The sequence below is a fragment of the Scyliorhinus torazame genome, chromosome 2, assembly GCF_047496885.1.
Source record: "Scyliorhinus torazame isolate Kashiwa2021f chromosome 2, sScyTor2.1, whole genome shotgun sequence".
NCBI classification, from domain to species: domain Eukaryota; kingdom Metazoa; phylum Chordata; class Chondrichthyes; order Carcharhiniformes; family Scyliorhinidae; genus Scyliorhinus; species Scyliorhinus torazame.
This window is the reverse complement of record NC_092708.1, coordinates 254033282-254105370: the sequence shown is the minus strand read 5'-3', so window position 1 is coordinate 254105370 and position 72089 is coordinate 254033282. Positions and strand designations below refer to the sequence as shown.

The 72089-nt window shown below is 49.3% G+C and overlaps 1 protein-coding gene across 1 annotated transcript; it reads right to left on the bottom strand.

The window, feature by feature from the left end:
• Window positions 1–18715: 18715 nt before the first annotated feature.
• On the bottom strand, window positions 18716–71717 carry LOC140407866 (uncharacterized). The gene is made up of 8 exons (XM_072495087.1): window positions 70827–71717; window positions 54520–55637; window positions 53774–54143; window positions 37550–37604; window positions 34716–34824; window positions 29812–29891; window positions 28138–28207; window positions 18716–18925 (listed from the first exon to the last, which is right to left on the bottom strand). The coding sequence occupies exons 1-8, from the start codon at window positions 71419–71421 to the stop codon at window positions 18908–18910; spliced, it is 2415 nt and encodes an 804-aa protein (XP_072351188.1). The 5' UTR covers window positions 71422–71717; the 3' UTR covers window positions 18716–18907.
• Between the last annotated feature and the right edge of the window lie 372 nt (window positions 71718–72089).

Sequence of the window (72089 nt, the reverse complement as noted above, 5' to 3'; positions counted from 1 at the left end):
GGCACCTTTGCTCGACACGGCATCCCACTCACTGTGATATCGGACAATGGCCCCTGCTTCGCAAGCCAGGAATGGTCCAACTTTGCCAGGAGGTACAACTTTGTGTATGTGACGTCCAGTCCCCTGTACACCCAATCCAACGGCAAAGCGGAGAAGGGCGTCCACATAGTCAAACAGCTCCTCTGCAAGGCTGCCGATGCTGGGTCCGATTTCTACCTCGCCTTGCTGGCCGATCGCTCTGCCCCACTGTCCACTGGCCTGTCGCCAGCCCAGCTGCTCATGGGTCGCACCCTGAGGACGACGGTGCCATCCATTCACGTCCCAGACCTCGACCACGTTCCGGTCCTTCAACGAATGCAACTGTCTCGTGCACAGCACAAGGCAGCTCATGACTCCCGTGCAGCTGATCTCCCTGCTCTGGCTCCAGATGACAACGTCCGCATCCATCTTCCAGATGGTGGCTGGTCTGCAACTGCTGTGGTTCTTCGGCAGGTGGCCCCCCGCTCGTTCCTGGTTCATCTACCGGATGGCTCCATTCTGCGCCGCAATCGACATGCCCTTCGTCTCGTTCCGCGCTCGCTACGTGATCCTCTACTGTCGCCTCGCCCTCCTGTTGACCCTGACCTGGACTATGCAGAGATTCCGGTCACTCTGCATCCTCCTCACTCTGACGCAGTCCAGCCAGCTCCTCAGCTGACGGCTTCCGACCCACCCTTGAGGCGGTCAACCAGAATTCGTCGCCCACCTCAGAGACTTAATTTGTGAACTTTGTGGACTTATGGACTTTCTGATTTGTTCTGTTCTTCCGTTTAATCGTTCAAGTGGTTTGTATATAGTGTTCATCTCGTTATTCTTGTGACACACTGTTTTTCTGCACCAGGCACCTTCCCATGTAAATAGCTTAGTTTTTATGTACATAGTTCTGTAAATATTTCGCACACACGTAGTCAGGAACACTCACCACACACTATTTATTGCCACGCAGGTACATTTTTTATAAAAGGGGGGATGTCATAATATACACCAGTATATCATGGTGCAGACACACACTGATGGACACACAGTGGGACCAATCAACACACACAACACCGCAGCTCAGTGAGAGCACATGCACTATAAAGACAGTGGCATCAGAGTTCCCGCTCATTCGAGTTGCAGCTAGCTAGGAGGACAGAGCTCACAGCCTGCAACACAGACATTCATCATGTGCTGAGTGCATCGACTGGTTAGGACAAGGCAAAGGTCTTTAGTTAAAGCTAGTATCGTATTAACCCACAGTCTAAGTATGTTTAAACAATTAATGATTCAATAAAATAGTGTTGCACTATTTCAAGTGTTGGTGACCTATATGTGATCCAGCACACCCAACACATCAAGGTATTGCCGCTGCATGTAGCTTGGAGGCTGGTACCAAGTTAGCATCAGCATGCGTTGAGTGAGTGGGCATGAGGGCAGCACGGTGGCGAAGTGGTAGCACTTCAGTCTCACGGCGCCGAGGTCCCAGGTTCGATCCCGGCTCTGGGTCACTGTCCGCGTGGAGTTTACACATTCTCCCCGTGTTTGCGTGGGTTTCACCACCAGAACCCAAAGATGTGCAAGGTAGGTGGATTGAACACGCTAAATTGCCCCTTAATTGGAAAAAATGAATTGGGTACTCTAAATTTTAAAAAGTAAAAAAAATAGTGAGTGGGTATGAGTGAGCTGCAGCCAGACAAGGGGTTAAAGATTTGCCTGATCACCAGAGGTTGAGGCCCAGGTCAGCCCTGCTACAGGGGATTTAGATGAGGATTTCAGGGTAGCATACAGCAGAATGTTGATGGAGATGCAAAGCAAGTTGCTGGGTGAATTAGCTGGCCTTCCATACAGCCTCCTGTCACTGTCAAGGAGCATGGAGGAGTCCAGCTCCAACTAAGCAGGATGCACCGTGCAGAGCTCACCCTCTTTGCTGCCCCTGTCATTCTGCAGACCCAGTGGCGCTGACACTGCAGTCCCTGTACCTGTTGCAGTCTTTATGACTGTGTGGATAGGGGACCCATGCCCCTGTCATCCCCGTGAGGATGCAGCAACATCTGCAGCAAACCCAGGAGCCCAGCACATAAAACCTCCAGAAATACATCATAGTATTTTGCAATTGCAGAAACTCTGCATACATCACACTTTGTGCATCTTGAGAGCCTGGCCATTTAAGTAACACGGGTGTATGGCCCATTTTGCAACTCTCTGATTGTTCTTTGCAGTGTGACATGCAAATAGACCTGTGTTATTATCCACATTCGGAGGCCTCACAGCACATCAGCAAATATCAGGATAGCACTGATTCAGTTGTCCCAGTACGCACAGTGCTCTTTTCATGAGGATGGACGACATGTGTCACCCTGAAAGTTGGTGGAACAATGCAGGGTTTCTGCAGCAATTCATGCCAGATTCTAGCTTTAGAATTCTTCAGTTTCACATTAGGTGAGATCTGTATGTCTGATTTGTGTTAAATTTGCTTTTCATGCTCCCCCCATCATAACAGTCTGGGTTACTCTTGTATAGATTAATGTGAGAGAGCTGTACATAAATTTCCATTCTGCCTCCCACTGGTAAGTGAAATTAGCTGTGCAACAGGCATTGACTGCTGGCCCCACAGCTTCTCTAATCAGTCCAGCTTTACCTGGCGTCAACTTAGAACACTTATCCCTTCAATATCAAGTTCAGAAAGAGTCTTTAAACAGTTGTGACACTTGAGGCCAAGATAAATAAGTTTTTAAAATTCAAGGACAAAGGAGGTGATTCAGCTCTGCACACACCGCAGTACACAGTCTGGTGGAACACCCAGTCTGGATTGCAAATGCAAACAGATATTTTACCCTTGCAAGAGCAATAAATAATTTAATTATTCACATCACTCAACACAACGGGCTGGATTCTCCGATCCCCGACACCAAGATCGCGTTCGGCGACGGTGCGGAGAATCCATGATGATGATGAAATCGGGGCCACTTGCACAATGCTCCGCCCCCCGAAAAGCCATTGGCTGAGGCCCGCTCCGCGATGCTCCGTCCCTGAACGGCTGAGTTCCCGACGGCATGGGACTCTCACGGTCTCACCCGTCGGGAACTCAGCGTGGCGGCTGCGGACTCAGTCCAGCGCCACCACAGTCGGGGGAAGTCCGATCCGTGGGCAGGGTTGGTCATTATTCAGGGCTGGGGGCACTGTGGTGGGTCGGTCCGGGGCACACGAGCCGGCTGAAGCGGGGGAATATTTTTGCAGGCCGCGGGCTGCTTCCGCTATGAAGCACGGCATGGCCGTACGCTTCATGGCATGTATGCACGTATGCATGTATGGCACGTACGCATGCACGGCCACGGACCTGGCAATGCTCCGGGCCATAACGGCAGCTAGAGCTGGGAGCACTACCCTGCCTACATGCTGGCCCCCATGAAGCAGGGAATCGGTGGCCGTTTTGCGGCAGTTTTCCTGGCATAAAACACTACCGTTTTCACGCCGGCGTGGGGACATAGTGTCCAGAATGGAGAATCCAGCCCAATGGCTTTGGCACATAGATGATTGGCTACATTTTTTGCGAAATATTTTTAATACATTACACCCAGATACATTCATTCCAGCTATTCAATCTTTTTTTATATATTAATTTAGAGCATCCAATTCTTTTTTTCTCAATTAAGGGGCAAATTAGCGTGGCCAGTTCACCTACCCTGCACATCTTTTTGTGTTGTGGGGGTGAGATCCACACAGAATGTTCAGACTCAACAGGGACAGTGACCCGGGGCCGGGATCGAACCCGGGTCCCCTGCGCCGTACCGCCCTAGCAATTCAATAATTCCCAATTACATGTCCATAAAAATAACATTGTAATTGTGGCTGCAAGTAAACTAATCTTGTACGCATTTAAACTTATTTATCTTGGCCTCAAGATAGACAGGAAATCTTACAGTTTCAATGTAGATGGCAGAAGGCATCACAAATAGCTACAGTTTATTTAACTTTAATATCCAACACCCAGCATGGCAATTCACAGAGAATGTTTACACATGCTCGGGTCAATTTTATATCCATTTCTAACTAAAAAAAAACCTTGTGCAGGTTTAGCAGTGCCCATTCCATCCTTTCCAAAAGTATTGAATGGGTAAACTGAACTTATTAAATTTGGGATGGATATGCCGGTTATGATCTGGGGCGAAATTCTCCCCCAACGGCGGGATGTCTGCCGACTGGCGCTAAAGACGGCGCCAATCAGACGGGCATCGCGCCAGCCCAAAGGTGCGGAATGCTCCGTATCTTTGGCGGCCTAGCCCCAACATTGAGGGGCTAGGCCGACGCCGGAGGGATTTCCGCCCCGCCAGCTGGCGGAAATGGCGTTTGTTGCCCCGCCAGCTGGCGCGAAAATGCGGCGCATGCGCGGGAGCGTCAGCGGCCGCTGTCAGTTTCCCGGCGCATGCGCGGGAGCGTCAGCGGCCGCTGTCAGTTTCCCGCGCATGCGCAGTGGGGAGAGTCTCTTCCGCCTCCGCCATGGTGGAGACCGTGGCGGAGGCGGAAGGGAAAGAGTGCCCCCACGGCACAGGCCCGCCCGCGGATCGATGGGCCCCGATCGCGGGCCAGGCCACCGTGGGGGCACCCCCCGGGGTCAGATCGCCCTGCGCCCCCCCCCCCCCCCCCAGGACCCTGGAGCCCGCCACGCCGCCTGGTCCCGCCGGTAAATACCAGGTTTGATTTACGTCGGCGGGACAGGCAATTCCTGGGCGGGACTTCGGCCCATCCGGGCCGGAGAATCCAGCGGGGGGTCCCGCCAACCCCAGTAACCTCGCAACCATGGCGCTGAGAAAATCGGCCACAAGATTCGGCAATGCGGATCTGGCGAGGATCCTAGATGCGGTTGAGGCCAGGAGAGATTTCATGTTCCCCCAATGGTCCCAGAGTGTGAACCACAGGGAAGTCAGTGCCGCCTGGGGCTCGTTGGCGGCAGTTGTAAGCTAGGGGAGCGTGACGAGGAGGACTGACCTCCAGTGTCGTAGGAAGGTCTACGACTTACACAAGGCAGCATGGCTGAGTTGACAACAACGCCCCCCCCCACCCCCCGCAACCCACCGAGATCTTTCCGCCCCATGCGAGCATCCACCCCTCCCAAGTCTCCATGCAGCCCCCAACCTTCTCTTTACCCACCATCTCCCTTCAAAACAACCAACCCTTCCTTCACCCCCCCCCCCCCCCATCACTGTGAACCACACTTGTGGCTAACGATGCCCTCTCTGTGTCTCCGCAGGAAAAGCTCTCGCACAATCGCTGGGAGAGGGCCCAAATTGGCGGAGGCATGCCGGACTTAAGAATACTCATCACCTTCGAGGAGTGGGCCTTGCAGGTGATTGGGGTGACTGAGGACAAGGCAGTCACCCAAATGGAGGTTGGCGGAAGCCTCAGAGGTGAGGATCAATCTGGCCCCATCCGGAGGACCGGCCAAACGTGACTTGTTATTGCCTTACTGACTGACCCATCCCTCCCGCTGACCACAATTCCATTCTCCTGCGGGTTCTCCAGCCAATGGCACTGGCCATCACGGGTGGTCCCCTCTCCAGCCTTCCGGGAGAATACCTCGGAGGAGAGTTCTGAGGAAGACACGATCGATGCATCACGGCTGTCATCCCCACCCTCCGCCTGCGCAGATAACGCACCTCGGTGGTTTGTCAGGCGTCTGGGGCACAATTTGGTGAGCACCACTGCTGATGATGCACATCAGGTGGAGGCAGGAACCCTCAGGAGTAACAACAGTTGAAGGTCTGTTGGATCCCAGGACCCAGGTGGGTCCCAGCCTGATGCTGAGCCTCTGGTACAGGGTTATCAGTATTCAGAGGGAAATGTCAGTAACACTCCAGCAGGTCTGTTGCCGATTAGAGGGGCCCCAGAGGCTAAAGGCACAGGAGATGTCCACTGGCAATGCGTGGCACCAAGGCAAACACTGCTAGGGTGATGACAGCAGTGGAGAGCCTGGTAGACAATGTTGGCACCATTAATGAAGATGTCCAAGGTGTCGCGCATTCGGTGACGGGCAAGGCTGAGGACTCGGCCGAATGTCCGACTTGCTGGGGTGGTGACCCAGTGCAAGGCTGACCTTGATGAGGTTCTGCAGGACATGTCAGATGGGCATAGCCGAGGCACATGCAGGTGGGCATTGCAGAGCGCGACACAGTCACTGAGGAGCATAGCCAAGGGCGTCAACACGTTGCGGGGGGGGCAGGTAGGGGGTGAGGTGTGGGTGAGGGGGTGGTCGGGAGAGTGGGTCAGCACCATTGGGAGTGTGGAATTGTATGACACCTGTGACACATTGAAAACCCTTCAGCACAACCAATATGACGCTTCTGTCACTTGCGTCCGCTATGCAGGACGAACTCTGAATCCTTTGCCCACCTCTCCAGGCATCTCCCCCTCCCCGCAGCACTCACCCACCCTCCAACAGTGGACTGTGTTCCATCCCTTGGGTGTTTGAATGTTGGCTGCTGCGAGTGTCGTGTTGCATCCCACAGTGTTCAAGCACAGTGTCTGGGCATCAAGGTGTGATTGGGATGCTAGTCAATGACTCCTACATGACCCGTCAACCAACGGGAATCCACTTAGGTTGTGAAATGCTCACTTAACCACAGTTGCCAATTCCCTATTACCGATAGCCTTCAACCGTACGGCCATGGGTTATGGGTGATCATGTGGGGCAGGCGGGCATGGGTTAGGGTTGTCCCCTGAATGGGTACAGACGATCCAGGGGTTGGCATGCTGGTGGTTGCCCCCCCACAGCACCCCCCCCCTTCCCATGGAGCCCCCCCCCCCACCCCCCACTCACCCAGCCGAGGGTCCCCGCCAAGCAATGGGGCAGCAAGCCCAGTGCCCCCGGGCTCTTGGCCTGTGAGCAGGGATGGCGACTCACCACCTCGGTTCCTCACTGATGTGTTGGGTGTATATTATGACACCCATAGAAGCCCTTCCACCAGGTTCATGTTTTTAAAAAGGAGTACTAATGGGCGCCAGCGTGAGCACTTGTTGGGGAGGCCGCTGAATGACAGGAGGCCGGTGGATAAGTGGTGGCTCCCGTTACCTGCATGGAAATAGGGCTTAAGAGGTGACAATTGGTTTCTCGCCACGCTACGGCGAGATCCCGATTTTGCCTACGGGAGCGGGCCAGTTGCATCGCAAAGTGTTTGGTGTGTGCCGCGGTTCTCGTTTTCGGCCTCTCCTGCTATTTACTAGCCTCGTTTCGCTCGAACGAGAGTGCAACGAGGCTTGAGAATCGTGCCCTCTATATTGAATTGTCCAATGCGACCTGTGAATTCCTGATGTCGACTTTGTGCTGCTACCACGCCACCCCTTCTGCCTTAAAGTGAAGCAGTTTCTGGTGTACATCAACTCGGGATTGCAGGAAATTATCTAATTCCGCAAGTGTCCTGAAACCAATTAAACCATTGTTTAACTCTGCAAGTCGCACCCTACTGATGTTAGCCTGGAAACTGGCTGTAGGCTATGTTGAATAACATGCCAGAGATGGGAAAATCTTCCATTTCCTGGCATCAATGTTTTTTACCAAAATAAACCCAAATTTCAGCAAAAATACATTGATATCAGGAATATCTGAGATTATGCAGTGACAGGGTTGTGACAGATGAGAAATGAGCTGAGGCCCCCTTGTGGTACTACTCGCATCTATGGAATTTGAAAGGGGCTGAGCTCTGTGCTACTTGCATTTTACCGAATTGTTTAAATGTCTTTGTAACATTTCACTTTTCATTATTTGACAAATTTTTAATCCTATTTAGAGAATGACTGCAGGAAACAGGACTGCAGGACACGGTCGCACAGTGTTTAGCACTGTTGCATCTCAGATCATGGAAGAAAATCATAGAATCCCTACAATACAGAAAGTCTGCACCGGCCCTTGTTCCGATGGAGCACCCTGCCTAGGCTCAATCTCCCACCCCTATCCCCGTAACCCCATCTAACCTTTGGATAATTTTAGCATGGCCAATTCATCTAATCGGCATATCATTGGACTGTCGGAGGAAACCGGAGAACCTGGAGTAAACCCACGCAGACACAGGGAGAACGTGTAAACTCTAAACAGACAGTCACCTGCGGTCAGCATCGAACCCAGGTCCCTGATGCCGTGAGGCAGTAGTGCTAACAACTGTGCCACCGTGCCGCTTTGCACAGCACCAGCGACCCCGGTTCGATTCGCCTTGGGTGACTGTCTGTGTGGAGATTGCACGTTCTCCCCGTGTCTGCGTGGGTTTCCTCCAGGTGCTCCAGCTTCCTCCCACAGTCCAAAGATGTGAGGGTTAGGTGGATTGGCCATGATAACTTGCTCCTTAGTGTCCAGGGGATGTGCAGGTTAGGTTACGCAGTTACAAGAATAGGGCCTCTCGGTGAATGAGTTGGATCGGCGAACTAATCTCGGGGGGATGCTATTTAAGGTGGCCAGAGACAGGCTTAGATACTTGGGGACTCAGGTTGTGAGGGAATAGGTGATGCTACATAAATGGAGTTCAACAAAGTTGGTGGAGGAGGTTAGGGAGGTTCTGAAGAGGTGGGATACGCTGTACTTGACTCTGGCAGGGAGGGTCCAAGTGGTGAAGATGAACATTTTGCCGAGGTTCCTGTTCATATTCCAGACACTTCTCATCTTTGTACCGAAGGCCTTCCTTCTAAAGCTGGACAGGATTATCTCCAACTTTTGCACTGCTGGCTCACGGTGCCGAGGTCCCAGGTTTGATTTTTAAAAAAAAATATATTTTATTGAAATTTTTCATTCACAATTTTTTCCCCTTACACATCAAACATAAAGAAAATTTAACAGTACAAGTAACATGATAACTACAATCTAATAAAGAGTAACGAACTAACATAGTAAACTAACCAAATAACATAAAATTAAACTTTCCCCTCCCCCCCCCCCCCCCCCCCCCCCCTGGGTTGCTGCTGCTGGTCATCTATCTTCCCTCTAACGTTCCGCTAGGTAGTCGAGGAATGGTTGCCACCGTCTGGTGAACCCTTGAGCCGATCCTCTCAGTGCAAACTTAATCTGCTCCAGTTTTATGAACCCCGCCATATCGTTTATCCAGGCCTCCAGTCCGGGGGGTTTCGCTTCCTTCCACATGAGTAAAATCCTACGCCGAGCTACTAGGGACGCAAAGGCCACGACATCGGCATGTTTCGCCCCCTGCACTCCCGGCTCATCCGCAACTCCAAATAAAGCTAACCCCCAGCCTGGTTTGACCCGGACCTTCACCACCTTCGAAATCACTCCCGTCACTCCCCTCCAATACCCCTCTAGTGCCGGGCACGACCAAAACATATGTGTGTGGTTTGCCGGGCTTCCCCCGCACCTCCCACACTTGTTCTCCACTCCGAAGAACCTGCTCAACCTTGCTCCCGTTATGTGTGCTCTATGTAGCACCTTAAATTGAGTCAGGCTAAGCCTGGCACACGAGGAAGAGGAATTTACCCTGCTTAGGGCATCAGCCCACAGACCCTCCTCTATCTCCTCCCCGAGCTCTTCTTCCCACTTTCTTTTCAGTTCGCCCACCAGCTCCTCCCCCTCTTCTCTCATCGCTCGGTATATTTCTGACACCTTGCCCTCCCCGACCCACACCCCCAAGAGCATTCTATCCTGGATCCCCTGCGTCGGGAGCAATGGAAATTCCCTCACCTGTTGTCTTATGAACGCCCTCACCTGCATATACCTAAAGAAATTTCCCCGGGGCAGCTTATACTTTTCCTCCAATGCTCCCAAACTCGCAAACGTCCCGTCTATAAATAAATCTCTCAGCCTCATAATTCCCAACTGGTGCCAGCTCTGGAATCCTCCATCCATCCTCCCTGGGGCAAACCTATGGTTGTTCCTAATTGGGGACCCCACCAGGGCTCCCAGCACACCTCTCTGTCGCCTCCATTGCCCCCAAATATTTAATGTTGCCACCAGCACTGGGTTCGTGGTAAATTTTTTTGGTGAGAACGGTAGTGGCGCCGTCACCAGCGCCTCTAGACTCGTCCCTTTACAGGACTTTCTCTCTAATCTTTTCCACGCCGCTCCCTCTCCCTCTATCATCCATTTACGGATCATCGCCACATTGGCGGCCCAGTAGTAGTCGCCCAAATTCGGCAACGCCAGTCCCCCTCTGTCTCTACTACGTTGTAAGAACCCTCTCCTTACCCTCGGAACTTTCCCTGCCCACACGAAGCTCGTGATGCTCCTGTCTATTTTTTTAAAGAAGGCCTCAGTGATCAGTATAGGGAGACATTGGAATACAAATAGGAACCTCGGGAGGACCATCATCTTAATTGCCTGCACTCTACCCACCAGTGACAGTGGCTGCATGTCCCACCTCTTGAAGTCCTCTTCCATTTGTTCCACCAGTCGTGTCAGATTAAGTCTGTGCAAGGTTCCCCAGCTCCTGGCTATCTGAATCTCCAGGTATCGGAAGTTTCTTTCCACTCTCCTTAAAGGCAGGCCATCTATCCCTCCTCTCTGGTCCCCAGGGTGTATCACAAAAAGTTCACTCTTTCCCATGTTAAGCCTATATCCCGAGAAATCTCCGAACTCCTTCAATATCTTCATGACCTCTGTCACCCCCCCCACTGGGTCCGTCACATACAGCAGTAGGTCATCCGCGTAGAGTGACACTCGGTGTTCTTCTCCCCCTCTAATCACCCCTCTCCATTTTCTGGAGTCTCTCAGCGCCATGGCCAGTGGTTCAATTGCCAACGCGAACAGTAATGGAGATAGCGGGCATCCCTGTCTTGTTCCCCTGTTTAGTCGGAAATACTCCGATCTTTGCCGACCCATGACCACACTTGCCGTTGGGGCCCCATAGAGGAGTTTGACCCAGCTAACATACCCGTCCCCGAACCCGAACCTCCTCAGCACCTCCCATAGATACTCCCACTCCACCCTATCAAATGCCTTCTCTGCATCCATTGCCGCCACTATCTCTGCCTCCCCCTCTGCTGGGGGCATCATTATCACCCCTAATAGCCGTCGCACGTTGACATTTAGTTGTCTCCCCTTTACGAATCCTGTCTGGTCTTCGTGCACCACCCCTGGGACACAGTCCTCTATCCTCGATGCCAGCACCTTTGCTAGCAATTTGGCGTCCACATTTAGTAGTGAAATAGGCCTATAGGACCTGCACTGCAGCGGATCTTTATCCCGCTTCAAAATTAGCGATATCGTCGCCTCCGACATTGTCGGGGGTAGAGTCCCCCCTTCCCTGGCCTCGTTAAACGTCCTCGCCAACAGCGGGGCCAGCAAGTCCACATATTTTCTATAAAATTCCACCGGGAACCCATCTGGTCCCGGGGCCTTCCCTGCCTGCATGTTCCCCAGCCCCTTGGTAACATCGTCCATCCCAATTGGTGCCCCCAGGCCTTCCACCTCCTGCTCCTCCACCCTCGGGAACCTTAATTGGTCCAAAAACTGCCGCATCTCCTCTTTTCCCTCCGGGGGTTGGGACCTATAAAGTCTTTCGTAAAAGGTCTTAAACACCTCGTTTATCTTCCCTGCTCTTCGTACCGTAGCTCCCTTTTCGTCTCTAATTCCCCCTATCTCCCTCGCCGCTGTCCTCTTTCGCAGCTGATGGGCCAACAGGCGACTAGCCTTTTCCCCATATTCATATCTCATCCCCTGTGCCTTCCTCCACAGCACCTCCGCCCTCCTGGTGGTCAGAAGGTCGAACTCCGTCTGGAGTCGTCGTCTCTCCCTGTACAGTCCCTCCTCCGGGGTCTCCGCATATTCTTTGTCCACCCTTAAAATCTCCCCCAGTAATCTTTCCCTTTCCTTGGCCTCTGTTTTCCCTTTGTGGGCCCTGATGGAGATCATCTCTCCTCTGACCACCGCCTTTAGTGCTTCCCATACCACTCCCACTCGGACCTCCCCGTCGTCATTGGCCTCCAGGTATCTCTCGATGCATCCCCGCACCCTTCCACAGACTCCCTCATCCGCCAACAATCCCACATCTAATCGCCAGAGTGCACGCTGCTCCCTCTCCTCTCCTAGTTCCAGGTCCACCCAATGTGGGGCATGATCTGAGATAGCCATGGCTGAATACTCAGTTTCTTCCACCCTCGAGATCAACGACCTTCCCACAACAAAAAAATCTATCCGGGAGTACACCTTGTGAACATGGGAGAAGAAGGAGAACTCCTTGGCCTTCGGTCTAACAAATCGCCATGGATCCACTCCCCCCATTTGGTCCATAAACCCCTTAAGCACCTTGGCCGCTGCCGGCCTTCTTCCGGTCTTAGATCTGGATCTATCTAACCCTGGGTCCAGCACGGTGTTGAAGTCTCCCCCCATTATCAAGTTTCCTACCTCCAGGTCCGGGATACGTCCCAGTATCTGCTTCATGAATCCCGCATCATCCCAATTCGGGGCATATACGTTAACCAACACGACCTCCATTCCCTCCAGTCTGCCACTCACCATCACATATCTGCCTCCACTATCTGCTACAATGCTCCTAGCTTCGAATGATACCCGTTTCCCCACCAGTATGGCCACCCCTCTATTCTTTGCATCCAGCCCTGAATGGAACACCTGTCCCACCCATCCTTTGCTTAACCTAACTTGGTCTGCCACCTTCAGGTGCGTCTCCTGAAGCATAGCCACGTCTGCCCTCAGTCCTTTCAAGTGCGCGAACACTCGGGCCCTTTTAATCGGTCCATTTAGGCCTCTCACGTTCCACGTGATCAGCCGCACTGGGGGGCTACCTGCCCCCTTCCCGCGTCGACTAGCCATCCCCCTCTCTAGGCCAGTCCCACGTCCCGATTCCGCGCTCCCACTCGTTCCCCAGGTGGTGCATTCCAGCCCCGACCACCCTTTCTTTAGCCAGTTCCCCTTTGATTTCTGCAGCAGCAACCCAGTTATCCTCCCCCCCTCCCCCCCCCCGCCCCCTGCCAGATCCCCATCTAGCGTGATTGCTCCCCCCATGTTACTTCCGAAAGTCAGCTGACTTCAACTGACCCCGGCTTCTCCCGCTCACTCCTTGACCCCCCCGTGTGGGGAACTCCCATCTACCTTGCGCCTATCTTCCCGCCATCACCTTTCTGGCGCGGGAACAAGGACAGTAGGCTCCATATTCTCTGTAGCTGTCCCGCCCCTTATGGCGCAGCTCCCTCTCCATTCTCCGCCTATGTCTCGTCTTTCCCCCCACCGGCGCCCACATTTCTTAGTGTCCCCCCCCTTCCCAATTTACATCTCTATATACATCGACAGTAACATTTTCCTCTAATATCAGTCCCTCAGTTCCGATCCAGTTTCTCATCTTTAATGAAGGTCCATGCTTCTTCCGCCGTTTCGAAGTAGTGATGTCTCTCCTGGTACGTGACCCATAGTCGCGCCGGCTACAGCATCCCGAACTTCACCTTCTTCTTGTGTAGCACCTCCTTGGCTCAATTAAAACTCGCCCTCCTTCTCACCACCTCCGCACTCCAATCCTAGTACACCCGTACCATTGCATTCTCCCATCTACTACTCCGTACCTTTTTGGCCCATCTCAGAACCACTTCTCTATCATTAAAGCGGTGAAATCGCACGATTGTCGCCCTAGGTGGTTCTCCCGCCTTTGGTCTCCTCGCAGGGACCCGATGCGCCGCCTCTACTTCTAAGGGGCCCGAAGGGGCCTCAGCTCCCATCAGCGAGCTTAGCATCGTGCTCACGTAAACCCCGCAGTCCGCTCCTTCCACTCCCTCGGGGAGACCCAGGATCCGAAGGTTCTTCCTTCGTGCTCTGTTTTCTAGGGCCTCAATCCTTTCAATGCACTTTTTGTGGAGCGCCTCGTGCGTCTGTGTTTTGACCGCCAGGCCCAGGATCTCGTCTTCATTATCCGTCACCTTCTGCTCCACCATGCGGAGCTCTGTCTCCTGGTTCTTTGTGCCTCCTTAAGCCCCTCAATTGCCTGTAGCATCGGGGTCAGTACCTCCTTCTTACGTAGCTCCACACACCGTCTTAAAAATTCGTCTTGATCGGGCCCCCCAAGCCAAGCCCGGAGATCGGCCTGGGATTTCTCCGCCGCCATCTTGCTTATTTTTTCCTCTTGTCCCTATCGTCGAGGATTCCTCGCGATGTAGCCGCCACCGCCGATATTTTTCTCTTTCGTTGGGGGGGACTCCCTGTTAACTCACCCCACACCGGGTTTCGTCCTGGAAAAATTCCCTGTTGGGGCTCTTAAAAGAGCCCGAAGGTCCGTTTGAGCTGGAGCCGCCGAAACGTGCGGCTTAGCTGGGCATCGCCGCAACCGGAAGTGTCCCAGGTTTGATTGCGGCGCTGGGTCACTGTCTCTGTGGAGTTTGCACATTCTCCCTGTGTTTGCGTAGGTTTCGCCCCCACAACCCAAAGATGTGCTATGTAGGTGGATTAGCCATGCTAAATTGCCCCTTAATTGGAAAAATGAATTGGGTACTCTAAAAGTGAAAGAAAAGGATTATCTCTGACTTTGTATGTTCGGGGAAGGTGCCAAGGGTTGAGAGGTCCCTGTTACAGAGACAGAGGCAGCAGGGAGGGTTGGCACTGCCAAACCTGCCACATTATTATTGGGTGGCAAATGTGGAGAAGGTGAGGCGGTGGTGGGAAGGAGAGGGGGCAGAATGGGTTAGGGTGGAGGAAGAATCCGGCAGGGGCTCCACCTTGAGGGCTGTAGTGACAGCGGTATTGCCAATGGCGCCGAAGAAATACTCGGAGAGCCCGGTGGTGCTGTCCACGGTAAAGGTCTGGAACTAGCTGAGGCGGCACTTTAGGATAGAGGGGATGTCAGTGTTAACGCCGCTGTGCGAGAACCACGGTTGTGAGCTTGGGGGGTGCGGGGCGATAGTTGGCATGTATAGGAAGTGGAGAGAAATGGGACTAGTTAAGGTGAGGGATCTGTACCTGGAAGAAGGGTTTGCCAGTATAGAGGAACTGAAGAAGAGGGGAGAGCTCCCAAGAGGAAGTGAGTTTAGGTACCTGCAGGTAAGGGACTTCGCGTGGAAGGTTTGGAAAGAGTTCTGCAGGTTGCCAAGGTACACCCTGCTGGAGCGACTGCTACTTCCAGATGTGGAAGTGGAGGGCAGGATCGGAGACATATACTGGTGGCTGGGAGAGAAGGGAGGTGAGCAGGTGCTTAAGATTAAGGAGAAGTGGGAGGGGGAGCTGGGTGGGGAGCTAAGCTGGGGAGTGTGGAGTGAGGCGCTACAAAGGGTGAATGCGACCTCTTTGTGCGTAGGGATGAGCCTGATACAGTTCAAGGTCGTACCCAGGGGACATATGACTTGGACAAGAATGTGTGTTCTTCCAGGGAGTGGCAGACGAGTGTGAGAAGTGTGGGTGGGGACCTTAGAATCACACTCATCTGTTCTGGGGCTGCGAAAAGTTGGAGCGATTTTGAGTAGTAGTGTTTGTGGTGCTAACAAGGATAGTGGGGGAGGAGGTTGAGCCGGACGCTTTGGTGGCGATATTCGGGCTATCGGAGAAGCCGGGGCTGATGGAGGGGAGGAAGGCTGACGTTGTGGCCTTCGCCTCTCTGATTGCCCGGCGAAGAATCCTGTTGGAGTGGTGGTCAGCAACGCCGCCGGGGGTGCCGGCCTGGCTGGGGGACATATATGACTTTCTTCGGCTGGAAAAGTTCAAGTACGAATTAAGGGTTTCAGTGGAGGGCTTCAAAACAAGATGGGGATGTTTGTGGCTGTGTTTGAGGAGACATTCATAGCGGGAGGAGGAGGTGTGAAAAGGGAAAAATTTGTACAAACTGTACAGTTAAGTGTTGGGAGTTTTGTTTCCCGATTTGCTAATGTATTGTAACCTTTTGTATAAGTCATAGAAGTCATAGAATTTACAGTGCAGAAGGAGGCCATTTGGCCCATCGAGCCTGCACCGGCCCCTGAAAGAGCACCTCCACCCCATCCGCGCACCCTGACCTAACCTTTGGACACTAAGGGCAATTTAGCGTGACCAATCAACCTAACCCGCACATCTTTGGACTGTGGGAGGAAACCGGAGCACCCGGAGGAAACCCACACAGACACGATGGGAACTTGCAGACTCCGCAAAGACAGTGACCCAAGTCGGGAATCGAACCGGGGTCCCTGGTTCTGTGAAGCAACAGTGCTAGCCACTGTGCTACCGTGCTGTTAGTTTGGAATAAAATACATTGTACAAGGGCTGGGCAGGGTTGATGGAGGAGTGCCCTGGATTGATACACAGATGAATCTGGACTGTGCTAAGCGAAGGTGCCAATCCACCCATAACAAAATATTGCAATAAAGGGGAAGATAAATATCAATATATGCCAATATAGCACTTCCTGGATTTTGTCTCCTGCTTAAAATGTTAACCCATTGTAGACTGAGTGGTCACATGAGAACGTGATGATACGGCATCATTAGAGGTCATGGGGTGGGAGCATGGGAGTTATTCCCAGGATCTCGAGCAGAGCACAAGTACTGTATAGAGTTGATGAGTTTAGGAATAAACTATCTGAAAGTGAAATGAAATGAAATGAAAATCGCTTATTGTCACAAGTAAGCTTCAATGAAGTTACTGTGAAAAGCCCCTAGTCGCCACATTCTTGCGCCTGTTCAGGGAGGCTGTTTTTGTTGTGAGTCATTGATGTCAGTGACTTAAGGAACCTACAACATTCCACATCTATGTTCAATCTTCTTGTATACAAACCTCTTCCCTGGGACAATATAACCGCCCAAGTTCTTTAGTGAAGAGTGAACATTTACTGGAGTGATGGAGAATTCAGAAATCAGCATCGACAGACCAATTGTGAACAGGACTGTTTCTCAGTGTCTGCTAAATAAATGAGTTACATTTAAAGGTACGTATAAAAATAAATGAAACGTGGGGGCCAGGAGGACACTGTTTGGTTACTCATTATCCATGATTGTATTTCCTTGCAGAGTTTGTGCTTTCCAGAGTGAGGAATATCAAAGGTAGGAGATAGGAAACCTTTGACCATATTGGCCAGAATTCTCCAGCCATTGGGATTCTCTTTTCCCATCAGCAGCGCACCCCCACCCACGGGTTTCCCGATGGCGAGGGGTGGCTTCAATGGGAATTCCCATTGACAGGCAGTGGGAGTTGAGAATCCTGCCGGCAGCGAACTGCGAGCCGCTGAGACACACGGCTGGGGAACCGGAGAATTCAGCCAATTGTGTCCACTGTCAAAATCATACTCCCAAGACAAGTAGAAAGAAACAGCACAAGGCAGTTGGAGACTAATGTTTCCTCTACCCTGTCCTATCAAATGTCTCTTGAGCCAAGAATAACAAAATTAGATGCAGTGTAAAGCTTCATCATAGAATTTACAGTGCAGAAGGAGGCCATTTGGCCCATCGAGTCTGCACCAGCTCTTTGAAAGAGCACCCTACCCAAGCCCACACCTGCACCCTATCCCCATAACCCAGAAACCCCACCCAACACTAAGTGCAATTTTGGACACTAAGGGCAATTTAGCATGGCCAATCCACCTAACCTGCACATCTTTGGACTGTGGGAGGAAACCGGAGCATCCGGAGGAAACCCACGCACACACGGGGAGGATGTGCAGACTCCGCACAGACAGTGGCCCAAGCCGGGAATCGGACCTGGGACCCTGGAGCTGTGAAGCAATTGTGCTAACCACTGTGCTACCGTGCTGCCCCACTTCCTTCACTTTTCACTATGTAATATAACCTCTTATCTTCTAACCCAGAGCGTTATTTCTGTTTCTCACAACAGTGGCTTTACAGACATAAAATCAACCCCCCCCCCCCCCCGCCCCAGTTGCTGCTGCTGCTGACATTTTATCGCTCCCCTAGAAAGTCAAGGAAAGGTTGCTGCCGCCGGGAAAACCCTAGCAAGGACCTTCTCAAGGCAAACTTTATTCGCTCCAGGCTGAGGAACCCAGCCATATCACTGACCCAGGTCTCCACGCTCGGGGGTTTCGAGTCCCTTCACATTAAGATCCGTCTCCGGGCTACCAGGGAGGCAAAGGCCAGAACGTCGGCCTCTTTCGCTTCCTGCACTCCCGGATCCTCCGACACCCCAAATATCGCTATTGTTGGACTCGGCTTCACCCACGTGTCCAAAATCCTGGACGTAGCCCTCGCAAAGCCCTGCCAGAATTCTTTAAGCGCCGGGCATGCCCAAACCATATGGAGATAGATTACACTTTCAATGGGAGCTCAACGTTTTGGTAAAACTCCCATTAAAATAGCAGGAAAGATTTTATGTTGAGCACATTAGATACTTTTGCAATCTGACAGTAATTTCTATCCTTCAGTCAGCAAAATAGTCAATAACAATTTTTAAAAGTACCCAATTCTTTTTTTTCCAATTAAGGGGCAATTTAGCGTGGCCAATCCACCTACACTGCAGATCTTTGGGTTGTGAGGATGAAACCCACGCAGACATGGGGAGAATGTGCAAACTCCACACAGACAGTGACCAGTGGCAGGGATCGAGCCCTGTTCCTCTGCGCCATGAGACTGCGGTGCTAACCACTGTGCCGCCATGCTGCCCCAATAGTCGATACGTATAAAAAAAACTGGTTAACCCAAGATATTTTCCTCAAACCAGTTTTGAGGTGTGGAACAGTAAAATATCCTACATTAAATCTTCGATATTTAGGGCTTATTTTGATTACTTAATTCTATAAATTCTAACTTTATATGAGAAGGAATGACACTTCTGCAGTATGAGGGATTTTAATTCCTTCTTTCTTTTGTTCATTTTCTCAATAAATATATTTTTTATAATTGATTCTTCTAGCACATAGACATAATATTCCTTGGAACAGTTGCACACATGAATGTACAGTTCATTCGTTCAGCAATGTATTAATCAGCTTGGCCAACATAACTTCAAAGAACATCTTTATATACAGGGTCCAGCGAATGTCAGACATTGTCTTCACCCCCAGCAGGCTACCTATGCAGGAATGAGACAGAAATTGGAGTCCGTTTACAGTTAAAATATTCAGTGCAAAGGCTAATGTGTGCAGAGAATTGAAATTATAGCTGAGACAAGTCATATCAAAGATAATGAGTTATTTAGCACAATATTTCTTTTTTTAATAAACATTTTATTGAGGTATTTTTGGTATTATAACAACACAATAAACAATGTACATGAAACTATAAACATTGTGCAAAAGCCGTCTCCCTTCCTTACAGGTCCCACCTTTATTAACCCCCTACTCTAAGCTAAACTAACCATTCCCCTTCTGCTGACGATTAATTTTCCGCGAAGAAGTCGACGAACGGTTGCCACCTCCGGGTGAACCCTAACAGTGACCTTCTCAAGGCGAACTTGATTTTCTCCAAACAGAGAAAGCTAGCCATGTCCGATAGCCAGGTCTCCGACTTCGGAGTCGATTTCGGCGGGAGAATCAGCTGGTGAGTCAGTTTCAGCTGGAGCAGTGCGGAAGTGGCTGCTGGGAGGTAAGTCTGTCCTTTAAAAGCACTTGTCTTTGCAGGGGCAGGCCAGTCGATTTCGGCGGGAGTGGAGCTGGCTGGTTAGTCAATTTCAGCAGGAGCTGAGAATTTTTCTTTTTTTTTAAATTAGTTTTTTAGGCGGGAACAGGAAGTCGACCCGCGGACGTCTGGGAAGACCCTCACCAATAAATTCTGGTGGAGAGGAAACCCGAGACACTACACGTGTAGTGTCTCCCACCCGCCCTCCTCCTCTAACCTAATAATAAAACCCATTGGTCTGAGGTAAGTACCATATTTTATTATATTATTATTATTTTTTATAAAAATTTAATTTAGTTGTTAGCCAGATCTTGGTAGAAAGTTAGAGGAATGGCAGGGAAGGGAGTGCAATGTTCCTCCTGCAGGATGTTTGAGGTGAGGGATGCAGTTAGTGTCCCTGCTGATTTTACCTGCAGGAAGTGCTGCCATCTCCAGCTCCTCCAAGACCGAGTTAGGGAACTGGAGCTGGAGTTGGAAGAACTTCGGATCATTCGGGAGGCAGAAGGGGTCATAGATAGCAGCTTCAGGGAATTAGTTACACCAAAGATTGGAGATAGGTGGGTAACTGTAAGAGGGACTGGGAAAAAGCAGTCAGTGCAGGGATCCCCTGCGGTCGTTCCCCTGAGAAACAAGTATACCGCTTTGGATACTTGTGGGGGGGACGACTTACCAGGGGTAAGCCATGGGGTACGGGCCTCTGGCACGGAGTCTGTCCCTGTTGCTCAGAAGGGAAGGGGGGAGAGGAGCAGAGCATTAGTAATTGGGGACTCGATAGTCAGGGGCACAGATAGGAGATTTTGTGGGAGCGTGAGAGACTCACGTTTGGTATGTTGCCTCCCAGGTGCAAGGGTACGTGATGTCTCGGATCGTGTTTTCCGGGTCCTTAGGGGGGAGGGGGAGCAGCCCCAAGTCGTGGTCCACATTGGCACTAACGACATAGGTAGGAAAGGGGACAAGGATGTCAGGCAGGCTTTCAGGGAGCTAGGATGGAAGCTCAGAACTAGAACAAACAGAGTTGTTATCTCTGGGTTGTTGCCCGTGCCACGTGATAGTGAGATGAGGAATAGGGAGAGAGAGCATTTAAACACGTGGCTACAGGGATGGTGCAGGCGGGAGGGATTCAGATTTCTGGATAACTGGGGCTCTTTCTGGGGAAGGTGGGACCTCTACAGACAGGATGGTCTACATCTGAACCTGAGGGGCACAAATATCCTGGGGGGGAGATTTGTTAGTGCTCTTTGGGGGGGTTTAAACTAATGCAGCAGGGGCATGGGAACCTGGATTGTAGTTTTAGGGTAAGGGAGAATGAGAGTATAGAGGTCAGGAGCACAGATTTGACGTCGCAGGAGGGGGCCAGTGTTCAGGTAGGTGGTTTGAAGTGTGTCTACTTCAATGCCAGGAGTATACGAAACAAGGTAGGGGAACTGGCAGCATGGGTTGGTACCTGGGACTTCGATGTTGTGGCCATTTCGGAGACATGGATAGAGCAGGGACAGGAATGGATGTTGCAGGTTCCGGGGTTTAGGTGTTTTAGTAAGCTCAGAGAAGGAGGCAAAAGAGGGGGAGGTGTGGCGCTGCTAGTCAAGAGCAGTATTACGGTGGCGGAGAGGATGCTAGATGAGGACTCTTCTTCCGAGGTAGTATGGGCTGAAGTTAGAAACAGGAAAGGAGAGGTCACCCTGTTGGGAGTTTTTTATAGGCCTCCTAATAGTTCTAGGGATGTAGAGGAAAGGATGGCGAGGATGATCCTGGATAAGAGCGAAAGTAACAGGGTAGTTATTATGGGAGACTTTAACTTTCCAAATATTGACTGGAAAAGATATAGTTCGAGTACAATAGATGGGTCATTTTTTGTACAGTGTGTGCAGGAGGGTTTCCTGAAACAATATGTTGACAGGCCAACAAGAGGCGAGGCCACGTTGGATTTGGTTTTGGGTAATGAACCAGGCCAGGTGTTGGATTTGGAGGTAGGAGAGCACTTTGGGGACAGTGACCACAATTCGGTGACGTTTACATTAATGATGGAAAGGGATAAGTATACACCGCAGGGCAAGAGTTATAGCTGGGCGAAGGGCAATTATGATGCCATTAGACGTGACTTGGGGGGGATAAGGTGGAGAAGTCGGCTGCAAGTGTTGGGCACACTGGATAAGTGGGGCTTGTTCAAGGATCAGCTACTGCGTGTTCTTGATAAGTATGTACCGGTCAGACAGGGAGGAAGGCGTCGAGCGAGGGAACCGTGGTTTACCAAGGAAGTGGAATCTCTTGTTAAGAGGAAGAAGGAGGCCTATGTGAAGATGAAGTGTGAAGTTTCGGTTGGGGCGATGGGTAGTTACAAGGTAGCGAGGAAGGATCTAAAGAGAGAGCTAAGACGAGCAAGGAGGGGACATGAGAAGTATTTGGCAGGAAGGATCAAGGAAAACCCAAAAGCTTTCTATAGGTATGTCAGGAATAAGCGAATGACTAGGGAAAGAGTAGGACCAGTCAAGGACAGGGATGGGAAATTGTGTGTGGAGTCTGAAGAGATAGGCGCGATACTAAATGAATATTTTTCATCAGTATTCACTCAGGAAAAAGATAATGTTGTGGAGGAGAATGCTGAGCCCCAGGCTAATAGAATAGATGGCATTGAGGTACGTAGGGAAGAGGTGTTGGCAATTCTGGACAGGCTGAAAATAGATAAGTCCCCGGGACCGGATGGGATTTATCCTAGGATTCTCTGGGAGGCCAGGGAAGAGATTGCTGGACCTTTGGCTTTGATTTTTATGTCATTATTGGCTACAGGAATAGTGCCAGAGGACTGGAGGACAGCAAATGTGGTCCCTTTGTTCAAAAAGGGGAGCAGAGACAACCCCGGCAACTATAGACCGGTGAGCCTCACGTCTGTAGTGGGTAAAGTCTTGGAGGGGATTATAAGAGACAAGATTTATAATCATCTAGATAGGAATAATATGATCAGGGATAGTCAGCATGGCTTTGTGAAGGGTAGGTCATGCCTCACAAACCTTATTGAGTTCTTTGAGAAGGTGACTGAACAGGTAGACGAGGGTAGAGCAGTTGATGTGGTGTATATGTATTTCAGCAAAGCGTTTGATAAGGTTCCCCACGGTAGGCTATTGCAAAAAATAAGGAGGCTGGGGATTGAGGGTGATTTAGAGATGTGGATCAGAAATTGGCTAGCTGAAAGAAGACAGAGGGTAGTGGTTGATGGGAAATGTTCAGAATGGAGTACAGTCACAAGTGGAATACCACAAGGATCTGTTCTGGGGCCGTTGCTGTTTGTCATTTTTATCAATGACCTAGAGGAAGGCGCAGAAGTAAATTTGCAGACGATACTAAAGTCGGTGGTGTTGTCGATAGTGTGGAAGGATGTAGCAGGTTACAGAGGGATATAGATAAGCTGCAGAGCTGGGCTGAGAGGTGGCAAATGGAGTTTAATGCAGAGAAGTGTGAGGTGATTCACTTTGGAAGGAATAACAGGAATGCGGAATATTTGGCTAATGGTAAAGTTCTTGAAAGTGTGGATGAGCAGAGGGATCTAGGTGTCCATGTACATAGATCCCTGAAAGTTGCCACCCAGGTTGATAGGGTTGTGAAGAAGGCCTATGGAGTGTTGACCTTTATTGGTAGAGGGATTGAGTTCCGGAGTCGGGAGGTCATGTTGCAGCTGTACAGAACTCTGGTACGGCCGCATTTGGAGTATTGCGTACAGTTCTGGTCACCGCATTATAGGAAGGACGCGGAGGCTTTGGAGCGGGTGCAGAGGAGATTTACCAGGATGTTGCCTGGTATGGAGGGAAAATCTTATGAGGAAAGGCTGATGGACTTGAGGTTGTTTTCGTTGGAGAGAAGAAGGTTAAGAGGAGACTTAATAGAGGCATACAAAATGATCAGGGGGTTGGATAGGGTGGACAGTGAGAGCCTTCTCCCGCGGATGGATATGGCTGGCACGAGGGGACATAACTTTAAACTGAGGGGTAATAGATATAGGACAGAGGCCAGAGGTAGGTTCTTTACGCAAAGAGTAGTGAGGCCGTGGAATGCCCTACCTGCTACAGTAGTGAACTCGCCAACATTGAGGGCATTTAAAAGTTTATTGGATAAACATATGGATGATAATGGCATAGTGTAGGTTAGATGGCTTTTGTTTCGGTGCAACATCGTGGGCCGAAGTGCCTGTACTGCGCTGTATTGTTCTATGTTCTATGTTCTATGTTCTATGTTCGGGGGCTTTGAGTTCCTCCAAGCTAATAGTATCCGTCTCCGGGCTACGAGGGAAGCAAAGGCTAGAACGTCTGCCTCTTTCTCCTCCTGGATTCCCGGGTCTTCACCCCGAAAATCACCACCTCTGGACTCAGCGCCACCCTTGTTTTTAACACCGTGGACATGACATCTGCAAACCCCAGCAAAAATCCCCTGAGCTTCGGACATGCCCAGAACATGTGGACGTGGTTCGCTGGTCCTCCCGCAAATTTTGCACACCTGTCTTCCACCTCAAAGAATCTGCTCATCCGGGCCACTGTCATGTGAGCCCGGTGAACGACCTTGAATTGTATCAGGCTGAGCCTGGCACATGTTGCGGACGCGTTGACTCTACTCAACGCGTCCGCCCATAGACCATCCTCTATCTCCCCTCCCAGATCATCCTCCCACTTGCGCTTCAGCTCCTCGGTCTGCGTCTCCTCTGACCCCATAAGTTCCTTGTAAATGTCAGAGACGCTCCCTTCTCCTACCCACCCTCTGGAAACTACTCTGTCCTGAATCCCCCTTAGCGGTAGGAGCGGGAAGGTTGACACCAGTTTACGGAGGAAGATACCTGAATTTGTTTCCCCTCGCCAACCCAAACTTTTCCTCCAGCGCCCTCATACTCGGAAAGCTCCCCTCTATAAACATATCCCCCATCCTCTCAATCCCTGCTCTCCGCCATATCTGGAACCCCCATTCATACTTCCCGGGGCAAACCGGTGATTATTACAGATTGGGGACCAGACCGATGCTCCCTCTGCTCCCACATGCCTCCTCCATTGCCCCCAGACCCTCAGGACCGCCACCACCACGGGGCTGGTGGAGTACCGTGCTGGCGGGAACGGCAGAGGCGCAGTTACCAACGCCCCCAAACTGGTGCCCTTGCACGAAGCTGCCTTCATACGCTTCCATGCCGACCCCTCCCCACCACCCACTTCCTGATCATGGCTATATTCGCCACCCAGTAATAGTCAGTAAAATTTGGCAGCGCCAGCCCGCCCTCTCCCCGACTCCGATCAAGCATTACCTTCCTTACTCGCGGGGTCTTGCCCGCCCAAACAAAGCCAGTGATCACTTTGTTGACTCGTTTAAAAAGGGACCTCAGAATAAAGATGGGGAGACATTGAAACACAAACAGGAATCTCGGGAGGACTGTCATCTTCATCGTCTGCACCCTCCCAGCCAATGACAACGGGAGCGCATCCCATCTCTGAAAATCGTCCTTCATTTGGCCTAGCCGGGCCAGATTTAATTTATGCAGCCGGCCCCATTCCCGCGTCACATGAATGCCTCGGTACCTAAAGCTTCCCCCTACTAATCTAAACGCCAGCTCCCCCAATCGCCTCTTCTGTCCCTCGCCTGGACCACAAACATCTCACTTTTCCCCATACTTAGCTTATACCCCAAAAACAGGCCAAAACCCCCTAGAATCCTCATGATTTCTTCCATCCCCTCTAATGGGTCCGATACATACAGAAACAGGTCGTCTGCATAGAGCGAGACTCTGTGCTCCACCCTCCCCCCGGACCAGCCCCTTCCAGCCCCTTGAGGCTCTCAGAGCAATTGCGAACGGCTCTATCGCTAGCGCGAACAACAGTGGGGAGAGGGGGCATCCCTGTCTCGTCCCCCGGGGCAGTCTAAAATAGTCCGATGTTGTCCTATTCGGCCGTACACTTGCCACAGGAGCCTGATACAGCCACCTGACCCAGTCAATAAAGTCCCGCCCAAATTCGAACCGTCCCAGTACTTCCCACAGATAATCCCATTCTACCCGATCAAAAGCCTTTTCTGCATCCATTGCGATCACTACCTCCACCTCCCTACCTTCCGGGGGCATCATGATCACATTTAATAACCTTCTTTTAGCACAATGTTATTGGCGATATCTCTTATTACTAACTCCCTTGAAGAAAAAAAATACTTGAAACAATGAATCCATAATACCCCTAAAGTGCAGAAAGAGGCCATTCAGCCCATCGAGCCTGCATTGACCCTCCGAAGGAGCACTACCCGGGCCCACACTCCGGCCCTATCCCTGGAACCCCGCGGATTGATCATGGCTAATCCACCTAACCTGTACATCTTTGGTTTTCGATGGCTATAATGTTCTGTGATACATTTCTTGGTTAACATTCTTTTTTCATCAGCTCAAGCATTTTTTTTAAAGAAACATTTTACGCTATTCATAGAGTCATAGAGCACAGAAAAGGCCCCTCTGCCCATCGCGTCTGCGCCAATCAAAAATAAGCACCTAACTATTCTAATCTCATTTTCCAGCACTTTGCCCATAACCTTGTATGCTCTGGCATCGCACGTGCGCATCTAAATACATCTTGAATGTTATAAGGGTTTCTATCTCCACCAACCTTTCAGGCAGTGAGTTCCAAACTCCCACCACCCTCTGGGTAAAAAAGCTTCTCCTCACATCCCCTCTAAGCCTCCTGCCCCTTACCTTAAATCTATGCCCCATTGATCCCTCCGCCGAGGGGAAAGGTTTCTTCCTGTCTACTCTATCTATGCTCCTCATAATTTTATACATCTCAAACATGGCCCCCCTCAGTCTCCACTGCTCCAAGGAAAACAATCAATGTCTATCCAATCTCTCTTCATAATGAAAACTCTCCAGCCCAGGTAACATCCTGGTATACCTCCTCTGGACCCTTTCCAGTGCTATCACATCCCTCCTAAAATCTGACCAGCCTGTCTATATCCTCCTTTAATTGAAGACTATCCTCTTCACTATTTCCCACCCTACAAATTTTTGTATCATTTGCAAACTCACTGATCAACCCTCCTACATTCATATCTAAATCATTTATATAAACCTGTAATTATTTATATTCGGTGCAATGGTACAAAGACTGAGGCTGGCAATTAATAGGTAGTGTAGGCTCATCCAGTACAATGGTGCAAGGATTGAGAATGCCTACTTACACATACTACAGGTTATCCAGTGTATGATACAAGGGCTGAAGCTAGTCATTGACAGGTAGTGTAGATTATAGCATCCTTGTGACCATGGCTCCCCCTTCTGGGAGCTGCAGATCATGGAAACTCAAATATATCATGGAAGAAAAGTTAGTGATCTAAAAAAATCTTAAGCAGATGGATATCCCAGTGGTTTGAAACTTTTCTTAGAGTACCCAATATTTTTTTCCAATTAAGGGGCAATTTAGTGTGGCCAATCCACCTACACTGCACATCTTTGGGTTGTGGGGGTGAGACCCATGCAGACACAGGGAGAATGTGCACACGGACAGTTACCAGGGCCTGGATCGAATCCGGGTCCTTGGCACCGTGAGGCAGCAATGCTCACCACTGCGCCACCGTGCCGCCCATATCCCAGTGTTTTTCAAGGGTAGGTTGATAGCTGTGTTTTCAATCTTTAACGGGACATGGGCATTGCTGGCAAAACATTTGTTGCCCATTATCCCAGAACTGAGTTCCTCGCTAGTCCATTTCAGGAGGCAGTTAAGAGTCAACCACATTGCTGTGGCTCAGGAGTCACATGTTGGGCAGACCAGGTAATGACAGCAGATCTCCTTCCCTAAAGGACATTGGTGAACCAGATGGGTTTTTACAAGGATCGATGATAGTTTCATGATCACCATTACTGGGGGGTGGCACGGTGGCACAGTGGTTAGCACTGCTGCCTCACAGCACCAGGACTGGGGTTCAATTCCAGCCTTGGGTGACTGTCTATGTGGAGTTTGCACGTTCTCCCTCATGTCAGCATGGATTTCCTCCCAGTGCTCCAGTTTTCGCCCACAGTCCAAAGGTGTGTAAGTAAGGTGGCTTGGTCATGTTAAGTTGCCCCTTAGTGCCAAAGGGGGGGGGGGATGGTTAAAGGGATAGGGCCAGGGAGTGGGCCTAGGTAGGTTTCTCTTTCAGATGGTCGGTGCAGATTCAATAGGTTGAATGGCCTCCTTTGGCATTGTAGGAATTCTGTGGCTTTATGGTTCGATTACTGAACCTACTTTTAATATTCCAGATTTATTAATTGAATTTAAATTCCACCAGCTGTCTACGGGTGGGATTTGGACCCATGCCCCCAGGCCTGGGTCTCTGGAGTACGAGTCTAGTGACATTACCAGTAGGCCCCCATCATCTGGAGATATGGAGTATATCATTATTCAAAAAGAGAGCATCCTCCAATGGTGAATGATTTTCCTTTCTTACCCACTACACTGCTATCCGTGTCTTCACTGAATTTCTACATGTGACTACAGAATCCATCTGCCCTTTAAAATTTGTTCTACTTCCAACTGTGTGAGGTTATGTTCTGATACAAACTACAGAGAAAGCCTGGCCTAGTATCCAGCCTTTTAATCTGTTCTTAGTCCATACACCAGAAAACCTGTGCTGTCAATCAGGTGATTAACTAGTTCAAAAGAAAATTATGCAGAATTCTATTGGACTCACTTTCACTTTCTTTTTGAATTTCTTGCTTCTCCTTTGGCACTTTGCCAGCTTGAAAATCCTGCAGCTGTTCCTTCAGAAAAGAGAACATTGAACTGTGAACGACAAAGCAGTCTGCTGCACATTAGACCACAAAGCTGCGATAGAGGGTGCAATCTAATGGAAAAGTTTCTAAGTGTCATTTCAGGTGGGTTTGGCTGGGAGTTTCTTTCTGGCTCTGTCGATGGGCTCCCCACCGCTATCTAATCACACTTAGTCACTTTTTTGGGCCTTGGGGAGTTTCTCACCGGGCTCGCCCACATTTTGTTCATCACTTGGGAGCTGAACCCGTTGGCTAGACAGGCTCCTCAGCGGTTGGGCCACCATTTTGGAAAGGGTGCCCCGATCTGTAAGTGAGCTGAAGAGTCCCCCCCCCCCCCACAAACATAGGCAATATACCTCCCCCCACCAAGTCAGGACACTCCGCTATCGGATCGATGAGGGCCCCCCTTTTAAGGCTTTTCCAGGCCCCCTTTCATGGGAGTGCCACCCTAGCACCTGGGCACACTGCACTGCCACCATGACACCCAGGCAGTCATCCTGCCAGCTGGGAAGTGCCACCCAGGCACTCTAGCAGTGAAAATGTGCCAGCCTGGCAGTGCCAAGCTACCTGGGTGCCAGAGGGAGAGCCAGGGTACCACCCTACTCTGCCTCTGACCACCCAGGGGCTTCCCATAGCCTGGGAGATCCTCCACGTTTGCATGGACCAGTACTCATCTGCATCCGGCTGGGATCTCCCTGATGAGGCCACTACATGCCGGGAGCCAGTTATATCCGGCGTCAGCACAATTTTTTTAAAATTCTGAGTACCCAATCATTTTTTTTCCAATTAAGGGGCAATTTAGCGTGGCCAATCCACCTAACCTGCACATCTTTGGGTTGTGGGGGTGAAACCCAGGCAGACATGAGGAGAATATACAAATTCCACACGGACAGTGACCCAGGGCCGGGATTTGAACCCTGATCCTCATTGTCGTAGGCAGCAGTGCTAACCACTGTGCCACGTGCCGCATTTTGGCATCAGCACAGTTAAGTGGGTTCTTAAACCCACCTAGTCATGTGACACCTTGCGGGATCTGCTTAGCTCACGTGAGGCGTAATGGCCATTGGAAAGCCTGGGTGAGGCCTCTCCTGGCATTTACTGCAAGTGTCATGCCTCTTGGGCGGTACGCTGCTGGTAGATCATGCCCCTCATCTCCCCTCTGCCTTTTGCCATAACTTAAATCTGTGCCCTCTGGTTAATGATGTGACTGCCAGTGGGAACAGTTTCTCTTTTCTTAGTGTGATAGCACGGCCCTTAGGGGGTGGGCTCCATGGACAACATGACCAGCTTGGGGTCAATCACGTGGGAGAGCAGGTGAATCCTGGCCAATGGGGCCTGTATGCAGGACCCTGGGCAGTGTGGACCAGGGAGCCGAAGTGTTCAGACCTGTTGTATAGTGTTATGTGCCTGTCACTTAACTGCCTTTGCTTTTCATCAATAAACCCCTTTGTCAACTATTGGAAGCCTCCTGTGTATGTCTTGAGCCACCACACTTACTCTTTCAAAACATTTTACAGGAGCAGCCAAATATTCATGGAGGATGCACCCTTGTCCATATGAATCGTATATGGAATCCATAAATCATCCATACTTACTTTTCTAGACACTTCTCTTCCTCCAAACCTTCTACTTCATTGACATGTACTTGTGAAAAATTCATTTCCATTTCTGAACCCTACATAAAGAAAGGACAAATTTCAATGACATTATTTCAAACATATTTCTTCTTCGACTTCTTCCTCTTCTGTGAAGAAATTGACACACTGGATTGAAGTCTGAACAGAGGCAGCCACTCTGCAGTGTCAGATCCAGGTGACCATTCTTCACAAAGGAGCTTGGACAGTGCTTGTGGGCTATTCATCAATTGAGCCCCTTTCTGTCATCCACACACATTTCTCGCAGAAGTTGCCAGATACCTTTGTTAATATTTACAGGTTCAAGTCTTGGCACTCAGGGTGATTGAAGCCTAATTTCCTCATACTGTGATTGGCTAACTCTGCACAGATCATCATCTCACAAGCAAAGGGCTTTGTTTAATTATTATGGGCACAACCTAACACCCACACTGTGCTGGAAAAGCAGCTTGCCATGGCGCAGTGTGGCCGTTGAAAGCCAGGAGACCCCATCCCGGGATCTACCCGGCTCGCCACGCCTCACGAGATTCAACGCAATCTCGGGAGACGTTGCGATATGAATCCTGCCCATATTTGACGGGATCACTTTTTAGTAAATCAGCATAGAGCGAGGCAGGGGTTAGGGGATCACGTGCCTCATTGGGTGGACATCGTTCTGGGGAAGGAGGTTGGGCAGAGACCGGGATGGAGAATGAATGTGAGGTTGTTGGGGGACGGTAATTTCTGTGAGAAGATCGAGAAGGTGATTGAGGAGTATATGGGTTTTAACTGTCCTGGGGAAGTATTGTAGGCAGTGGTATGGGAGGCTCTGAAGGCAGCAGTGAGGGGGCGGTGATATCATTTAAGGCCAAGGTGGATAAAGAGGAGTGGGAAGAGTGTTAAAGGCTGATAGAGATGTTGGAGGTGGACAGGAGGTAATCGGGGGATGCAGATCCAGTCCTTTTGGACAGAAGGAGGGAGCCCCAGGCTAGCTTTGATCGGTTGTCCACGGAGGCGGTGGTACGCAAACTGAGGCGGGCGAGAGGAGTGATTTATGAATATGGGGAGAAGGCGCATGCTGGCAGTCCATCTTCGGAGGGAGGCAGCGGCGATGGAAGCAGTCCCAGTGCAGGATAGGATGGGGAAATTGGTGGTGGCCCCAGACCAGGTTAATAGGTGTTTGAAATGAAAATGAAATGAAAATCTCTTATTGTCACAAGTAGGCTTCAAATGAAGTTACTGTGAAAAGCCCCTAGTCGCCACATTCCGGCGCCTGTTCAGGGAGGCTGTTACGGGTATCGAACCGTGCGGCTGGCCTGCTTTGGTCTTGAGGAATTCTGTGAAAATTTGTATAGGTCGGAGCCACCAGGGGAGGATCAGGGAATGCGGGAGTTCCGGGATTGGTGAAGGTACTGGCGACTAGATTGGATGGGTGCCTCCCGAAGATGATAGGGGAGGACCAGACAGGGTTTGTGAAACAAAGACAGCTACTTTAAAATATTATGATGTTATTGATGCACGATCAATGACCACTAAAGCGAGGTTGTAGTCCAACTGAAGGCTTTAATAAGCTAGATGTTTCCCCAGCAGCTCAGGTACAGAAAGAAGGCTGCTGGGGCAGCACGGGCTCTTATACCCCACCTTGCAGGGCGGAGCTACCATACAGCTTGACCAATGGGAAACATACAATATCTATCAATGGTGTTCCAGCATTACTATGTACCGTAATACCTCTACACAGACTACCACATTCACCCCCTGTTAAAAAAAGAGTCCGGCGGGGGTGGTGGCTTGGTATTACAACATGGTAACGTGGTAGAAGTTATAGTTATGGAGGTACCGTAATACCTCCGTACAGCGTTTTGTCTTATTGTCGTAACTATTTACAATTTCACAATTAACTATATACACTTTAAAATGAAACAATTAGTCGATCGGGGGCCCTGGTCGTCCTCTGTGATCGTCGAAGCTTTGGTGGTGACGCCGGTGGAGGCTCGGGCATCTGTGACTCCGGGAGCGTGGCCTCGATCTCTGTGGCAGCTTCAACACCCCTAGACGGCGCTGGTGGGGAAGCCGATTGACCTGGGAAGGGAACGTCTGTGGGGTGCGTCGGTGGGTGGGGGGGGGGCCTAGACGGGGCTGGCGGAAGAACCGATCCTCCTGGGAAGCGGGCGGCTGTAAGGTGCACCGGTGGGAGGGAGGGTGGGACTGGTGGCATGGGCTATTATTCCCAGCCTTTCAGGGCGGAGCTACCATACAGCTTGACCAATGGGAAACATACAATATCTACCAATGGTGTTCCAGCATCACTATGTACCGTAATACCTCTACACAGACTACCACAGTTATTAAATGTCATCATGACGCTGGCTGAGAGAAAGGAGAAGGAGGTGGTGGTTGCACTATTAGCGGAAAAGGCATTTGATCAAATAGAATGGGGATATTTGATGGCGGTTCTTGAGAGATTCGGGATTGGGCTGAGATTTATGGAATGGGTGCGGCTATTATACAAGGAACCGATGGCAAGTGTCCGCACAAACAATATGAGTTCAGGGTACTTTGCTCTGCATCGGGGGACTAGACAGGGGTGTCCTATGTTCCGCTGCTATTTGCATTAGCGATAGAGCCTTTGGCCATCGCTTTAAGGAGCTCAGGACTATGAAAGGGAATAGTACGGGGGGTGGAACACAGGGTATCTCTCAGACGATTTACTGTTTTATATATATGTGTATATATATATATCAGAGCTGAGTATGAGTATGGGGAACATAATGGAACTTCTCCGAAGATTTGGGTCTGCTTCAGGATATAAATTGAACCTGGAAAAGAGTGAATATTTGACATGTCGGGGGCGGGAGTGGGAGGTCTACCATTTCAGAGGGCAGTAACCCACTTCACGTATTTGGGGGTGCAGGTGGCACGGGACCGGGGGGTGGGAGGGGGGGTGGGGTAGCTCCACAAGTACAATTTTACTAACTTGGTGGGGAGGGTGGAAGTGGACTTGGAAAGGTGGGACAACCTCCCTCTGTCACTGGCAGGCTACATTAAAATGAATGTGTTGCTGCGATTTCTGTTTCTATTTTAGTGCCTGCTGAAGGCATTCTTTAAGGAAGTGGACAAGTTGGTCACTTTGCTCATCTGGGATTGGGGGGCGGGGGGGGGGGGGGGGGGGGGGTAGTCCCGGTGGGTTAGAATGGAGGAAGGTCTGTGTAGGGGGCCGGGTTTGAGGGCACTGGCAATGGTGCCGCTCCCGATAGCTCCGAGCAAGTAGTCTGGGAGTCCGGTGGTGATGGCGACACTGAAGATTTGGAGGCAGTTGAGGCAACACTTTAAGCTGGGGGCAGGGTCAGGGGAGATGCCGATCAGGGGGAATCACAGGTTTGATCCAAGGAGGCTGGATGAGAGGTATCGGAGATGGGAGGAGAGGGGGATCCGGGTATTAAAAGACCTGTTCCTGGGGAGACGTTTTGCGAGGTTGGAAGAGTTGGGGGAGAAATATGGCCTGGAGCGAGGGAAGGGTTTAGGTACATGCAGCTCCGAGACTTAGCTAGGAAGGAGGTTCAGAGCTTCCTGATATCGCCGACCCACTCGCTGTTGAAAGAGGTATTGATGGCAGGGGGAATGGAGAAGGGCACAGCATCGGTGATTTACAGGAGGATTTTGGGATGGATAGGATGTCTTTGGAGGGGATTAAAGGCAAGTGGGAAAAAGAGTTGGGGGAGTTATGGAAGAAGGTCTGTGGTGTGAGGTGCTCTGGAGGGTGAACGCTTCAAGCTCATGCTTGAGATTGGGGCTGATACAGCTGAAGGCCATGTATAGGGCGCACCTCATGAGGGAGAGGATGAGTCGGCTCTTTGAGCAAGTGGAGGACGTATGTGAGCGGTGTGGGAGGAACCGCCATCAAATATCCCCATTCTATTCGATCAAATGCCTTTTCCGCATCTAGTGCAACCACCACCTCCGTCTCCTTTCTCTCAGCCAGTGTCATGATTACATTTAATAACCTCATAATATTTGAAAGTAGCTGCCTTCGTTTCACAAACCCTGTCTGGTCCTCCCCTATCATCTTTTAGTTTTAGTCCTGACCGAAGCTGGAGAGGTATTGGGGGGAGGTTTTCAGTATCATCTCGGGGGTATACATGTGAACTTGGAACCCGGGCCCCGAGAAGCCATTTTCGGGGTGTCGGACCGGCCCAAGCTGCAGGCAGGTGCAGGGACAGATGTTTTAGCCTTCGCCTCACTGATTGCCTGGAGACAGGTCCTGTTGGGGTGGAGGTCAGCTTCTCCACCCTGTGCCACGACATGGCGGGGGGACCTACTTGAATTTCTGACTCTCGAGAAGATGAAATTTGAGCTGAGGGGGATGAAGGAAGGGTTCTACAATTAATGGGGACTGTTTATCATGCACTTTCGAAAATTGGTTGCCATTGAACATAGGGGGGAAGGGGGGTTGGAGTTATTATTTTTTGTTATTTTCGGTTACACTGTTTACTGATAGACTTGATTTTTTTATCTGGAACGCTCGGCTGAATGTTTTGGCCTGTATATTGAGGAGGGAGATGTTTTTGTTTGGGGGATTGTTATGGTATTTTTTTTTAGTTTGTTTTTTCTTTTGTTGTTTATTTGATGAAAATGTTGAAAATGAGAATAAAAAGATTTCTTTTTTAACTTAGCAGTTTCAATCAAATTACCTTTCACATTCTAAATTCCAGGGATTATAATGCTAGCTTCTGGAACATCTCCTCGCAATGTAACCCTTGGAGTCTAGGTCTCTGCCTCGCTCTCTCCAAAGTATATCCTTCCTAAGGTGTGGCACCCATAACTTACCAAAGCATTCCAGATGTGGTCTAACCAGATTTGTGTGAATGTCGGGTTAATAATCTTACCAGATTGTGCCTCTTGATGTTTTGTTTTGGAGCAATGTTTTCCAGATACACTTCTTCACTTTCTTGTTCACCAAAATCTTCCAGGCCCAACTGCTTGTTTGCGTTACAGCTGAAACAATATAGATTAAAAATAACAATGAATGATTTGATTCTCACAAAACTGTAATACTTGCTAGTATAATTCAAATGTCACAGAATCATAAAGTTGTGAGACGATACACCACAAGAAGGAGGCTAAGAAGCCCATTGCACCTCTGTCGGTTCCTGGAAAGAGTTATTCAGTTGATCCCATCCCAGTGCTCCTTCCCAGAGTCCTGCAAGTTTCTCCTTTGCTTTTATAAAAAAATGTTTTTATTGGTTTTTACACATGATATACTTACAAATGTACACACAGAAAAACAAATAAACAGAGGAAATTAAAAAAAATATATATAACAAAAATGTTCATGACACATAGCAGAAAAGGGGGGCTTTTCTCCCCCCACCCCCCTTCTTTTTTTATACAAAACAAGCAAAACAAAACCGGATGTCACTTGCATCTCTTGGTTGTTGTTTTTTTTTTGTCCATTTGCCTTAGGTTCGGCCTGTGGTGATATGCATCACTGTAAATACACAAGGGGTTAATGTAAATACACTAAGACTAAGTAAACACTAGAGGGAGCACCAGAGACATCATGACATGCAGACATACAGCTAATGAACACATAGAATAGGACACGACCAATGGGCAGTCAAGACACCCAGAGGTGACACTACCACAAGGGGGCAACCCATATAAAAGGACAGGGCACACATGCTCTGTCTCTTTCCACAGGTGACACTTAGAGAGAAGCACAGGGGCAGATCAGAAGCATCACACCCACTGCATGGCTTAGAGCAGACTGGTTAGTTAGACTGAGTTACTATAGCAAGATTAGCAGGAGAGTCGAACTCAAGTAGGAGAATTGTTAACTGTTCAATAAATGTGTTAAACCTATCTCCAAGTCTGAACCTTCCTTTGTCAGAGCATACATCAAGGAAGCAGCTTATGCTACATGAAGAAGCATAACACAACATGGCCACCTGTCGTTCCTTCTTCCTGCTCCTTCTTTCTCTCTTTCGCCTTGCTGTGCTAGTTGTGGTCGTTGTTGTTTCCTGCACTCTCCCCCCCAGTTTGTGCTCCCTCCTCTTTCCTCCCTTCTGGCTCCCCTCTATTGCTCTCCCTCCCTACTCCCTTTCTCCCCCCCTCCCCTCCCACCCCCTCCTTCTCTGCTACTCCCCTTTCTTTCCTGCTGGGTTTGGCTACTCCCTCTTGCTCCATACGCCCCACCTGGTCCTCCCTCTCTTCCCTCTCTTCTATTGTGTCCTGGCTAGTTTCCTCCCTGGTTCTTCGCTACTTATTTATTTGTTTGTTGGTCCTGAACAGGTCCTGGAACAGTCGGATGAATGGCTCCCATGTTTTGAGGAAGCCATCTTCCGACCCTTGGATGGCGAATTTGATCTTCCCCATTTGGAGAAATTCCGATAGGTCGGACAGCCAGTCTTCAGCTTTAGGTGGTGCTGCTGATTGCCAGCCGAGCAGGATTCTACAGCGGGCGATCAGGGAGGCAAAGGCAAGGCTGTCCGCCCTCCTCCCCTTGACGAGATCTGGCTGATATGATACCACAAAGAACTTTCTCCTTTCCAACAAGATGTTGAATTCCCTTTTAAAAGTTACGACTGAATATGCATATCCCCCTGCATAACAACTTGCAACGTTAAAAAAAATCTGGTTCTATTGGCAATTTTCATAAACGTGTCCTCTGGTTACCACCCTGTCTGCCGTTGGGAACAATTTCCCCGTACTTACTCGATCGAAACCCTCCAGGAATTTGAACATCCCCATTAATTCTCCCCTTAACATTCTCTGGTCTGAGTAGAACAGGCTACCTTGCTTGTCTCTTCACATAACTGAGGTCACATATAGGTCATACCATTCTAGGAAATCTCTTCTCTAAGGCTTTGACATTCTTCCTGAAGGGTATTGACCAGAACTGGACATAATACTCCAGCTGATTTATAAAGGTTTTGCATAATTTCCTTGCTTTAGTACACAATGCGTATGTTTATAAAGGAACCCACATACTTTTATAACAACGGTCTCAACTTGTTCTTCCACCTACAAAGATATGTACATTTATTTCTTGAAAATGTAAGGCTACATTACCATCTTCACTTGCTTTAGTTTTTCAGATTGATGTTTGTCAACCTGACCCGGAAAATGATAGAAACCTTTTCAAATGCACTAAATAAATGGGTTGAACTTGACGTTCACTCTGAAGTAAAGCCCGTGATTTTCATGGCCAGACAACACACATGTCTCGCTGCACTCTCACCCCCTGAAAGGGCATTAAATTGAGAAAACTGCAGTTCCATTCCTGGCTATCAGCCTCTGGAACTACGGCTGCTGTTCTTAACACTTGAAGGTTGCCCTGGTGGAAAGAAGTACACTTTCAACTGAAAATACTTTTCTACACTGTAACCTTCTTCAGCGCCCGCAGAGGGTACCTGCGAGGTTTCTTGGCGAGCCCCCCGACTTGGGGTGTAACATGAATTAACAGAAAGGAACTGAAAGCAGGAATCTGGAAGAGCCCTTTTTGCCCCATTCTTTGACTGCAAGCACAGGTCCAGTTAAGTCATCCTGAGGCAGACTTGACACAACTAGTCCCTATTTCTATTTCCATTTTCTGTGCTAGAAGAACTGAGCATTCCTCAAATGCACCACACTAATTTCCTCTCACATCTTCAGGATGTTATGAGTGGGAAAGTGTTTAATGTTCTTTCAAAGATATATAGATTTTTGTATGACTACTCACGGGGTAATTTCACTCCTGGATATATGTCCCGATTTACTCCTGCTCCTCCTACTTCCTAGCAGATAAACGGAGAAATAAATAAAAGAAATATTGATCACTGTTGTTGAAGAACTCAGCCTCACTCTCACCACTCTTACCAAGCTAAAGCATTAACCCTTGATTATATAATTCACCGTTTTGGCAAGATCAAATTTGTGGGAAAGAGAAAGGAGAAAGGATTCTATTTCTGAAGAAAGAAAAACTTGGAGAACCTAGTGAGAAATCGAGAGCTCAATCAAGAAAATGACAAGGGAATTGGGACACTAGGAAACTCAGGGAAAACAATCTGGGATAAGGTCTCAGGTGTGCCAAAATTGATTAAGAAATGGATTAAAATTGGAAGAAATTGTTTGCACTGATGGGAGTGGTGTAACCAAAGGATACAGATTTAAAATAGCTGGCAAAAGAGCGAAGAGAAACATGAGAAGACTTTTTATTTGCACAGCAAATTGTTGTGATCAGGAGAGCACTACCTGAAAGGATAGTGAAAGCAAATTCAATCAGAACTTTTGAAAGGAGATTGGATATATAATTGAAAGAAACATTTGCAGGGCTGTGGGGAAAGAACAAGCAATGGGATGAATTTGATAACTCTGTCAAAAGTCTGGCAAAGTCCTGATGGGCCAAGTGGCCTTTTCTGTGCTATACAATTCTATAACTGATGATAAGGGGCTCATGGTCATGGATACCCTCAAAAAGAAATAATGAGGGACTTTCGGTGACAGCCATGGTGTGAGTGGTCGCACATTTGGCAGCTCCCGCTCAAGGCTGATTTTGCGGACCTTTCCCCCATTTGTAGGGCGGATGTTTTGTGGAACAAAAGTGCAGGGGTGACTGGAGAAATGTTTAAATCCACTGGTGGGGCTGGTGGGTGGCTCCACGGACCAGAAGTGGGTCGATAAGAAGGGAGCAGTTGGAGCAAGAAAATCTTTGTGCGCCACAGGTCAATATGGTGGAGGGTAATGGGTCTGCCTTGCCTGTCCAATGGTCGGCGGAGCAACTGGTGGACTTCGTAAATGAGAAGTTTAGCCGGCAGAGGAGGGAGACCCAGGAGGACCTGGTCAAGGCGGTGGAACTATTAAAAGCGGGAATTGACTGCGTGGAGCAGAGGCTGGAGTCCCCGGGTCAGGCTATTCGGAAAGTGGAGGAGGCGGTGGAGGAGCACAAAGAGCAGCTTGCCTTGTTGGTGGCTGAAGTGGGTCTGATGCAAGAGACCCAGAAGCTGTTGAAGGTGGAAGACCTGGGGAATCGCTCCCGGAGACAGAATTTAAGAATCATGGGGATGCCCGAATGCATAGAGGGAGAGGAAGCTGGCACGTATGTAGCCAAGATGCTGGAGAGGTTGATGGGGGAGGGGTCCTTTGACCGGCCCCTGGAGGTCGACCGAGCGCACAGGAAGCTGATGAGGATGCCACAGGCGAATGAGTCACTGAGGGTGATGGTGGTGCATCTCCACCGATTCCTCGACAAGGAGAAGATGTTGAGATGGGCGAGGCAGACGAGGAAGGAAATGAGCTTTGGGTGTACCAGGACCTTGGCGCGGACCTGGCGAAGAGAAGAGCCAGGTTTAATCAAGTGAAGGCTGCCCTATTTAAAAAGGTGAAGTTTAGGATGTTGTACCCGGCCCGCCTCTGGGTGACTTTAATAGCCGAAAACATTATTTTGGAGCACAAGAGGAGGCGATGGAGTTTTTAAGAGACAATGGATTGGCAGGAGAAGGAGGACATTGAACTGTGGAGGAGGTGTGAGGAGATGGGTGCTTTTTCTGTCCATTTTAATTGTATCTTTTTTCGCGTTTGTTGGTTGTTGGAGAACTTTTCTCCTTCGAGATGTTTTGTTGCTTTGAGGGTGAGTGCATATTTTTTTTCTTGTTTCATTGTTGTTTGTGAGGTGTGCGAGCAGGGTGGAGGGGAATCAGCAGGAGGCTAGGAGGCTCAGGCACCTTGGATGGGGGCTGCCAGACTAGCTGGGCAGGCTAGTTTACAGGAGCGCAATGGGGGGGTGGGGGGGGGCTGATCAGGTGGTTAGTGAAGTAGAGGGGGATGGGGTTGTTGTTTTGTTCAAGGGAAGGGGCTGGGGCAGGTGGGGGCTGCTGACAAAGGTGTTGTTGCTGTGGCATAGTATGGGAGTGAGTGGTGACGTCGACATCCGAGGGTGGGCCTGGAGGATCACGTGGCATGGGCAGGGGGCTGGCCTAAGAAGCAGTATGGTTGATCGGCAGCAGAAGGGGGCGGGTGTCCTCTGAACAGGCTGGTCACATGGAATGTGAGGGGAGTGAATGGGAAAGTTAAACGGTCACGTGTCTTCACGCACCTGAGGAGCTTGAAGGCAGATGTGGGCTTTTTACAAGAAACACACTTCAAGATCGGGGATCAGACAAGGCTGAGGAAAGGGTGGGTATGGCAAGTCTTCCATTCGGATTAGGCATGGAGATGCAGGGGGTGGCGGTGCTGGTAAATAAATGGGTGGCATTTGAGGTGGGGAATGTTGTGTTATGTACTCTGGGATGACTCTCCTGCTAATCTTGCTACAGTAACTCAGTCTAACTAACCAGTCTGCTCTAAGCCGTGCGGTGGGTGCGATGCTTCTGATCTGCCCCTGTCCTACTCTCTAAGTGTCGCCTGTGGAAAGAGAAAGAGCATGTGTGCCCTGTCCTTATATATGGGTTGTGTAATGCCCCCCTTGTGGTAGTGTCACCTCTGGGTGTCTTGACTGCTCATTGGTTGTGTCCTATTCTATGGGTTCATTAGCTGTATGTCTGCATGTCATGATGTCTCTGGTGTGCCCTCTAGTGTTTACTTAGTCTTAGTGTATTTACATTAACCCCTTGTGTATTTACAGCGATGCATACCACCACATCCACCCTTTTTTCGTGTTACATATTTTCTGTACAGTGTTAATGAAAAATTGAACAAAAACAGGTAGATAAGTGATGACATGTACAAGTTATGATGGCTGTGATGATGATACAATACCAAATAATATTTATGAGTCCAACGTTCATGAATTTATACAGTCGAGTGGCTTTCTTATTTTGTTATGGAAGTGTCGATGTTGTCATTTCCTTGTGAACGCCCTCAATGTCCCTGTGCTTAAGGAACCAAGAAGTCACCAGCAGGTGTTCAAATGGTCAAATCACTTCATTGTCTGAGGTGGACTCTTTTTTTTTCGATGCTTGTGGTAGCAATTCTTGATGTCATCTTTCCTGTCTGACCCGGACTGGTGTCTGTGTTTGCGGCATTGATGCCGTATGTCAGCTGCCTTGAAAGCTGGTCTGCTTGTTTGTAGTGTAGCAAACGTGAATTTGTAAAATGTGTTATCATGCCATGGTATGTCTGCACACTTGCCATTGTCTTGAGCTGTGCTGTCACAGTGTCCTGCATTGACAGAGTTGGACCATGTCGTACCAGTCGTTGTTCTATTGTTGTTGTCATTGTTGTTATTGGCATGCTTGTTGTTGTGTTTGTTGCCTCTGGTAGGCTTGTTGTTGTTGTCTTTGTAGGTTTTGTTGTTGTGTTTGTTGCGCTCAATGACCACACCGAGTAGAGAATTTGAGTCCTTCACAAAGTTACTTGTGCCAGTGTCCTTTGTGGCATCTGCTGTTGCATTGAGCGAGCCGTCTCTGATTCCTCGGCGCTCCCGTCTGGACTCATGTCCGGTTCACTTGAATCATCTTTGGCTTGTCGATGCTCCCTGTCTGGAGCCCTTTCTGGTTCACCTGAATCACCTTTGGTTTCTTGATGCTCCCCGTCTGGAGTCATTTCAGGTTCTTGGGGAGAGGCTCGAGAAGATGAGGTTTGAATTAACGTGGTGTCACTGGAGTCACTAGTAGTCTCACTTTGATTGTCGAGTGCCTCTGTACATACTAGCTGAGATCTGTCAGTCTCGCTGAGATGTCGCACATCTTGTATGGGAATTGTGAAGCCTTTGTCACTTGTTGCACATACAGTGTGTAGACCTTCAGTGTCTTCTTGTCGGTTAGATGAGCTGGGTAGACTGTCAGAGTCTTCTTCTGGTGGCTCAAATAATCTGGATAGACTGTCATAGTCTTTTTGTTGTTCACGTGAGCGTGGTAGACTGTCATAGTCGTCTTGCTGTGCACTTGAGCGTGGCAGACTTGCATCGTCTGCTGCTGGTTGCCCAGATAAGGTTGCTAGACCTTCATGGTCTTGTTCATGCAAGGACTGCGCTCTGGAGTCTTGCGTTGCTTCCATCATGGAGTCTGTCAACGAGCTCGCTGTGGGCCACTGAATCGCTGGGCCAAGAGGCCCGTTGACAAGAATGCTCTGGTGTTTCCGCCGGCGTCAACACTTCGCTGGGATTTTGGAGAATCCCGGCCGTGATGTCTTAAGTGCTGACGGAGACGGATTTTGTTGGAATGGAGGGACTTGGGGCCACCAAAACCGGGGGTGTGGGTTAGCGACCTCGCGGAATTCCTAAGGTTGGGACTGTGGAGGGGTTTGCCCGGAGCTGGAAACCGTTTATCGACTTCTTCAAGGATAGTTAAGAAGTCAGCAGGGGTATTGGGAGGTGGTGGGGGGGGGGGGGGGGGGGGGGCAGAGAGGGGGGCTACTTTGGCGTTAATAAAAAGGAGGCAGAGTAGGTGGAGAATAACGACAGGGAGATTGGGGTGTGGGGCTGTTGGTTATTTATTTGTTCTGTGATTTCCTGTTTGTTCTCTCTTTGGTTTTGGTTGTGTTTGATGTATTTTTTTTACCCATTGCTTTATCAGAGCCACAAAGCCAGAGCTCAGAGTGTGGACAGGCGCAAACACCCAATTCAGCTCCCCGCCCGCTCCAAAAACCAAATTGAATCCAATTCATGGTCTCCACAAGAGAGACATACCAAATCCAGGCATCACACCTGATCCCACTCTCATCTTAGCCAAAAGGCCAAGAAGCGATGGTTGTGTTTGATGTATGTATATAAATGCCTTAATAAAAATATTGGGAAAAAAAGAAATAATGGGAAGATATAGTAGTACTGAATGCAGAGTCACAGAAGCCAACAAGGAGGATTGTTAGGGAGCAATGGGACAGTCAGATAAATGTGGGGAGGCAGTGGTGTCGTGGTATTGTCACTGGGCTAGTAACCAGAGACCAGAGTAAATCTCTGGGGACCCAGGTTCACATCTCGTCACTGTAGATGGTAAAATTTGAATGCAATAAAATATGGAAATAAAAGTCTAATGATGAATTGATTGGCGTAAAAACCCATCTGGTGCACTAATGTCCTGTAGGGAAGGAAATCTGTTGTCCTTACCTGGTCTGGCCTACACGTGACTCCAGGCCCACAGCAATGTGGTTGACTCTTAACTGTCCCCTTAAGGGAAATTAGGGATGGGCAATAAATGCTGCCCCAGCCTGCGACGCCCAAGTCCCACAAACGGAAAAAAAAGTCTTACTGAAATTCTGTTGATAGATTATGAGGGCAGTTTTTCAACTATGTGTTTTGACAGAAAGCTTCAGCATATTTCACAAGTTCAGATGTACCCTCCAGACGATTACCCAACCATTTGTAGCCACCCATGTTTGGGACAAATGTTGATTTTGGGCAAGGAAGAGCACAAAGGTAGAAAGTTGAAAGATGATCCAAAGGAAAATACTGTGCCAGGATTTTTAGGATAGCGCTGTTTACCTTCCTGCCGTCTGAAGAGTTGGAGGGGAGCACATCCCTGCCCCGCAGCCATATCATGCTCCGATGAGCATTAATTGACTGGTGGTGGGACCTCTGCCCCTGACACGGGAGGGAGTCACGCCTCAGAGCGCTGCCGGCCAATCTAACTGTCCAGCAGCTCCCTAGTCCCTAAAGCACCAGAAATGATATTGTCCAGAGACACTCGGTGAGATTCTCCGTCCATTCACAGCTGTGGTAGTCACCAATGTTTGTATAATACGTGTATTAGAGGTAATACGGTAAGGCTCCTGTACTACAGGTAGGGGGTAGATTCCTGCCCGCTGGCTCCGCCCAGTAGGCAGAGTATAAATGTGTGTGCTCACTGAGCTGCTGCGATTTCGGTAGCAGCTGCAGAAGGCAACACATCTCTGCTTAATAAAGCCTCGATTGCTCTCTACTCTCGTTTTGTCGTAATTGATAGTGCATCAATTTATTAAGCAGAGATATTACAGCGATGGAACTACGCATCAAGCCAGATTGCCTGCAGCTGCACCCTCGAGCAGACAACGCCACATTGGCCTTCGACCATTGGCTAGCTTGCTTTGAAGCCTACATTGGATCAGCGACAGAACAACCCTCAGAAGCACAGAAACTCCAGATTCTGTACTCACGGGTGAGCTCCGATATTTTTCCCCTTATCCGGGATGCACCCAACTACACTGAGGCCATGGCGCTTCTGAAAGGGAACTACATCCGGCCGATCAACAAACTACGCTAGGTACCTCCTGTCCACGCGGCAATAACTCCGCGGTGAGTAATTGGACGATTTCTGGCGTGCCCTGCACATTCTGGCGAGGAACTGTGATTGCCAGGCAGTTTCGGCCATTGAACATACTGAACTCTTAATCAGGGATGCTTTCGTTACGGGCATGGGGTCGGCGTACATCCGCCATCACCTCTTAGAAGGGGGTACGTTCGACCTCGCGGCGACCAAGCAACTCGCGACCTCACTAACAGCAGCCTCCCGTAATGTACAATTGTACGCCCCCGACCGCACGGCACCCCCCTCATGGACATCGTGGGCCCCACCAGCGACCGCCCCCAGCCAACCCCAAGCCTGCACCGCGCGGCAGCCAGCCAAACCCGGGGGGGCCCAAGTGCTATTTCTGCAGGCAGACAAAGCACCCCGGCAGAGCTGCCCGGCGCGGAGTGCAATCTGCAAGACCTGTGGGAAGAAGGGACATTTCGCTGTGGTGTGCCAGGCCCGGTCGATCGCTGCTGTATCCAGGTCCATTGTTCCTGCACCCGCCACATGCGACCCGTGGGTGCCGCCATTTTTGTCCCCGCAGCCCATGTGCGGCCAGTTGGCGCCGCCATCTTTAACGCTGCCTGCCATGTGCACCCCATGGGCGCCGCCATCTTTGGTGCTATTTTCATAGAATTTACAGTGCAGAAGGAGGCCATTCGGCCCATCGAGTCTGCACCGGCTCTTGGAAAGAGCACCCTACCCAAGGTCAACACCACCACCCTATCCCCATAACCCAGTAACCCCACCCAACACTAAGGGCAATTTTGGACACTAAGGGCAATTTATCATGGCCAATCCACCTAACCTGCATATCTTTGGACTGTGGGAGGAAACCGGAGCACCCGGAGGAAACCCACGCACACACAGGGAGGATGTGCAGACTCCGTACAGACAGTGGCCCAAGCTGGAATCGAACCTGGGACCCTGGAGCTGTGAAGCAATTGTGCTATCCACAATGCTACCGTGCTGCCCACGCAAATTATTACCCTGGGTCTCTGGATTACCAGTCCAATGACAATACCACTATGCCACCACCTCCCCCTGGCGCCTCAGGACCCCTGCTCGTCGGGCACCTCATCTGGCCGCTCATTGCCCGCCACCGCCGCCGACCAGCCCGGGGCTCACCAACACCAGCCGCAGCTCGCCTCCATCACGCTCGACCAGTCCCGACCACACAACCTCGCAACCGCGACGACGACGGTGAAAGTCGATGGCCACAAGACACCTTGCCTTCTCGACTCCAGGAGCACGGAGAGCTTCATCCATCCCGAAATGGTAAGATGCTACATCCTCGCGGTACACCCCGTTACCCAGAGAATCTCCCTGGCCTCCGGATCCCAGTCTGTGGAAATCCGGGGGTACTGCATTGCCACCCTCACCGTCCAGGGCATAGAGTTCAGGAACTTCCGGCTCTACCTCCTCCCCAACCTCTGCGCCACCTTGCTACTCGGCCTGGACTTCCAGTGCAACCTCCAAAGTCTAACTCTAGAATTCGGCTGACCCCTACCACTCCTCAGCGTATGCGGCCTCACGACCCTTAAGGTCGACCTACCTTCCCTGTTTGCAAACCTCACCCTGGATTGCAAACCCGTCGCCACCAGGAGCAGACGGTACAGTGCCCAGGACAGGACCTTCATCAGGTCGGAGGTCCAGCGACTACTGCGGGAAGGCATCATTGAGGCCAGCAACAGCCCCTGGAGAGCCCAAGTGGTAGTTGTAAAGACTGGGGAGAAACACAGGATGGTTGTTGACTACAGTCAGACCATCAAGCGGTACACGCAGCTAGACGCGTACCCCCTCCCACGCATAACTGAAATGGTCAATCAGATTGCACAGTACCAGGTCATCTCTACAGTGGACCTGAAATCTGCCTACCACCAGCTCCCCATCCACAATGCGGACCGCCAATACACTGCGTTCGAAGCAGACGGCCGCCTTTACCACTTCCTTAGGGTTCTTTTCGGCGTCACTAATGGGGCCTCGGTCTTCCAACGGGAGATGGACCGAATGGTTGACCGGTACGGACTGCGGGCCACCTTCCCGTACCTAGATAACGTCACCATCTGCGGCCACGGCCAGCAGGACCATGACCAGCAGCACCACAACGCTAACCTTTTCAAATTTCTCCACACCGCCAAACTCTTGAACCTCGCGTATAACAAGGAGAAGTGCTTGTTTAGCACTAACCGGTTAGCCATCCTTGGCTGTGTTGTGTAAAATGGAGTTCTAGGACCTGACCCTGACCGCATGCGCCCCCTCATGGAACTCCCCCTCCCCCACTACCCCAAGGCCCTGAAACGATGCCTGGGGTTTTTCTCCTAATTTGCCCAGTGGATCCCTAACTATGCGGACAAGGCCCGCCCACTCATCCACTCCACAGTTTTCCCCCTGACGGCTGAGGCCCACCAGGCCTTCAACCGTATCAAGGCCGACATCGCCAAGGCCGCGATGCACGCAGTCGATGCGAGCTCCCCTTTCAGGTCGAGAGCGATGCATCAGACGTCGGTCTGGCCGCCACCCTCAACCAGGCAGGCAGACCCATGGCATTATTTTCCTGCACCCTCCATGCCTCCGAAATTTGGCAATCCTCTGTCGACAAGGAGGCCCAAGCCACCGTAGAAGCTGTGCGACATTGGAGGCATTATCTGGCCGGCAGGAGATTCATTCTCCTCACTGATCAACGGTCGGTTGCCTTCATGCTCAATAATACACAGCAGAGCAAGATCAAAAATCTTAAGGTGGAGGATCGAGCTCTCCACCTACAATTACGAGATTTTGTATTGCCCCAGTAAGTCAACGAGCCCCCCGATGCCCTATCCCGAGGTACATGTGCCAGCGCACAAGTGGTGGGTGAGAAATCGGAAATTACACTATTGGATTATGTGTCAAATTTTAGGGAACGATTAAATAGAGCAGGTGAATTGGTTAGACAACATTTGAAAGTTGCACAAAATGTGATGAAACAGGTAGCGGACAAGAAATCCAAAGTCCGTAGTTTTGCCAGTGGAGATAAAGTTTTAGTGTTGTTACCAGTGGTAGGTGAGCCTTTAAAAGCTAGGTTTTGTGGACGTATCAGATTGAAAGGAAATTAAGTGAGGTGAATTATGTGGTTAAAAACACCAGATAGAAGGAAGACTCACCGAGTGTGTCATGTGAATATGCTTAAAAGGTACTTTGAAAGGGAAGGAGAGAAAAAGGAGGCTTTAATGATTCTAACTCAAAGTGCCGAACCAAATCCAGATGACTGTGAATTTGACATACCTCAAATTAAATTGGAAAATGAGGATGTTCTTAAAAATTGGGATGAATTGTTAAGTTACCTTCCAGGGGAGAACAAACTGACCTGAAAGAGTTATTGATATCACATGGGCAAGTTTGTAGAGATAAATTGGGAAGTACTAAAATGGTTATACATGATGTAGATGTGGGAAATGCTGTTCCTATCAAACAACATCCATATAGACTTAATCCTTTAACATTGCCACAGGTTAACAGAGAGATTGAGAGTATGCTGAAGAATGGCATAATTGAAGTGGGTTACAGCCAATGGATGGTACCAGCCATAGTGATGGTACCTAAACCAGACGGTACCCAACGGTTGTGTATGGACTATCGAAAGGTGAATGCAGCTACAAGAACGGACTCTTATCCTATCCCACGTTTGGAGGATTGCATTGAGAAATTGGGACAATCTGCTTTTATTTACAACTTCCAGACATGGAAAGAACATTTAAAACATCGTATGGAGGTCTTCGATCGACTTCAGGTGGCGGGTTTGGTGATGAACCTAGCCCAACGTGAATTTGGAGAAGCCCAAATCACTTTCCTTGCGGAGTTTCCGATACCCTCAAGGCGAAGGGAAATAATGCGATTTCTTAGCATGAGTGGATTTGATCGAACAGTTGTGCAAAAGATTTGTGGCGTGATTACTCCACTGATGGAATTGCTGAAGAAACGTAAAAAAATTCAATGAACAGCGGACTTTCAACAGGCATTTGACTGCCTGAAAGCTGCGATCACCAATGCTCCTGTATTGGAGAATTGCAAGATTGAACAAAAATATCTGATTCTAAAGAGAAATGCCGAGGAGTAGTGGAATGGATGGATCATGCAGAGACTTTGTTCAAAGAGACTGTCAATCGAGAAGGATTTTGGTTGGAGGAAGAACAAAGAAAAATGGACTATATTATTATACCTGTTTGCGTGTGTTGTTTTTTTTTAAACCGAAAAGATATATTTACTGTGTACATTTCTTAGTGGATGGTGCAAAAGTGAAAAATGAAACCATCTTGAAGTTGATGGTTTATTTTTTTTTCTTTGGGGGGGAGGTGTCATGTGAGAGTGCCTTTAAGAAATGGATGTTTACGCAATGTACCTTTAAGAAATGCAGTGATGTCAGAGTGTGGGTGGAGCTGGGTTTTAGATCAGCCATTTTGCAGTTTGGTTTCAGTTTTGAGGAAAAGAGCTTGGGTGTGTCTGTGGTGAGCTGGATCTGCTGTGATCTCTGCCATGAAAGACTATCTCTGGATCATTTGGGTGATTTAAACTCATAAAAGTAATGCCTTTAACCTGATGTGTTTCTATTTAAAGGTATTAAGTCTCTTGGCTGTTGAAAGGAATAACTGAAGGATTATTTAGTGTTGTATCATTTTTTGGGTTATCTTTGAAGTAAGTGATCCAAAGGTGTTAAGTGATCCAATGTTTATTTCAAAGGTTAAGTTGAGTTCATGGAATAAACATTGTTTTGTGTTTAAAAAGCCACGTGTCCATAATTGTAATCCCACTCCTGGAGAACAAGCCGTGTGCTTGGAAAAGCAACAATACATTGAAGGGGGAGGTTGGTTGAACGCCATGTTGGGGTTCTGAAAACGCCTCTCCCATAACACTACTCTCGTCTCGTCGTAATTGATAGTGCATCAACAGCAGCGGGATTCTCCAGTCCCGCCGCAGTGAATGGGAGATTTGGCTGAGCATCAAATTCTCCGTCCTCGCTAGCTGTGGTAGCGGAACGGGCACGCAAGAGAGAATCCCACCCTACATCCCAGGAGTCAAGTGCCAGGAAACCTTTGGGGAGCTTCGGCAGGGAGGATAGGTGAGGTCTGGGAGTTTGTTGGAGTGGACTGAGGGATATTGGGATGTCGGTGGAGAGGTCGGGTGAGGACCTGCGGTCACCAGACCTTTCATGAGGGAGGCTGATGTTAAAAGTGGTCTGCTGATTGAGGCAATTCCCCCCACTCTGTCCCTGCCCTTGCGCGCTTCACTCATGAGGCCTGAACCTGGTTTATTTTCAGGCTTCCCCATACCCCAGGATTCCTTCCACCAGCCTAAAAATTGAGGCTGGGAGGCAAATGGCTCTTAAGTGGTCAATAATTTGTCACTTAAGGGCCTCAACTGTGGCAAGGGCAGGCCGGCCAGCCTAGGCCTGGCCTGTCCTAGTGTGAAATTGTGGAGAAGTTGTGGTGAGTGGGAATCCAACAGCTAACCTATTCGGGGGATATTCCTCTCATCCTGCACCAACAAAACCGCTGACGGTGGTGGGTCAAATTCTGCTCTTAGAATCCTGAATGTCAATGATGAGAAAAATAAAGGGTGGAATTCTCCGTTCCTGAAGCCAAGTGCCGGCGCCAACGGAGAATCCGTGTGATTCACAACGGGAAAATCGGTGGACACCCTCACCAATTCTGGTACCAGTGAGGGGCTAGCACCGGTGCCATGTGGAACACCTACAGATCGTGCGGATAATGGTGGGAGAATCGCCAGGTCCCGGGCCGCGCATGCGCAGGATTTACGAGCTGCACTAGTCACGCTGGAAAACATGGCGCCGGTCATGCTCGAATACTGACCCGCCCACCCAGTCCCAGAGTCCAGCCCCTGGACACCGCCCACCATTCCCCCCAGCAGAAGCAGCAGCCCGCTGGCCAGCGGCATGGATCCCGGACGAGTGTGGCGGCGCTAGATACTGTCCGCAGCCGGCACGCCAGGTTCCCGATCGCTGGGACCACACGTGGCCCGCGCCGTTGGGAACTCGGCCCATTGGGGGCAGAGCATTGTGGGTGGGCTGGCTGATGACGCGGAAACGGCCTTGCGACTGCGCGCAGCGTGCGGCCCCATGATGCCGATTTGGAGGGGGCAGTCCACCACGAACCAGAGTCAAACCGGCACCTGCCCCGAATCTGGCGTCGGAAGCCATTCTCTGTCCGATCGCCAATCCCGATTTCTGCACCCGGCTACGGAGTATCCCGCCCAAAATGTTTTTTTGGTGGCGTTGTAAAATATCTCTCAAAGATATTTTCACATAATGACTTACTCTGAAGTGATTTCTGTTTTGTGCACATAGACTCCAAAATGCAAAATCATATAAAGGACTCGTTAGTCTCATCTTAGTGTTTTTGGCAAAGAAAATTGGCCAGGACATTTAGAGAATTCATTGCATTCAATTTGTGCCCACGAGTTAATTAGCATGCACATGAATTCCTGAAACAGGCATTTATGCAATAGTTTAATGTATTATCTGACTAAAATGCAAAACATCTCCAGTACCAGCACTCCAGCCCGAGAGTGAGACTTCCCAATGAGTGAGAACTCACAGTTCACTGGTTCAGAGGCAAGAGAATCATCAGCAGGGCCAAGCTCACAACAACACTGTTACATTTATCTAGCACCTTTAACAGGAGTCTTCTAGGGCAAAATGTGGCACAGAGGCAGATGACAAAAGGTTTGGCCAAAAAAGTAAGTTTTAAGGAGCACTCTAAAGAGAGATAGAGAGGTTTAGGGAAGAAATTCCAGAGCTCAGGGCCTTGGTGGTTGTAGATACAGCCAATCTGAAATGATTAGAATCGAGGATGCTCAATAGGCCAGAATTCAAGGACTGAGCTGCCTCAGAAGGTTATGTGGCTGGAGTTTGCAGCAGTAGAGAGGGGTGAGGCCATGAAAGGATTTGAAAACGGAGTGAGAATTTTAAAATCAAGTCATTGCGTAACCAGGTGCCAATGTTGATCAGTGAGCACGGGGCAGAGCTATATAATAGGAATGAGAGCAAGTTAGGAATAGCTTGCAGGGTTTTGGATCACCTCAGGCTTCCGTAGAATAGATCATGGAAGACCATCCAGGAGTTTGTTGGAAAACACATGCATAGAGGTAACAAAGGCATTACAAAAACAGAAACCTACCTGTAGGATCATGAACTGGGACGGTCTTGTGGCACAGTGGCTAGGGTCCCTGCCTCTGAGCCAGAGCTCCAGATTTGGGTCCCACCAGCAAGGGAGGTGGGTTCAGTCAAACAGGCTGAGTGTCAAACTGCAAATCCTTCCAAATATGCTGATGGCTGGCGATAAGAGTGGGAGAAACTCCTGGTCAGCCATGTCCGATATGGAGTAGCGCCTTTCAAGCTATAAGCCCCTGGCGACAAACTAGTGACTAGTACCAGGAATTGCTAGCTTTGAAACGGACAAAGGTTTGCTTTAATGCACCATTAAGTTTGGAAACAGAGTAGAAGGATCAAGAACTGAATTATAACATTTTTAAAAATTAAATTTGTGGTGTACTTTTCTTTGTTCTTTGTTCTTAAATTTAGAGGACCCAATTATTTTTTTTTCCAATTAAAGGGCAATTTAGCGTGACCAAATCCACCTACCCTCCACATCTTTTGGGTTGTGGGTGGGCGAGGCCCACGCAAACATAGGGAGAATGTACAAACACTACACAGACAGTGACCCGGGACCGGGATCGAACCACTGCGCCATCGTGCTGCCCTAACTGAGTTATGAGATTGATTGCAATTGAAGGATAAAGATTGATGATGGAACCTCCATCATGCACACGAATGGAATGAGTAATATAGTTTTGAGGATAAGGGACATAACTTGCCTTTTAGCCTTATGTGTGTGGCATAGAATGGAGTCAACAGGAACTGGAATAGGCCATTCAACACCTCAAGTCTGTTCCGCCATTCAATAGAATAGAATCATTGATGGGCCATTCGTCCCATCGAGTCTGCACCGATCCTCCAAAAGTGCACCCTACCCAGTCCCAATCCCCCGCCCTATCCAGTAACCCCACCTAAACTTTGGACACTTAGGGGCAATTTAGCATGACCAATCTACCCAACCTGCACATCTTTGGACTGTGGGAGGAAGCCAGAGCACCCGGAGGAAACCCACACAGGCACGGGTAGAACGAGCAAACTCCACACGTCACCCGAGGTCGAAATTGAACCCGGGTCTCGGGCACTGAGGCAGCAGTGCTAACCGCTGTGCAACCGTGTTGCCCCCACAATAAGATCATGACTAATCTATAAATTCCATCTGCCTTGGTAATGCAACCCTTAATATCCTTGCCGAAGAAAAATCTATCAACCTCAGTTTTGAAATTTACAATTGACATAACTGTAATAGTTTCATGGGAAGCTCCAGATTTCCACTTTCCTTTGTATAAAGGAGAGTTTCTGCCATTGCCCCTGAACAATCTAGCTCTGGTTTGCAGATTATTTCTTCTAGTTCTAAAGTATCCCAAAAAAGGAAATAGTTTCTCTCTATCTACCCTCGCAAATCTTTTAATCATTTACACTTCTTATTTTGGTCACCCTTAATTTTCTATATTGAAGGAATACCAGACTAGTCTAGATGAGCTGGCCTCATAATGAATCTGGTCTGCACCACCTCTAAAGTCACCTTTCTGAGGTGCAGTACCCTGACAGCAATTCAGTACTCCTGATGGAGTCTAACTAGGGATCTGCCCAGCTGTTAACGTAACTATCAGACCTTTGTGTTCCAGCTATCTTCAGTAAAGACCAGGGTGAGATTTTCTGGCCCTTTCTGCTGGTGGGATGTTCCAGTCCCAACGAAGGTGCCCCACCCCCACAGCGGAAACCCAGACTGCGCGGCTGGCGAGCCATGCAAAACGCAGTAGAGTTCAGCCAATGGTGACACCCGTTTGCCGGGGGAAAACACGCAGTGGGGGAAATCCCGGTCCAAGGCTGGAATTATCTTGCCGCAGTTCAGAACAAAATTGGGGTGGGGGGGTGGATAGGACAGCAAACAAAATGGCTACTGAGCATCGAGGCTGGAGATTTCAACCTCACTTTCATTCTTCCCTCTGCCATTTCTCTCAAGGCATGGGAGGAAATATGCCTCAGGACTCGCCCACTCCTATTAATGAGGCAATTTAGATGATTGCAGGTGCATTAAGAGCCTGCTCTGATAAGTCTTCCAACTTTTAGTAAGGCAGCCAAAGTTCAGCCCCTGTTGGGTATCAGACCAGATCAAAGGAGGTGGGGATAGGGTCCACTGTGAGCTTATGTTCGAAGTAGTTCAGAAGACTGTGAGCTGAGCATGGCGGTGTGGGGGGGGGGGGTTTCTACCTCATTACATAAATATGTGATGTGTTAAAATCATGTCACCTGCCCGCCCTGTCCTGGGTTCCAGGCTTCTCGCTGCCCTTCAAAATGTGGACCTTTGAATGTTGGCACAGTTTCTCATAAATCATTGACTTACAAATGTAATGCTGCTAATTTGGGCCAGAACGTAGGCCGCCTCCCAGGTGCCCTTGCTCCATTCCCTGGCCACCAACCTGACAGCAGACCCACTACTAGGGTAATTAATAATGACTCTGATCCTCGGAATGTTCACGCCCCAGAATTGAGCCCATCTCCCAATATTCCAGCCCCAACTCTGGCAGATAATTCGGAAGAAATGGGACTCACTATATTTTCTAAAGAACAATACAGTGCTTGAATTCCTGAAAGCCGGCATTATAATTCTTACCATTCTTTACAACTTCTTTAGCATAGTCACTTCTTAGCTGTTCCTGCTCAGGTACTATGAGGAATGGTGTCTTTTTGGTATTTCTCAGGTTTGACATACGCAGCCTTGTTGAAACAGTGTTCTGCTGTTCGTGCAGGTGCACTTCAGGTTTCAAGTGCTGCTTTGTCCCAGCATAAGAGCTGTCTTTGTCAATTGGGCTTGCGAATCCCAACATTGCCCCCACGTTTTCTCTCTGAATCAAGGCCTTCATGGCACTCCTCTTGAGATGTGTGTTAGATTTCTTTAGTGGACAATGATTTGATTTTGAACAATGATTGTTCGGATGTACTGCTGCTGTTTCCTTTATTTGAACTTTCTTGTCCTCTTTTTCCTGTTGGAGAAGAGCAGAGACCCCAGTGTAACAAAAAAGTAACAAGGAATGTCCCAGTGATTTTCAGTCATTCTTAGTGTTAATCTTTTTACTGCAATGGTTAAAAAGCATTGCATCTAGTTAGTACAATAAAAAGTTATATAATCATTAAAAAGACATTTTGTACTTTATTCTTTTAGAAAACATATTTAGAATAATTATTAGTAAATGATTATTAATATAATTAATTACACTCTTTCATTCAAAAATATACTTTCTGACTCCCATCATTAATTAACCAACAAATTTAATTTGTGCGGAAATTAATCATTGTTAGCAATTCCTAGTAAATGATATTAATGGTCTTTCAACAGTTTACAGATTCCTAGACACATACCACTGTTACAGACGATCTTGAAGAATATTTTTTTAATTTGTTGTCCTCATTCTCTTGACCTTCTTTCATTGATGGGAAGACAGTTGAGAGCTTATTAGTGATTCTGTTCTTATCGGACGTCTGATCAAGTGGGCTTACATTGCCAAAAGAATGATTTGGCCTTGATAGGTGAGATGAATGTAGGTTGGTAAGATTTCCTGGTGTTGATCCTGCTGCATGCCTGTGTACGCACCAGGATATCTGGTGACAATTTTCTTGATATGGATAAGGGAGGTATCTGGCATCCCGTGTGTATGGAGTGAAGGATTGGTGGACTAGACTGATAGTTTCCCCACATGGTGTCATATGCCCATGCATTTTTCCTGACTTTCCAACAGTGAAGTTGTCCCTTTTGTCGATTACTGTTTGTACAAATGCAGCACTGTAATTGGGTTGGTCCTGCATACTGTCATGATGCACAGTATTTGCGTTGTGGGACTCTTGAAGCAGGTGAGAATTATTTCTGTTATTTTCAGCTCTAAAATAATTCAGAGCAGCACCAAGGCCTTGAACAGACAGCTCAAAATACTTTGTGTGTTTATAGTTCTTCTCCAGTTGCTCCATAGTGATGAATGGATGCCTTAAAGCAGTTCTTGGAGAAATGCGATTTTTGGGATCAAAGTTCAGCATTCTCTTCACAAGACCTACCATGCTGTTGCGATCATGGAACTCGGCTATATCTTCACCATTTGGGAACAAAGTTTGGATGATGCTGAATGTTTCAAGTTCATCGAGTGATTTCAAAGTATGTCTTCTTGGCTCCAAAGGCTCTGCAAACATCTTCATTTGGCACTCAGACAGTGACTTGAGTTGCCAATGGCGACCTGATTGAGGACAGGAGTTCCTTTTGAAGAAAAGATGAGCTTTACTTGCTTGATTGAGCAGATGATCTTGGGGTTGTCCTTGAGTTTCAATGATGATTCTGATCTGATCGTATTGGTTTTTACCAGGATACAAAGGGCGACCAAGACGGAGCTCAGCCAGCACACAACCGAGGGACCACATATCCAGCTTTTCACAGAAAGGCAAGCCTAAGAGGATCTCTGGCGATCTGTAGTATCTGGCCTGGATGTATGGGTCTTCAAAGTAAAAATAAATTTCTCTATTAATGGAAAAGTACATTTAAATAGAAGTCGTTTTCTTGGGAAACTCAGAGAGAACCCACATAATAATTAAATAAATCAAGAGTTGTGATTTTTATCGGAACAGAGGAACATAAGGCTTGAGAGAGGAGTAGGTCATTTGGCCCTTCAAGCTTGATCTTCCATTCAATGACATCATGGCTGATCTGATTGTGGCCTCAACTCCTCTTTTCTGCCTGCTACCCATTACTCTTGACTCCCTTGTCTACCAAAAATCAGTCAAACTCAGCTTTGAATAAATTCAATGACCCAGCCTCTACTACTTTCTGGGGGAGAGAATTGCACAGACTAACTGATGCACGATGAATTACACTCAAGACGAAGTGATTTCATAACTGAAGGCTTTAATTGACTAGAACTTGTTCCCCAGCAGAAAGTGAAGGCTGCTGGGACGGCACCGGTTCTTATACTTCGCCTGTTAGGGCGGAGCTACGTATCAACAGCCAATGGTAAACTCCTAGGTTTAACCAATGGTCATCAGCCTCTTAGGTACCGCAATACCTGATAATACCACACTAACCACATTCTTGAGAGAACGAATTACCCTCACCTCCATCCTAAAAGAGGAACCTCTTGTTTTTAAACTGTGTCCCCTAATTCTGGGCTTTCCCCCAAGAGGAAACATTCTCCTGGTACCCACTTTGTTAAGTTTCCTCAGGATCTTATATGTTTCAATAAAGTCACCACTCAGTCTTCTAAACTCCAATGGGTACAGGCCCAACATGTTCAACCTTTCTTCAGAAGGTAAGCTCTCCATCCGAGGAAGGAGTTCAGCGCGCCTTCTCCGAACTGCTTCTGAAACATTTATACCCCTTTTCAAATGAGGCCAACAACGTGCACAGCACTCCAGATGTCATCTCACCAACGTCATGTAGAGCTGCAGTAAAACCTCCCCACTTCTATATTTTTTTATAAATAAATTTAGAGTACCCAATTCATTTTTTCCAATTAAAGGGCAATTTAGCGTGGCCAATCCACCTAGCCTGCACATCTTTGGGGTGTGGGGGTGAAACCCACGCAAACACGGGGAGGATGTGCAAACTCCACACGGACAGTGACCCAGAGCCGGGATTGAACCTCGGACCTCGGCGCCGTGAGGCAACAGGGCCAACCCACTGCACCATCGTGCTGCCCCAACCTCCCCACTTTTATATTTCATTCCCCTGGCAATAAACATTAACCTTCCATTTGCCTTCCTAATCGCTTGTTGTTGCTGTATTATTGATAGCAAGTCAGCAGGCTAGCCTTTCACTTCTAAGATTTGGATCAGAGAACAGTATAGAATGATGAACTGAATGTCACCTCTCCCTGCTTCATATGGGAGTCCTCCATGGCAAGCGGTTGGTACAGGTTCCATCCTGCTGCCGCCGGACACCAGTCTCAAATGTCCCAAAGTACAACAGGAGTTGGAAATCACATGGAAATCAAAATTATATGGGCCTTGACAGCTACTGCGGTAAATATCCCGGGGGAGGAAATCATGACAAAGCAAGAGTAAGGGAAATCCAGCATGTTTATATCGAAGGGGGATCGTTTTTGACAAGTCTATTGAATTCTTTATCAGAACAACAGGACTGATTTCATTCCCTCACCCCACTCCTCTGTGCCAAGGCACTGGGTAGGCAAAATATTCCTCAAATGCACTGAATGATTCTGAACTGATTAACTTGATGTGTAGGGTACTCTGCTACACAGACGAACCAACACGGTTGCGAATGGTACAACTCAGTTTTATTACTAACATTTATTTACAGTGGTAAACTGGTTACTGAGGTTCGATCATAACCCTAGAATCTGTGGACCTATTCCTAATACTATCTTGGAGTGGCACTCAGCACATGGTGGATGTCTGAGTGGCTTGCTGTGAGCTCTGTGCCCTGAGCTGTCTCCTGCTGGAATGCCCGGGAAGTGTCGTGTTCCCTGTTTTGTACTGTGTATGCTCTTGTCTGTGATTGGCTGTGGTGTTGTGTGTGTGTTGATTAGTCCGTTGATCTGTCCATCAGTATGTATGTGTGTTTGTACCATGGCATATCATGACATAACTGACTAAAGTCTGCCTTAGTGCATCATTAGGTGCAGGAAGAGAAAATGAGATAATAGTGGGACTTACTTTCTTGATACGCCTTGTGCTTTCCCCCATAGACAGCAGTATTTAATGGAGATTACGGGGGTATCATTCGGCTGATTGATACCCAGTGATAGCCTCATGACACCTCTTTTAAGGAAAGCCTGACCAAGTGCCACCAAGAGACTTTCTGGCGATATTTCCCCAGGATCAAAGATTCCAGGGAGGGAAGTCCTGCCTGCCGGGAGATGCCGGCCAATCAGTGGCTGACAGTACTTTTGAATGGCAGTGCCACCAGAGAGATGGTGTCTGTTGCCGGTATGAAACCCTTTCAAGACCAAGTATTGTCACTGAATGTAGGCGACAGGTGAGTGTGCAATGGCAGAGGGGCAGAGTGCTAGTGGGGTAGGGATTGTGCAGCAAGGGCAGGGTGCTGGTTCTCAGCTTACCTCACCCTTTTCTGTTGCAGGTGCCTCGAGCAAGCACCAAGTGTATTTGAATGAGGGACCCACTCCCCACCCCAGGAGTCTACATGCAACCCCAACAGGATCCATTTGTTGTGCTCCCTGCATAGCCAGATCTCACTCATTGGGTGAATTTCAAGCCCAATTCCTAGTGCTCCAGATGCCTTTCAAAATGGGAGATTTTCTGGTGAACCAAGGATGAGATTACTACTACCCCCAAATGTACATGGTTATGCTTTACATATGCTTATTGCAATCGCTCTGTATCCTTCAGTAAACACCCCAGAAACCCCGGTGATGCACTATCAATTACGACGAGACGAGAGTAGAGAGTAATCGAGGCTTTATTACACAGAGATGTGTGGCCTCCTACAGCTGCTGCCGAAATGGCTGCAGTTCGGAGAGCAAACACATTTATACTCCGCCTACTGGGCGGAGCCAGCAGGCAGGGATCTACCCCCGTACCTGTAGTACAGGAGACTTACCGTAATACCCTCGTATGCAGTGCAGTATATACAATATAATACAACAGTGGTGACTACCACAATAACCCCCTGTTAAAAATGAGTCCAGCGGGGGGGGGGTGGAAAACTATTTACATACAGGTTGTCATTAAAATTTCAGAGAAGGTTACAAATTTAGACGGTCGGGCGCCTTGATCCGTCGTTGAGAGCGCCGCAGTACTGGTGGCGAGTCAGGCGTCGGCTCGGTCGTCGGTGACTCCAGGAGCGTGTCGACATCCTCTTCATCCCTGGGTGGGACCAAGGGGAGGACCGATTGTCCTGGAGCGGGGGCTGTGGTGGGGTGCGCTGGAGGAAGGGAGGGTGGCACCGGGACAGAGGGGGGGGGGGGGGACCCAGCTGGTGCCAAGTCCCTGAGGGAGACTGTGTCTTGGCGGCCGTCGGGGTACGCTACATAGGCGTACTGCGGGTTTGCATGGAGTAGCTGTACCCTCTCAACCAACGGGTCCGCCTTGTGGAGCCGTACGTGTTTGCGGAGGAGAACGGGTCCTGGAGCTGCCAGCCACGTTGGGAGCGAAACCCCGGGGGTGGACTTCCTGGGGAAGGCAAGGAGACTTTCATGGGGGGTTTCATTAGTCGCCGTGCACAGGAGTGACCGAATGGAGTGAAGTACGTCGGGGAGGATCTCCTGCCAGCGGGAGGCCGTGAGATTTCTGGACCGTAGGGCCAGTTGGACGGCCTTCCAGACCGTCCCATTCTCCCGCTCCACCTGCCCGTTTCCCCGGGGGTTGTAGCTGGTCGTCCTTCTCGAGGCAATGCCCCTGTTGAGCAGGTACTGGCGCAGCTCATCGCTCATAAATGAGGATCTCCGGTCGTTGTGGACGTAGGCGGGGAAACCGAACAGAGCGAAGGTGGTGTTGAGGGCTTTGATGACGGTGGCAGACGTCATATCGGGGCATGGGATTAACATACATAGATTAACATAGAATTTACAGTGCAGAAGGAGGCCATTCGGCCCATCGAGACTGCACCGGCTCTTGGAAAGAGCACCCTACCCAGGGCCAACATCTCCACCCGATCCCCGTAACCCAGTAAACCCACCCAACACGAAGGGCAATTTTGGACACTAAGGGCAATTTATCATGGCCAATCCACCTAACCTGCACATCTTTGGACTGTGGGAGGAAACCGGAGCACCCGGAGGAAACCCACGCACACATGGGGAGGATGTGCAGACTCCGCACAAACAGTGACCCAAGCCGGAATCGAACCTGTGACCCTGGAGCTGTGAAACAATTGTGCTATCCACAATGCTACTGTGCTACCGAAGGGGAATCTGGAATATTCGCCGACCACATTGAGAAAATACGTGTTGCGGTCGGTGAAGGGGAGGGGCCCTTTAAAGTCCACGCTGAGGCATTCAAAGGGGCGGGAGGCCTTCACCACGTACGCTCGGTCTGGCCGGTAGAAGTGCGGTTTACACTCCGCGCAGACCTGGCAGTCCCTGGTTATAGCCCTGACTTCCTTGATGGAGTAGGGCAGATTGCGGGCCTTAATGAAGTGATAAAAGCGGGTGAGTCCTGGGTGACAGACATCATCGTGCAGGGTCCGGAGTTGGTCCACTTGTGCGCTGGCACAAGTACCTTGAGATAGGGCATCGGGGGGCTCGTTGAGCTTACCGGGGCGATACAAAATCTCGTAATTAAAGGCGGAGAGCTCGATCCTCCACCACAAGATCTTATCATTTTAGATCTTACCCTGCTTTGTGTTGTTAAACATGAAGGCAATCGACTGTTGGTCTGTGAGGAGAGTGAATCTCCTGCCGGCCAGGTAATGCCTCCAGTGCCGCACAGCTTCGACGATAGCTTGGGCCTCCTTTTCGACGTAGGAGTGCTGAATTTCGGAGGCATGGAGGGTGCGGGAAAAGAATGCCACGGGCCTGCCTGCCTGGTTGAGGGTGGCGGCCAGAGCGACGTCTGATGCATCGCACTCGACTTGGAAGGGGAGCGTCTCGTCGACTGCATACATCGCGGCCTTGGCCTTGATACGGTTGAAGTCCTGGTGAGCCTCGGCCGTCAGTGGGAAACCGGTAGAGTGGATGAGTGAGCGGGCCTTGTCCGCATAGTTAGGGACCCACTGGGCGTAGTACAAAAAGAATCCCAGGCATCGTTTGAGGGCCTTGGAGCAGTGGGGAAGGGGGAGATCCATGTGGGGACGCATGCGATCGGGGCCGTGCCCTAGAACTTCATTCTGAACCACATAGCCGAGGATGGCTAATCGGTTTGTGTTGAACACACACTTCTCCTTGTTGTAGGTTAGGTTGAGGGGTTTGGTGGGCCGTGCGGTCAGGGGCATACGCCTATACGTTGCATGAGGCGACTGTGAGTGAGAGCGCTAGTTTCTTGGTCGCCGCGAGGTCAAGCGTAGCCCTTTCTAAGAGGCGCTGGCGGATGTAGGCCAACCCTATGCCCGTAATGAACGTGTCTCTCATTAGTAGGTTAGAATATTCAGCGGCCGAAACGGCCTGGCAATCACAGTCTCTCACCGAGCAGGGCACGCCAGAAATCTTCCACTGACTCACCGGGAAGTTGGTGCCGCGTGGACAGGAGGTGCCTGGCATAGATCTTGTTGGTCTGCTGAGCGTAGTTCTCCTTCAGTAGCACCATGGCCTCTGCGTAGGTAGGCGCGTCCTGGATGAGGGGAAAGACATTGGAGCTCAGCCGCGTGTACAGAATCTGGAGCTTCTGTGCTTTTGGGATTGGGTCGGTCGCAGATCCGATGTATGCTTCAAAGCAAGCTAGCCAATGTGCGAAGTCCTTTTTGGAGTTGTCTGCTTGAGGATGCAGCTGCAGGAGATCCGGCTTGATGCGGAGATCCATCTTTGTAAAATCTCTGTGTAATAAATTGATGCACTATCAATTATGACGAGACGAGAATAGAGAGTAATCGAGGCTTTATTACACAGAGATGTGTGGCCTCCTACAGCTGCTGCCGAAATGGCTGCAGTTCGGAGAGCACACACATTTATACTACTGGGCGGAGCCACAGGCAGGGATCTACCCCCGTACCTGCAGTACAGGGGCCTTACCGTAATACCCTCGTATGCAGTGCAGTATATACAATATAATACAACAGTGGTGACTACCACACCCAGGTCAATATAAATGGGTGGAAACCCATTGAGATGGGAATCTTCATGCTTTATGCCTGAGGATTGAGTGTCCTTTTGTAAGTATAAAGACAAAACAATCATCCTATCGACTTAGTGGATAATGAAAATTTAGAAGAAATTACAATCCCAAAAATCTGGGACCCATTTTCAAGATCCAGCAGGTTTCCAATAGAAACATTTGTGGCACTCTTCATAGTTGTGTTTCTTTAATTTAGTTGCCGGTGGCACCAGATCAGCCAATAGGGAGACACTTAGTGTTTTCCCAAGAGACGGTGAAGTCCAACCAATAATCCATCAATGGGGCGACTGGGGAGAGAGGTGGAGACAATTTAGTCTCCCCAGAAATATTTGCTAGTTTGTGCCACTGTGAAGAGGCCTCTGGACTTTTTCTAGTCCAGGCCATGATCCTAGGCTAAACGTCTATATGGTCCCTGCTTGATCAGTATGCTCACTTTATCTAGGCTTGCCATGTGCCAAATCTTACTGGTGGGCCTCCTGAGATGGGGAGCACATTCTTCAGTGATGACATGTTTGGAGCAGGCAAACATTCTCACCCAACAGGCTATTAAGGAAGTTTCAATAAAAACTAGCCCTAAAAAACATAAAATTGCAAACTATTTCCCAACCATTCCAGTGAAGTTCTGTTGAATTAATGGCAGGAAAAGATATTTATAATTTTGGTAAACATTTCATTCAGTGCTGCATGTAAGGAGGTGGCACATGATTTGAACAGGTATTTTTCATCAGTCTTCACTATAAAGGACTCATGTAACATCCCAGAAATAATTAGAAAAAAGAAAGGAGGGAAGAACTCAGGAAAATTACAATCAAAAGGGAAGTGTTACTGAGCAAATTATGGAGCTGTGGGCTGACAAGTCCCTGAGTCCTGATGGACTTCATCTCAGTGTTTTAAAAGAAGTGGCTCGTGAGATGGTTGGTTTTAATTTTCCAACATTCCCCAGATTCAGGGAAGGCTCCATTAGATTTGAAAATGTAATTCCTTTCTTTTTCAGAAAGGGAGGGAGAAAGAAAGCAGTAAACTTAGCTTAACATCCGTCATAGGGAACATTTCAAAGTTATTGTTAAAGATGTTATAGCGGGACCCTTTGATAAATTCAAGGTAATACTTGTGAGAATAATAACGGTTATTAATAAAGATTATTATGCAATGTGGAAAATTGTGAAATTGTTTATTTTGGCGGGAAGAATAAAAAAGAGCATATTATCTGAATGGTGAAAAATTGTCGAGCTCTGAGATGCATGAATCACAAAAGGTTAGCGTGCAGGTAGAACAAGTAATTAGGAAAGCTAATAGAATGTTATATGGTGAAATGTATTCACCAGGAGATGTGGTGCCTGTGTAACCTTTAACCTTTAAGGATTGAGCTGGAACCCCAGTGGGCCCGCCTCTGGCTCCGCCCCCCCGGGACGGTATCTAGTCCTGCGCCCAGTGGGTGGCACTCATTTGTACAGAAGTCACTGGCAGGCTAGTTCTTTGTGTAATAAAGCCTTTGTTCACTAATTCATATGGTCTCGCTGTGAATTGATGGTATATCAATTTATTACACAAACAACGTCACCATGGATGTCACTCTCAAGCCAGAAAAACTCGACTTAGACGCCCATGCCCCAGAAGCCAAGGGGATCTTCTCTCACTGGCTCCGCTGCTTCGAGGGCTACCTCGGCTCCTCCGAAGCGCCTATCCCTGAAGCTCGCAAGCACACCTCCTCCACGCCTGGGTAAGCCATCAAATTTCAGTTTTGATCGAAAAGGCGGCCACGTACGAGGCAGCGGTCACGATTCTGAAGAAGTGCTTCATCAAGCCTGCAAACGAGGTGTTCGCGTGGCATCTGCTCACAACCCGCCGGCAGCACACAGGAGAATCTCTGGACGAATATCTGGAAAACCTGACCCTACTCGCCAGAAACTGTAATTATCAAGACGTGACGGCTGAGGAGCACATGAAGCTGCAGATCCGGGACACCTATGTGGCTGGGGTCCGCTCTAATTATGTCAAGCAGCGACTGCTGGAAAATGGGGCTACCAACCTGCAGGACACGGTAAAACTAGCCACCTCATTAGAGGTGGCCTACCAGAGCCTCAGCGCGTTCCCCACGGACACAGCGAGTCCCACGTGGGCCCCGCCGACGCGGGTGTCGCCAGACCCGGCCACGCCACAGGCCTGTGTCGCGCAGCTGACCGCCCAGACGTGGGGACCGTCGTGCTACTTCTGCGGCCAGGGCCAACACCCACGGCAGCGTTGCCCAGCCCGCTCCGCGACATGCAGCGACTGCGGCAAAAAGGGTCACTTCGCCAGTATCTGTCTGGCCAGATCAAAAGCCCAGAAGCCGAAAGCTCCTCAGGCCCGACCCATGGACTCACAGGCCCGCAGACCCCGTAATGCGGCTGCGTGCCTGCCGGAAACGCGTCATCAGCCACGCGCAACTTGTGGGGGCGGCCATCTTCAGCTCAATCCGACACGTGCGACTCGTGGGGGCCGCCATTTTATGACCCAGATTCCTCCGACTACACTGATTGCCCACAGCTCGGCGCCGTCACCCTTGACCAGTCGCGGCCGAACCACCTGAGGAGTTCCATGATGGTTGTCCGGGTCAACGGGCACGAGACACCCTGTCTCTTCGACTCCGGGAGCACGGAGAGCTTTGTACACCCCAAAACGGTAAGGTGCTGCTTCCCGCGCATCTACCTTGCATCTCAAACGATCTCCCTCGCCTCCAGATCCCATTCGGTCCAGATCCGGGGGTACTGTGTCGCGAACCTCGCGATACAGGGCGCTGAGTATGCCCTTTTAAAGCTGTATGTCCTCCCTCACCTCTGCGCCCTCTACTGCTTGGACTGGACTTCCAATGCAGTCACCGAAGCCTGACCCTGAAGTTCGGCGGACCCTTACCCCCCTCATGGTATGTAGCCTCGCGACCCTTAAGGTCGCCCCCCTCTCGCTCTTCGCGTACCTCGTCCCAGACTGTAAGCCCATCGCCACCAGGAGCAGACAGTACAGTGCACAAGATATGACTTTCATCAAGTCAGAGGTCCAGCGACTTTTGAGAGAGGGGGTCATCGAGGCCAGCAACAGCCCCTGGAGAGCTCAAGTGGTGGTTGTCAGGACTGGGGAAAAGAATCGAATGGTTGTGGACTATAGCCAGACCATTAACCGGTTCACGCAACTGGATGCGTACCCCCTCCCCCGCATTGCGGAGATGGTCAACCAGATCGCGTAATACCGGGTTTTCTCTACAATGGATCTGAAGTCAGCCGACCACCAGCTCCCGATCCGCCCTGAAGATCGCCAGTACACGGCTTTTCCACTTCCTCTTCCACTTCCTTAGGGTTCCTTTCGGCGTCACTAATGGGGTCTGTCTTCCAGAGAACAATGGACCGAATGGTGGACCAGTACGGGTTGCGTGCTACATACCCGTACTTGGACAATGTCACCATCTGCGGCCATGACCAGCAGGACCACGACGCCAACCTTCAGAGGTTCCTCCAGACCGCCCAATCCCTCAACCTCACATATAACACAGAGAAGTGTGTTTTCCACACTACCCGGCTAGCCATCCTCGGCTATGTCGTGGAAAACGGAGTCCTGGGGCCCGACCCCGACAGCATCCGCCCCCTCACGGAACTTCCCGTCCCCCACAGCCTCAAGGCCCTCAAACTGTGCCTGGGGCTTTTCTCATACTATGCCCAGTGGGTCCCCAACTATGCGGACAAAGCCCGCCCACTTATTAAGACCACTACGGCTGAGGCCCGCTCGGCATTCAGCCGCATCAAGGCCGATATCACTAAGGCCGCCATGCACGCAGTGGACGAGTCCGTCCCTTTTCAGGTAGAGAGCGATGGGTCAGATGTCACCCTGGCTGCTACCCTCAACCAGGCGGGCAGGCCAGTAGCCTTCTTCTCTAGAACCCTCAATGCTTCCGAGATTCAACACTCCTCTGTCGATAAGGAGGCACAAGCCATTGTGGAAGCTGTGTGGTATTGGAGGCACTTCCTAGCTGGTAGGAAGTTCACCCTCGTCACCGACCAACGGTCGGTAGCATTTATGTTTGACAATGCACAGCGGGGCAAGATTAAAAATGATAAGATCTTGAGGTGGAGGATCGAACTCTCCACCTACACTTACGATTTAAGTATCGGCCTAGGGAACTCAACGAGCCCTCCGCGGTACTTGCGCCAGCGCGCAGGAGGACCGACTGTGGGCTCTCCACAACGACCTCTGCCACCCAGGGGTCACCCGGCTTGTCCATTTTATTGAGTCCCGCAACCTTCCCTACTCCACCGAGGAGGTCAGAGCCATGACTAGGGACTGCCAAGTCTGCACGGAGTGAAAACCGCACTTCTATCGGCCAGACAAGGCCCATCTGATAAAGGCCTCCCGGCCCTTTGAGTGCCTCAGTATCGACTTCAAGGGGCCACTCCCGTCCACCAACCGCAATCTGTACTTCCTGACCGTCATTGACGAGTACTCTCGCTTCCCCTTCGCTGTCCCTTGCCCCGACCTGACCTCGACCACAGTAATAAAGGCCCTGCACAGCATCTTCACACTGTTCGGTTTCCCTGCATACATCCACAGTGACCGGGGCACATTGCTTAAGAGCGATGAGCTGCGTCAGTACCTGCTCGGTAAGGACATCGCCTCGCGCAGGGCTACCAGCTACAACCCGCAGGGCAACGGGCAGGTGGAGAGGGAGAACGCGATGGTATGAAAGGGCGTCCCTCTTGCCCTCCAGTCTAGAAGTCCCCCGGTTCCCCGCTGGCAGGAGGTCCTCCCCGACGCGCACCACTCCATTAGGTCGCTCCTCTGCACAGCCACGAATGAGACCCCTCACAACCGCTTGTTTGTCTTCCCCAGGAAGTCCATCTCCTGGGTCTCGCTGCCATCCTGGCTGACAACTCCGGGGCCTGTCTATCTCCGGAGGCATATGAGGAGCCATAAGACTGACCCCCTAGTCGAGAGGGTCCAGCAAACCCCCATTACGCCTACGTCGCGCACCCAGACGGACGGCAAGATACAGTCTCCCCACGGGACCTGCCGCCCACTGGTTCCCCTGCCAACGCGCCCCCCCCTGCATCCCAGCATCGCCTACCGCCACCAACCGTGTCTCTTTCACCCCCCTGGGGCTCCTGTGTCCTCCCACACCTACGCTACCCCCCGCGCCTGCACTGCCCCCACGCCTTCACAGCAGCCACCCGCCACCCACCTGCCGACCACTACCCCGCAACCGTTTCCGACACGCCGGGCAGAAGCTCCGAACAACACGCTCTCAGAGTCACCATCATCTACGACGTCCGTGCCCGCCGCACCGCCAGAGCTGAGGAGGTCTAAAAGTACGATCCGGCCTCTGGATAGACTGGACATTTGACCCACGTCACCCCCGCCGGACTTTGTGGTTTTTTTAAACAAGGGGTGAATGTGGTGAAATGTATTCACCAAGAGATGTGGTGCCTGTGTAACCTTTAACCTTTAAGGATTGAGCTGGAACCCCGGTGGGCTCTGCCTCTGGCTCCACTCCCCCCCGGGATGGTATATAGTCCTGCGCCTAGTGGGTGGCGCTCATTTGTACAGAAGTCATTGGCAGGCTAGTTCTTTGTGTAATAAAGCCTTCGTTCACTTGTTCATATGGTCTCGCTGTGAATTGATGGTATATCAGTTATCATTTATCGAACACGGAATAGAGAAGTTATGCTCTCAGGGGCACTCAGGGCATTTGTGAGACAACATCAGGTATACAGTGTACAGTATTGATTTCCTGATTCTGTATTGGAGAAGAAGGGTTACTAGACTAATACCTGGAATGGGAGGGTTGTCTCATGAGGACACGCTAGGATTGTATCCGCCGGAGTTTAGAAGAGTAAGAGGTGGTTTAATTGAAACATGTAAGATCCTGAGGGATATTGACAGGGTGGATGTGGAGAAGATGTTTCCTCTTGTAGGGGAATCTAGAATGGCTTACTGTTTAAAAATAAAGGGCTTCCCATTTAAGACAGAGATGAGATAATGTTTTTCTCTCTGAGGGTTGTGTATCTCTGTAATTCTTCCTAAAAAGGCAACAGAAGCAGAGTGTTGACTATTTTTAAGGCAGAACTAGATAGACTCCTGATAAGCAAAAGGGTGAAAGGTTATAGGGGTAGGCAGGAATGTGGGGTTGAGGTTACAATCAGATCAGCTTTGATTTTATTTGAATGGCAGAGCAGGTTTGAGGGACTGAATGGCCAACTCCCGCTCCTAATTTAAATGTATGTATGTTCACAACAGTTTGGTCCACATGGTTGGAAGTTATGGAATAAGGTAAACCACCAGAATGGATCAGAAATCAACTCAAAAAGATAAAACAGAGCAGCACGGTGGCACAGTGGTTAGCACCGCTGCCTCACGGCGCCGAGGTCCCAGGTTCGATTCCGGCTCTGGGTCACTGTCCGTGTGGAGTTTGCACATTCTCCCCGTGTTTGCGTGGGTTTCGGCCCCACAACCCAAAGATGGATTGGCCATGCTAAATTGCCCCTTAATTGGAAAAATTAATTGGGTACTCTAAATTTATTTTTAAAAAGACGAAACAACGTAGAATTGTATTTGAACCTGCATTCTACCATCAGTGTAAAATATGATGAGCAACGCGCTTCAAAAGGATGAATATTAGGGCGAGAACAACTTACAATGCTCAAAAATAATTTCGATGAGGACACTGTGATTAGTAGCACTGTAACTTAATTTTAAGAAGAAATTCGATGGGCACTTCATGAAATAAACTTGCAGGATTATTGACTCGGAGAGGGGAAATCAGACAGATTGGATAGCTCTGCAGAAAGCCAACATTGTCTCGATGGACCAAAAGGTCCCCTTCTGTGCCATGTTGGCTCTATGGACAGAATTTAATTTTACAATAGTTGGAGAACTTGTGGGGTTCCATGTCATCTCCGGTGAAGATGACCTACCAGAATAGTGCTCATTAGGTACTTAAATGGCCAGTATTGGGCCTTCTCCAGGATCCTAAATCCTGGGGAGGAAATCCAATTCAACCGCACCACCCCACCGCCGCCCACCTCCCCTGCCCTCCAACCCTCCAAGCCGCTGGCCAACCAAGGTTTGCAGCTTTCCACTTCCATCAGCGCCACTGGGAGCGGTGGCCCCTACTAGTAATGCACTCACCCAAGGCCCAGGATTATCGAGGGAGCCGAGGCTAAAGATGAGAAGGTGAGTGAGGGTGGGCTGAGAGTTGCAGTGTAGGGGTCGGGGGAGTGGGGGATCAGCAGAAAGGGTGGTGGGGTGCCTCTAAGCAAGCAATCCCTCCCTCTTCCTGATGTCACCCCTCGATCAATTTCTACCCTGTACCCTTTCGCCCACTTAAATTCACCTCCCTTCACTTACAAATGCTGGGTGCAGCATTAAATTCTGCCCTATGCCTCTAATTCAAAACAACTGAATCACGTATCCAGTGGGTAACATTAGAATCACAGAGGCCAGTCAGAGCTGATTAGAAACATTGGAATCACTGAGGGGAATTTTAACCTGAATGTGTTGGCTAGGGTTGGTGCATGCAGCAGATTAAAAGAGCAAACAATTCTGGCACGTTGGAAACTGGCACAACGCTGCCAACTTGACATTTAACTTGATTGTTCTTTGTAGGATACGGGAACCCCTCAGCAAAGTTTTCTATTAACTTATGTTAAAAGGAAATTAAGTGCATCTTTAACCGTCAGGCTTCTGGAACTCATCAGGTTGAACAAGGCGATAGCACTGTGAGAATTAATGGGGCTGAGCAATGACAGCCCAGAGAGGCGTTAAATTCGGAGGTAGGACAACGAGCTACGGAACTCTACCTTGGGCTTCTGATGGGGAACAAAATGAATAGCAACAGCAACACCAGCGGAAGCAGGAGTGACGACCATCACCTTGACCACCAGCTACTCCACAGGGCAGAGAGGACGAGCAGTGAGTTCCTACTTGCAGAAGGCAAGACCCCCAACACACGGGATACAGACCGAGGATTAGCTTTCCGGACATGACTGAGCAACAGTGCCTGGTGGTCAGACTTCCAGAGTTAGTCAAAAAACAACAGAGCAAATGGGAGACCTGAGAATCACTGGGCCAATAGGAAACATCAGTAGTAGTGAGCCAATCAGGAACAATCGAATCGCTGAGCCAATCAGAAACATTCAAATGACTCAGCTAAGCAGCAAGGTGCTATTTGGAAACATCACAGTGACTGAGCCAGTCAGTGAAAATAGAATCAGATCCAGTTAGAGCTGTTAGCATCACTGAGAAAATACTCATTTCTAAGCCATTTGGAAGTCGGAGAACCATTTAATCAGTTAAAACGAGGAGAAACACCAAAGCAATCAGATTGCTCAGAGATATAAATACTAGATACACAAACTGTGTACAGTGCTGATTCGCATTAAGACATTTCACGTTTAATTAGTGTTAAAAAATTGCCTTTCTTTTAGAAATTGTGCCAAAGTTTGCCTAACGCTCATCTGGATAAAGGCACTGCAATGTTAGCATTAGGTCGTACAACCAGAGGAGGTTTACAGTTTTCATCTTCAGTCAATGATATGCTAGCTCAGTCAGGACATAGTACCGGCACGACAACGGTCACCAGCATCCATTGGCTAGCGGAAGGGAGGAAGGTATGACTTTCCCAGTAATGGCTACAATCCAATAACTCAACCTTCCCTTGAAATCACAAATGTGTGACTGAGAACAATTTGGGCTTGGCCAAAGTCCACAAGCACCACTTACAAGTCAAAACATGGAGATTGGTTATTTTACGAAATTATCAGAGGGGTACCACACCTTAGTTTTGAAATGGAGTGGGGATAAAATAGAATAAAATGGGTAAAATAGTCTGAAATAATGGAGTCCTTTCTTCAGAGAATCGAATTGAAACAAATCCAAATACTCATCATAAAAGTTATTAGGAAATGGCTAATCAAAATATATACCTTGAATATGTTGAACCTCAGGCAATATACTGGCTGAGCCAAAGTCGATCACTTTCACTCTGAAAGGAAATCGCATGTGTTCGACTAACATGATATTGTCTGGCTTGATGTCTGTGTGGATAATAGACAATTCTTTAAGCTTTTGCAGAGCCCTCAGCAACTGGATGGCAATGGTCCGAATATGCTTGACAGGGAGAGGGGCAAAGTTGTTCGCAATTTGGAAGTCTTGCAGGTTCTGCTCCATCAGTTCAAATACAAGGTAGGATTTTGCATCTCTGTGGAAGCATTCAAGAAGTTTTACAATATGAAACTTGTCTCCATCCACATTTTGCAAGAGTTTTAACATTCTTACTTCCGCGGCACTGCAGCTATCATATTTTAGGGCCTTAATTGCAACAAACTGACTGCTGCTTCTTTTACGACAGCAGATCACTTCCCCATATGCTCCCTCGCCTATAAATTGGATAATGTTATATGTGTCATTGTGAGACAGAATTGAAGTCATTCTCTTATGCGAAGTTTTTTGAAGAATCGTTTTAGGGGAATTTATGATTTTCTGTGAGACAGAGTATCCTGTAAATTGTTCAGTGTTCATGAACGAAATATTCTCTCTCTCTTGTCACCTATAGCTCGGCCTTCATTGTCAGTAGACTTTTAGGAGGAGACGATGGTGTGAGTCTGTTGTACTTGGACACATTTGTAATCTTTCTTCTGCGTTCACAAATCTTCTTTAACTCTTTTTGTCCTTCTCGTTGTTGCTATTGAGGCGCCGAAGAATCCTTGCTGAACTTGAAGTTTTTTAGGTCAATTTGTTATTGTATGATGATGATTGAATACTTGACACTTAGAAATAATGCTTTCAACTGAATTCAAAATCAGATTTTGCATACAAAGATCCACTACATCCATGCAATCAAGGAAATACCTATAGGATATAGACAGCAATCAAAACTAACCTAAATTGCTTGGGTGGTTGTACATATCTACACTGGGTTAGCATGATACTGAGTCACATTATATCATAATCTACATGAAAGGGTTTATATGCTCTGATGTCATAATTATTTTGTGATTTACCAATAAGTTTTGTAGGAAAGAGTAATTAACCTTGGTAATTCCTGACTGACTTTGAAGGAGCCTCCTCTACATTAATATAGCCAGACTTATCTGTGCGCTTGAATTCATCAGAACCATTTTTTTAAACTTTCAAATGGTTTTCAGTACTCTCATAACTTCATCAGTAACCCTCACTTATTAAATGCA

Coding starts and splice junctions, on each gene's coding strand:
- LOC140407866 (XM_072495087.1), bottom strand. CDS start 71,421: ATGAACACTGAACAATTTACAGGATACTCTGTCTCACAGAAAATCATA. Junction 29,892..34,715: donor ACATCAAGAGGCACAATCTG/GTAAGATTATTA, acceptor TTCTTTATGTAG/GGTTCAGAAATGGAAATGAA. Junction 28,208..29,811: donor GAAGAGAAGTGTCTAGAAAA/GTAAGTATGGAT, acceptor TCTTTTCTGAAG/GAACAGCTGCAGGATTTTCA.